Source organism: Pogoniulus pusillus, unplaced genomic scaffold (genome assembly GCF_015220805.1).
Source record: "Pogoniulus pusillus isolate bPogPus1 unplaced genomic scaffold, bPogPus1.pri scaffold_64_arrow_ctg1, whole genome shotgun sequence".
Lineage (NCBI taxonomy): Eukaryota > Metazoa > Chordata > Aves > Piciformes > Lybiidae > Pogoniulus > Pogoniulus pusillus.
Genome location: NW_026974714.1, coordinates 312617 through 380141, shown reverse-complemented (window position 1 = coordinate 380141; position 67525 = coordinate 312617). Strand labels below are relative to the sequence as shown.

The following is a 67525-nucleotide window of genomic DNA, read 5'->3' as shown; positions in this document are numbered from 1 at the left end:
GTGGTGGAGTGCCCACTCCTGGGGGGGGGGTTCAGAAGCCTGTGGCTGTGGTGCTGAGGCCATGGCTTGGTGGCCCTGGTGGGATTGGGCTGCTGGTTAGCCTGGCTGCCCCCGAGAGCTTTCCCAACCTTGCTGATTGCCTCAGCCAGAGAACATTCTGGATGGAGGGGCAGGTGCACAACTGTGCCTGCTGCTGAGTGAGACTCAACTCCCCCCTCTAAGCCCTGTCCCCTCCTCAGAAGCTTCCTTTCAGCAGCCAAAGACAATCCCAGAATGGTTTGTGTTGGAAAAGCTCTCTGAGATCCTCCAACCCAGCCCCACCCTGGGCACCAACCGTGGGCACAGTGCCATGGGCACAGGGCTCTGGAGCCCCCCGAGGCATGGGCACTGCCCCAGCAGCTCCCTGGGCAGCCTGGGCCAGGCCTGCAGAACCCTCCCAGGGCAGGAATTGTTGCTCAGGGCCAAGCTCCACCTGCCCTGGGGCACCTTGAGGCCATCTCCTCTTGGCCCTTGGCAGCACAGCCCAACCCCCCCCTGGCTCCAGCCTCCTCTCAGGCCCTGCCACAGCCCCACAAGCTCTGCCCTCAGCCTCCTCTCCTCCAGCCTCACCCCCCCCAGCTCCCTCACCTGCTCCTCCCCAGCCTCTCCTCCAGACCCTTCCCCACCTCCACTCCCTTCTCTGCCTCTGCTGCAGCTCCTCCATCTCCTTCCCCTCACCCAGCACCTCCGAGGCTCTCTCTGCTTGCAGGGAGCTGCTGTGGCAGCCTGGGCACAGCCTCCCCTGCTCAGTGCTCAGCCCCCCCCCGGGCAGGCAGGGCAGCAGCATCAGAGCAAGGCTGAGAGCCACCGGCAAGGATCAAAAGCTGCTGCTGCTGCCTGAGAGGCTCCTTAATGAGCTCCTTCCCACAGGAAGCTGCAACAGCTGGAGCTGAGCCTGGCAGATGTTCAGCCTCCAGTAAACAATGTGATTAGCAGCCCACGGAAGAAGTGGGTCCCCCACGTCTGGGAAGCTCACCACACCCGGGCTGGCCTCCCGAGTGCCTCTGAGCCGATAATTAGCCCAATCGAGGGCAGCTTTGGTGATCGATTGAGTCAGTTCCACTCGGGGCTTAGCGGGGGCTGGGTTGGCACCGTCAGCTCTGCGGCAGCAGCTGGCACAGGGCAGCGAGGCAGGGGCAGGGAAGGCAAAGCAGCACCAAAAAGCCACCAGAGGTCTGGGGAGCCTCAGAGCAGAGCTCCTGCCCAGCAAGGGAAGGCTCTGGGGTGGGCATCAGGCGATGCCCAACTCTGACCATGCAGGATGCCCAGGGAGGATGTGGAGGCTCCTGGACATGTGGCAGGCCAGGCTGGATGAGATCTGGAGCAGCCTGGGCTGGTGGGAGGTGTTGCTGTCCCCATGGCAAGAGGTTGGCACTGGATGGTCCCCAAGGTCCCTTCCAACCCATTCCACCAATATGTGCTTTGGCCAGTCCAGGCCTTAGGCTCTCTGCAGAGCTGATGAGGAGAACATCAGCTCCAGGAGGTGATTCCCACTCTGGAAGTGCCTCAAAGCCTCTTTTAACTCAACTCCAGTTTTAACTGCAGTGTCTCAGCCAAGAGACCTCTGGCAGAGAGGCTCTGCCAGGCAGAGGGGCAGGGAGGAGGAAGGGAAGTTGGAAGGTTGGGCTGGAAGTGTGCTGAGAGATGAGCCAGCTCCAGCCCCTGCCATGCCCAGCAACAGCTCCACCAGCACAGGCTGCTCAGGGCATCACCCAGCCTGGCCTGGGATGGTGCCAGGGAGGGGCAGCCACAGTCTCCCTGGGCAGCCTGTGCCAGCCTCTGCCCAACCTCACTCCCAGCAGCTTCTGCCTCCTCTCCTCTCTCCCTCTCCCCTCTCCCAGCTCCAAGCCATTGGCCCTCTCCTGCCCCGCCCCGCCCTTCTCCCCACTCCCTCCCCAGCTCTCCTGCAGCCCTTCAGCTCCTGCCAGCCTGCTCCAAGCTCTGCCTGCAGCCTTCTGCTCTGCAGCCTCAGCAGCCCCAACTCTACCAGCCTGGCCCCACAGGGGAGCTTCTGCAGCCTCTGCTGCTCCTGCTGGCCTCCTCTGGAGCCTCTGCAGCACCAGCTCCAGGTCCTTGTGGTGCTGGGGGGGCCCAGAGCTGGAGGCAGTGCTGCAGGTGGGGGCTGAGCAGGGCAGAGCTGGGGGCAGAATCCCCTCCCTGTGCTGCTGCTCTCCCTGCTCCTGCTGCAGCCCAGCACAGGGAGGGCTTTGGGCTGCCAGTGACCAGTGCTGGCTCCTGGGCACTTTGCCCCCCACTGCCCCACCCAAGCCCTCCTGCTGCAGCCTCCTCCCAAGCCAATCTGTCCAGCTCTGAAAGCAGAACTGCTTCCTCTCGCTCTTGTTTCTGCCCCAGACCCAGGCCCCCAGAGCAGGAGGGCAGAGCACCTGCAGCCCAGGCAATCTGCCAGGGTGGGTGGCAATGCAGGCTGCCAGCTGCCCCCCCAGGCTGCCAGCTGTGAGCCATGGTTGCAGGGAGCAGAGAGCTGGACCCTCCTTGGTGCAGGCTCTCCCAGCTGGGCCTGAGCAGCAGCTCCTGGGGCAGTCACTGCCTGAGGGGCAGGGAGGAGCTCAGGGCCGGTGGCACAGGGCACTGTCCCTGCCAGCCCTCTGGTGGCACTTGGTGGCTGTGCCTGCTCTGCCTCCAGCAGCCCTGCCCAGCAAGCATTGCTCCTCGGGCTGTGGGAGCTGCCTCAACCCACGCTCCTAGCCAGGGGTGGCTGCTGCCCTCCTGTGCCAGGCTGCGCCATGCCAGGCTGTGCCAGGCCAGGTCATGCCTTGGCCACATCACTTCCTGTCCTCTCATCCTGATTTCTTCCAGCCAGGCCTGGTGGGCACCAGCAGTGATGTTGGGAAGACCTTCAGCATCCTCCAGCCCAACCCTTGCCCAGCTCTGCCAAGCCTGGGCTCAGCCCTGGCCCTCAGCACCACAGCTCTGCAGCTTGGAACACCTCCAGGGAGGGGCATCCAGCCCTGGGCAGCCTGGGCCAGGCTTGGAGAACCCTTCCAGTGGAGAAGTTTCTTCTGATGGCCCAACCTAAATCTGCCCTGGGGGCACCCTGAGGAGGGACTTTGGCACTCAGAAGAAAAGGAGAGGAGCTCAGCTGGTGGAGGCAGCCAGAAGAGCTCTGCTGTGCTCCTCAGCACAAGGACCAAGAAGCACAACTTGCACCCCAGGAGGCTCCACCTCAACATGGGTCCTGCAGCCTGCTCTGCCCCAGGAGAGCCACCTGCCTCTGGCACCCCAAAGGAGCCAATTGCCTCTGGCACCCCAGGGGAGCCAGCAGAAGGACAAAGAAGAGCATCCAGGTTCAGCCCAGCTGCCCCTTTCCCTCCTGCCACACTGCCAGCAGTGGCTCCAAGGCCCATCCTGTGTGCTCCACAGGCTCAGCTGGGGCAGGGGCAGGACAAGGGGCACCAGGCACAACCTGGAACCCAGGAGGTCCCATCAGGAGAAGCCTCTTTGGTGTGAGGCTGCTGGAGGCCTGGAGCAGGCTGCCAGAGAGGCTGTGGAGCCTCTTCTGCAGGAGAGCTTCAAGTCCCACCTGGATGTGCTTCTGAGTGACCTGCTCTGGGTGCCCCTACCCTGGCAGGGGAGTTGAACTCAGTGACCTCCAGAGGTCCCTTCCAGCCCACCCCAGTCTGTGGCTCTCTGATTGTGGCAAGTGTGGGCAGACAGCAGGAGCCCAGGAGGGATGGGCATGAGGCAAAGATTGCTTGGTGTGAGGGTGCTGGAGGCCAGGAGCAGGCTCTGGAGCCTCCTCTGGATGCACTCATCTGGATGTGTTCCTGGGTGCCCTGCCCTGGGTGCCCCTAGTCTGGCAGGGAGCTGGCACTGGATGCTCTCCAGGGGTTTCTTCCACCCCTCCCCACCCTGCCTGAGCTTTCCCTGGGAGCTGCATGGCCTTGGGGCTGTTGGGTGTGGATTTGGTTGTAGGCTTTGGCTGTTGAGTTTTGGAGGTCCCTTTGAGCCCAGAGGCCTCTGCTCTCTGCCTGCTGCCTGCAGCCCCTCCTGAGCCTGGTGCCTGGGGCTTGTGCTGGGCATTTGAGTCACAGAATCAACCCAAGCTCATCCAGTCCAACCTAACCCCCAGCCCTGTCCAGCCAACCAGACCATGGCACTAAGTGTCCCAGCCAGGCTTGGCTTCAGCACCCTTTGGGCTGGTTCTGAGCTCAGGAAAGGGCAGCTGGAGGTGAAGGAGCTTCAAGCTGCTTCTTGAGGGGTAGGTAAAGGACCCAAGGGTGATGACTTCCACATTTCACCTTCTGGGGCAGTCCTCAACCCTGGAGGTGTTCACAGACCCTGTGGCCATGGCAGCCTGGGATGTGGTTTGGTGGCCATGATTGGGCTGATGCCTGGACTGGATGACCCAGGGGGCTTTGGCAGCCCAAACAGCTCCATGGCTCCATGATTCCCCCACCTGAAGTGTAGATCAAGCAGCCAAAAGCTGCTGATTTCCACCTTTACCCTCCTATAACCTCTGCACACCCCAAATCTGCTGCTCCGAGCACCTCCTCCTTCAGGGTCATGAAGGCCTCCCAGTTTAGGAGGGACATTTTGATGCTTGAGCGTGTCCAGAGAAGGGCAACGAGGCTGGGGAGAGGCCTTGAGCATAGCCCTACGAGGAGAGGCTGAGGGAGCTGGGATTGGTTAGCCTGGAGAAGAGGAGGCTCAGGGGAGACCTTATTGCTGTCTGCAACTACCTGAGGGGAGGTTGTGGCCAGGAGGAGGTTGCTCTCTTCTCTCAGGTGGCCAGCACCAAAATGAGAGGACACAGCCTCAGGCTGTGCCAGGGGAGATTTAGGCTGGAGGTGAGGAGAAAGTTCTTCCCTGAGAGAGTCATTGGACACTGGAATGGGCTGCCCGGGGAGGTGGTGGAGTCGCCGTCCCTGGAGCTGTTCAAGGCAGGACTGGACGTGGCACTTGGTGCCATGGTCTGGCCTTGAGCTCTGTGCTAAAGGGTTGGACTTGATGATCTGTGAGGTCTCTTCCAACCCTGATAATACTGTGAGACTGTTACGCTGTGAAGGCCTCCAGCTGCTCTTGTGCCTCACCAGCAGCACCCCAAGGCACAGCACTGCTCCTCAGAGACCCTTTCCCTGCCCCCCAGCTGCTCCCTGCCCTCTCCCAGGGGTGAAGTCTCCTTCCACGTTTGCTCAGTGACCAACCCAAGGGAGCAGCCTTGGGGAGCTCCCAGGGCCTGCAGCAGGAATGTGCTTAACACCAGCTGAAAACTCATCCAGCTCTGGTCCCAGCCAGGGGCAGTGCTGCCAGGGGAGATACTGCCAGGGGCAATGCTGCTGGGAGCGATGCTGCCGGGAGCGATGCTGCCAGGGGCGATGCTGCCAGGGGCGATGCTGCCAGGGGCAATGCTGCCAGGAGTGATGCTGCTGTGAGTGATGCTGCCAGGGGCAATGCTGCCAGGATGTCATGGAGGGCCTGTGGGCCCTAAAATAGGCTTATTTATGCCTTGCCCTGCCTGAACATGTCTCTCTGCCTGCACCAGAGTTGAACATATTAAACAAGCACAAATGGGCACAACAGACCTGGTGCCATCAAGTCTGGCCTGCCCAGGACACCTGATTGTGTAAGCCCCCACACCCCCAGCTCGTGCCTGCCTGGTGCTAGGCCCATGTAATTCCCATCTTTGGAAGGTCAGGCCTGTGGTTTTTACCTATTATGGTAAGGTTTGGTTGACTGCCAACCTGATTGGTCATTTAGGTGGCCAAGGGGCCATAATTCTCGGCCCACATTTAATAAACAGGGGTACACAGGCTCACATGCTTGCTCCCCCACGTTGCCTGCCTGCCTGCCTGCTCACTCGCAGAGCTCACCTGTGCCTGCCTGTATATGGCTACCTGGTGTGTGCCACTACCAGGGCTTGCCAGGAGCAGACTCTGAGTTGTCTGCACATCATTGGCCTGAGCAGCCAGCTTTGGGCTGTGCTGAGACAGCACAGCATCCTGCCTCTGCACCTGAGACCCTGCCTGTGTGTCCCTGGAGAGAGCACCCAGAAGAATCCAGCAGCACAAGGTCAGAGACTGCCATTCCCCCCTGAAGCCAGAGGATTCCAGCCTCAAACTCCACAGGCAGAGACCCTGGAGAATTTGACTCTAGGCACAGGCTGTGACACAGCCCCAGAGGGGGATTATTGATCAATCAGAATTGTGAGTGAATACTTCAATGCCTCTGTAATTTCTATTGCCTCTGCCATAGAGCAGAAAGAGTTTTCAGCCCACCCTTGCTGGGCAAGCAGCATATGGCCCCAGGCGGCACTAAGCCGTGGGGAAGGTTCTCGCTGTTAATGCTTTGGATGTTCGCTGGTTGGTACAACAGTCACTGCTTGGTACATGCCCATAATGTCTGCAGAACCCTGCAGAACAAAGGTTAACACTCAAGTCCAGTGGTTGGGGGTGGCAAGAGTTGAAATGTTGAAGTTAATAAACACCTATTTTTACACCTACCCTCTCGCATCAGTTAATTCCTCCCCTCCGCCACAACTGGCACAGGCGGCAGAATCCCCCTCTGTTACGGAACGGAGTTTAGGGGAATTCATGGGGAATTCATGGGGAATTTATGGGGAATTTATGGGGAATTCATGGGGAATTTATGGGGAATAACAAGTGAGGCCGAATTATAAAAGAAAGTTAAAAGTTTTATTACTAAAACACTAGACAAAAACCCTTCCCCAAACTTATTCATCGCTAGCCCATGTAAGTCCTTGGTTCGCAGTTGCAGATGAAAATAGAGAATGACAAAAATGAAGAGCGTCTGATTTTGAGAGAGTTCATTTGAGTCCTGAGAGATTATTCAGTCTCTCAATAATGTTTATCAGTTACTCACTGTCCAAATGCAGTTCAGAGAAGTTTCAAAGCATTATGAATTCGAGGCACTGTCATGGAGAGTAGCAGAAGCCCTCAGCAGGGCTCCCTGTTGTGAAAGTTGCAGTGTCTCACATTAATGCCAGGAGCATCGCAAAACCAGCTAACTCAGACGGCCTCTGGGAATATAACTGAAGCTATTTATTTTACAGCAGCAAACATACAAGCAGCTATTTACAGTATATACAGTTATATACAGAAATATACAAAGGATAAACAATACAGAAGCACAACTCCCCTCCAAGAAACCAAGGTCTCCAGGAGGGGCTCTCAAACCACCCCAACACCTCCCCTGGCCCTCTCAACCTTACCCCAGTTCTCAGGAAGAAGAGAGGTGCAGCCAAGAGGTTAGGGAGCGAGGTTAGTGGGAGCAAGGTTAATGAGATGTGACCAGGTCTGAAGGCAAAGGCAGAAGAAGAGACAAAATGGAGAAAGTTTACTTCTTCTTCCCAGAGTTCTCAGCGTGACTGTGAGCGAAGAGACACAATTGTTTTTCATTCCACTGCCTGTTATCTGGTTCTGTTACCAAAACATTCCAGCTTGCTTCAAACTAGCACACTTCCAAAGTTGACGAGGGTGGAGCTCTGCTGCGCTGTCCCGAGCTGGCCGTAACCTTAATGCTGTGGTGCGAGTGCCGAGCGCTGCGTGCGCGGGCAGGGTGTGTTCAGAAGGGAAGACGAAGGGCTCTCAATTAAGGCAAATGCAGCATTTTTACAGTGTCCAGAGGAGGTGTTGTGCTAGTTTGAAGCAAGCTGGAATGTTTTGGTAAAAGAAGTAGATAGTGGGCAGTGAAATGAAACAATTGTGTCTCTTCGCTCACAGTCATGCTGAGAGCTCTGGGAAGAAGAAGTAAAACATTCTCCATTTTGTCTTTCATTCTGCCTTTGCCTTCAGACATGGTCACATCTCATTAACCTTGCTCCCACTAACCTTACTCCCTAACCTCTTGGCTGCACCTCTCTTCTTCCTGGGAAGTGGGGTAAGGTTGAGAGGGGCTGGGGAAGGTGTTGGGGTGGTTTGAGAGCCCCTCCTGGGGACTCAGGTTTCTGGGAGGGGAGTTGTGCTTCTGTACTGTTTATCCTTTGTGTATTTCTGTATATAACTGTCTATACTGTAAATAGCTGCTTGTATGTTTGCTGCTGTAAAATAAATAGCTTCAGTTATATTCCCAGAGGCTGTCTGAGTTAGCTGGGGTAATTCCAAAAGTGTGGGGGGGCGGGTAAGAGCCCAAACCATCACAGGTGTGTTCAGCCAGGTCAGGCAGTTGTACGTTAATTGTACAGATTGGTACAAAATTATAATCAATTCATACAATTGGATAATTCTTACCCAGAACAACCTGTAGGACCACCCAGGGGTCAGCCCCCAACAGATGTTCACCGGATGATGGGAACCAAGGTCTTTGTCTCAAAACATAGCCAATGTTTACCTTTTACCCCTCTGGGGGCGAAATCTTCTCAGAGGCCCTGTAGCTGCTGGGACAGCAGATAGAAATATTGTTTTGATTTTGCCATGGCTTGGCCTTCATGTGAGCCACGACCCTGTCACAACTGGGGCCTGCTAAAGGGCCTTCCATGACACCCTCCACGACACAGGGGAGATGCTGCCAGGGGAGATGCTGCCAGGAGAGATGCTGCCAGGACTCCCTCCCCACTGTGCCCATCAAACTTTGCAGCTGTTCCATTCATGCCCTGGCCTGGCCCAGGCTGCCTGGTGGACTTCTGCCTGCTCTGCTCTCCCTCCAGCAGCTTCCTGCACACTCAGCAGGTCCTGACTCCTGCAGAGCATGGCCAAGCTCCTCTCAGCCCCCACCAAGGGCTCTGCAGAGCTCAGCCACTTTGGTTTTGGCTTTCCTGGGGCTGAGGTCTCCTTTCTGTTCCACCTCAGCGATGCCTGCTGGGAGGTTGGGTGCTCTAAGTCCCACCAGCTGGCACCTAAGTGTCCTCTGGGCTACAGAAGCAGGCAGCCACAGGGGTCTTGCCCAGAGCCAGCTGGAGAGTGGAGGCTGTGGCAGTCCCAGGCTGCTCCTCACAACCCTTCACTGCCTGCTCTGAGGGATGCAGGCTCAGTGATCAGCCCCAGAAGGAAGACATTTGCCATCTTGCTTTGAATGCCAACCTGTGAGGCCAAAACTGACCTGGCAGCACTGGCAGGGTCTCAAGCAGTTGAGCAGAGCCCAGAGGTGACTGCTGGGGACAGGTCTTGCTTTAGCTAAGGTCTGCTGGCCCTGAACTGTAGAAACCCAGAACCTCCAAACCATTTTCTTGCTGTTCTTTTTTATCACAGTCCAGCTCAGGGCACACAGGAACAGACCCAGAGAGGCCTGGGAAGGCTCCAGAGAAGACTCCACAACCTCTCTGGGCAGCCTGTGCCAGGCTTTGGGACCCTTACAGGAAAGAAGTTTCCCCTTGGGCTGAGCTGGAGCCTCCTGAGCTGTGCTGCAGCTTCCATCCACTGCTGCTGGTCCTGTCCAAAGGGGCCATGAGCAGAGCCTGACCCCCCCCTGCTGACCCTCAGATCCTGGCCCCAGCCTGGCCCCCAGCCCTCCGACAGTTACAGACACTGATCCAATCCCCTCTTAGTTTTCTCCTTTCCAGACTCTCAGACCCAGGGCCCTCAGCCTCTCCTCTCCAGGCACTGCTCCAGTCCCCTCATCATCCTCGAAGCTCTCTGCTGGACCCTCTCCAGAAGGTCTCTGTCCCTCTGCATCTGGGGAGTCCCAAACTGACATCTCCTTGGGTCCCTTCCAATCCCTCTGATCCTGGGATCCTCTGTTCATAACAGAATCCCAGCATGGTGGAGCCTGAAAGGGACCTCTGGAGCCCCGCCAGTGCCAGCCCCACCCTGCCCCAGCAGGGCACCCACAGCAGCTTGCCCAGGGGCACAGTGCCCAGGGGGATTGGCAGCTCTGCACACAAGGAGGCTCCACAGCCTCTCTGGGCAGCCTGCTCCAGGCCTTGGCACCCTCACCCCAAACAACTTTCTCCTCCTCCTGCCCTCCACTCTGTGCCCCTTGCCCCTGGACACCACTCAGCACAGCCTGGCCCCAGCCTCCTGCCCCCCACAGCTCCTTCAGCTCTTGCTGGGCACTGCTCAGATACCCTCTGGGGCTGCTCTGCTGCAGGCTCTCAGCCCCAGCGCTCAGCCTCTTCTCCTCCCAGAGCTGCTCCAGGCCCTCAGCCTCTCCCCAGCCTCCTCTGGCCTCTGCCCAGCACTTCCCTGTCACTCTGTCCCTCCCAGCCCAGAGCATTCCAGCTGTGGCCTCACCAGGGCAACAGCAACAGCTCTGCCAAACCCCCACTGAAGCCAGACCAAGGTCTGAGCACACTGAGGCTGTTTCAGGATTAAATTCACTCATACTAGGGCCAGGAGGTCCCCAAGCTGCCACCATGGCTCTGGTTTTACCCTGGAGCCAGCAGCTACCCCTGTGCCCACGAAGCAGGAGCGGGGCAGTGTGAGCCACCAGCTGGTTGGCATCTCAGCCAAGTGTGAAGGCCTGGAGCAGACAGGCTCAGGGGCACAACAGATGGGAGAGATCAGCTCCAGCAGCTCCCTCTGGCAGCCTGGCCCCACCCCAAGACAAGCTCCAGCAGCTCCTAAAGCATCTCTGGCTCCCTGCAGGGTGCAGCCCATGTGGTGCCCTCCTGGCTTCAGCCCTCTCCCAGCCTGCCAGGGAAGCCCCTCCTGGGGACTCAGGTTTCTGGGAGGGGAGTTGTGCTTCTGGATTACTTTTACCTTGTCTGTTTCTGTCTATAACTGTATCTACTGTAAATAGCTGCTTGTACATTGTGCTGTTGTAAATAAATACCTTCATTTTTATTCCCAGAACCAGTTGAGTCTAGTCTGGGTACCTTCTAAAGTGTGGGGGGGTGGGGTAGCACCCAAACCACCACATATTTTTATTTGGCTTCCCCAGCGTGGGGCAAATTCATTTGAGTGACTGTTAATTAACTCTGGGAATAAGAATGAAGCTAATGAAGCAGCTATTTTACGTGGTGGGGGCTGTTGTGTGGCCTGTTTTCTGTTTTCTTGTGTACAATTGGATCAAAGACCAAATTGGTTATTTCTTGCTTCATGTAGTTTTTAAGAAGGTCAAAGCTAAAGTTACAAGCATTTTCTGGTCCTGAGGTGATCTCATTCTTGGCTATGCTGGTTTTAATGTCACTGAGAATCTTACCAATAACATTACAGGGGCATTTGCCAAAAATATTACAAGCAATCAAAATACTGCTTTAACTACAGCCCTCATGAGGATAATTAACCCCAGAACTGAGATGGCAGACATTTGTTCAGGATTATATTCGTGTAAGACCATGTTATTACTCTTAAATGTCAATTTATGTCTTGTAGTTTTAATTTTCATATTAATTCTGGCATTATGTGTGAAAAATTCAAATGCAATACCTGCAAAAACTAGGAAAAGCTCTGTGTCAAAAGCGTCTCAAATACAATCTAATTCCCAGCCAAATTCAGGGGCACAACAGTCTCCTTCCCAGGCAGGGATGATTTTGCAGCAATCAAACCAAAACACAGATAATAAAGGAAAACAACCTCCTTCCCAGCAAAATTCAGGGGCACAACCAGGGACAGTTATACCTCCCTCTTCAGATTCTGGGAGACTGCCAATGTTCCTAACAATAATGACAACAAAGATAAGAACACGTCAGGGTTGGCAGGCATCCCAGGAGCACAGGCAAATAATGTCACTAATACTAATAACACCAGCTCAGCCAGTTCGAATCCCCAGCCAGCAGACCAGAACCCTGTTAACTCCAAGGCAGATCTGAACTCACAGACCTCAGGCCAGAACCCCAATGATTCAAACCCTCCAGTAGACACTGCAAAGTCTGTTGCTGTTCAGGCCTTTTTGGCACCTGCTAAGGCAAAAGCCAAGACACAGTTTTTGACAAAGTGTGACTCAAAGGAGGGTGTAAGAGAGGGGACCTCTGGTGAGCAAGAGGAGGAAGAGGAGGCATTTAGTTTGCGAGACCTGGCGAACATGCTGAGATCCCAGTACTCAAATGAGAAGAGTGCTGTGAGGTTGGCTGCCAAGAAAGAGGATGGTTCCAGTGAGTTTAAGAGTGCTATGAGGAAGGTTCTGTTTCTAGGCCAGGGACAACCAGATCAACAGGAGGAAGAGGAGGAGGATGACATACAGGATTCCAACGATCCACTCAGAGAGGTCAGGGAAGTTAGAAAGGAATACTCAAGGGAATCAGGTGAGCCAATCTTAAGCTGGCTAGTGAGATGCCGTGGCATTGGTGCTAATGCTCTACAGGTAGGAGGCAAGTCTGCCAAGCAGCTGGGACCACTCACCAAGGAGAGTGGAGTGGACAAATACCTAGCAAATCCTCTTGGTAGGGTTAGCTTGTGGACACGCCTTCTGCTGGCTGTGGCTATGAGATATCCTTCCCGAGATGATCTGCCATGGGCTGCCAAGAAGTGGAACACCATTGAGCAGGGAATTAAGCTTCTGAAGGAGTTTGCTGTGAAGGAAGTGCTTTATGGAGATCATGGCACACATGAGCCTGATGACATTGCTCTTGGAACAGGTCTCATGAAGAAGTTTATTAAGCTTGCTCCTTCATCCTATGCTAACATCTTGGCCAGCAAGTTTCTATCAAGGAGTGACAATGGAAGGTCTCTCACTGTTGGTGAATTCACTCACCAGTTCAGGCAGGTAGAGGACAGCTTGTTACATTCTGGCCTAGTCTCTGCCATAAATACTATGACAACAGAAATAAAGGGGATGAAAGACAGCATGAAAGAACTGAAGGAGGACCTTAAAACCTCCATTTCCAATCTGGTAAAGGATACGATTCCTGCATCATCTGACTGGGTGAATGTTTCTGCCATCAGGAACAGACATCCTCCTCCTGCAAAGCAATTCCAGCCCAGGAGGAGACAAATTCCACCTAGACATCAGCAATCACGTGCATCACTGTGGATAATTATACGTGACAAATACGGTGAGAACATGACCAAGTGGGATGGTCAACCTACTTCAGCTCTGTCAAAGAGAGTCAGGAAACTGCAGAGTGGCAGAAACAGAGGCAGCAATGCCAGGAAAGTAGCTGTCACTTCTTCAGCTCCTGAGAGCAACTGCAATTGTTCCAACAATTGCAGTTTCTCTCACAACAACACCAATCACTGTGCACACCCTACATGCCATGTTCAGCATTAGGGGTGCCCTGCCTCCAGCCAGGAGGAGGAAAGGGATAGTGGAGAGAACCGAATCTATTGGAATGTATTCATTAGGTGGCCTGGCAGGTCAAAAGTTGGGCAATACAGGGCTGTAGTTGACACAGGAGCTCAGTGTACTTTGTTGCCATCCAATTGCAAAGGGACAGAGTCCATTTCTATTTTTGGAATCACTGGTGGATCTCAAGAGTTAACTAAGATACAGGCTGAGATCAGTTTAACTGGTAAAGAGTGGAAGACACATACTATTGTAACTGGTCCTGATGCGCCTTGCATTCTGGGAATTGACTTTTTGAGACAAAGTTGTTTCAAAGATCCTAAGGGTCACAAATGGGCTTTTGGAATAGCATCTGTAGAGATTGAGGATGATAAATTGAAACTGTCCTTTAGACCTGAACTTTCTGTTGAATCTGCAGTTGTGGGACATCATGACATAGAGGATCTGCAGGTGCCAATTGCAACTCAAACTGTTCATCACAGGCAGTACAGAACTAACTGTGACTCTTTGTTGCCCATTCATCAGCTGATTCGTCAATTGGAGAGTCAGGCTGTCATCGAGAAAGCTCATTCACCTTTCAACAGTCCCATCTGGCCTGTGCGCAAAGCTAATGGCAATTGGAGACTCACAGTTGACTTTCGTGCCCTCAACGAGGTAACTCCACCCATGAGTGCCGCTGTGCCGGACATGCTGGAACTCCAGTACAAGCTGGAATCAAAGGAGGCTAAATGGTATGGAACCATAGACATTGCTAATGCTTTCTTCTCTATCCCCATAGCAAAGGAGTGCAGGCCTCAGTTTGCATTCACCTGGAGAGGAATCCAGTACCAGTTCAATCGTTTGCCTCAGGGTTGGAAACACAGCTCAACCATCTGTCACTCAGTCATCCACAATGCACTGGAGAAAGGTAAAGCTCCAGAGCACATCCAGTTCATCGACGACATCATTGTGTGGGGCCAAACTGCTGAGGAAGTCTTCGAGAAAGGTAACAAAATCATTGACATTCTGTTGCAAGCAGGTTTGGCCATTAAGAGAGACAAGGTCAAAGGACCTGCCAGAGAAATTCAGTTTCTGGGAGTGCGGTGGCAGGATGGTCGCCGTTACATTCCTCAGGATGTGATCAACAAAGTCTCTACCATGGCAGTTCCCACCAATAAGAAAGACACACTTTCTTTTCTTGGCGTGGTGGGATTTTGGAGACTACACATTCCTGGTTTCAGTCAGATTGTCAAACCTCTGCATGATGTGACTTGTAAGAGAAACAATTTCGAGTGGAGACTTGAACACCAAGCAGCCTTTGATCAGATCAAGTGAGAAGTAATCCATGCAGTGGGCTTGGGACCTGTGCGATCTGGTCCGGACATTAAGAACATTCTGTACACAGCTGCCAGTGACAATGTCCAACTTGGAGCCTGTGGCAGAGAGCTCCAAATGAGACACGTGGTCGTCCACTTGGTTTCTGGGGTCGTAGCTACAGAGGTTCAGAGGCAAATTACATCCCAGAAGAGAAAGAGATACGAGCAGCCTATGAAGGAGTGAAAGCAGCTTCTGAAGTGATTGGAACTGAGTCACAGTTGCTTTTAGCTCCTAGACTGCCAGTTCTGAACTGGATGTTCAAAGGCAAAGGTTCATCACCACATCATGCCACAGATGCAACCTGGTCTAAATGGATGGCTTTGATAACCCAACGAGCACGAATGGGGAATCTTGACCGACCTGGTCTGGTGGAGGTGATCACCAACTGGCCAGAAGGCACAGACTGTTCCAAACCTCCAGAGGAGAAAATAACTCGTGCTGAGGAAGCTCCTCCCAATGGTGATCTCTCTGATCAGGAGAAGAACTATGCTTTGTTCACAGATGATTCCTGTCACCTTGTTGGGAACAAGCGAAGATGGAAGTCAGCGGTTTGGAGTCCAACCAGGAGAGTTACCGAAGCGAGAGATGGAGAAGGAGAATCCAGTCAGTTCGCTGAGGTAAAAGCTGTTCAACTTGCTCTTGATGTGGCTGAACGTGAGAATTGGCCTATCCTTTACCTCTACACCGACTCGTGGATGGTAGACAATGCTCTGTGGGGTTGGCTAAAGGACTGGAAGAAGCATGGTTGGCAGAGGAAAGGAAAGCCTATTTGGTGTGCTGATCTATGGCAGGACATTGATGCACGGCTGGAGAAAACTCCAGTGAAGGTGCGGCACGTAGACGCACACATGCCTAAGAGCAGAGCCACTGAGGAACACCAACACAACCAGCAGGCAGACCAAGCTGCTAAGATTGCTCAAGTTGATACCAACTCTGATCTTGACCTTGATTGGAAACACCGAGGTGAACTGTTCCTAGCTCGGTGGGCCCATGACTCATCTGGACATCAAGGCAGAGATGGAACGTACCGATGGGCTCATGATAGGTCAATTGACTTGTCCATGGACGCTATCACCCAAGTCATCCATGACTGTGACATTTGTGCTGCTATTAAGCAGGCTAAGTGAATTAAGCCCTTATGGTATGGTGATAGATGGTCAAAGTACAAGTATGGTGAAGCCTGGCAGATTGACTACATCACTTTACCTCGATCTCGTTCTGGCAAGCAGTATGTGCTGACGATGGTAGAGGCCAGCACTGGATGGTTGGAAACCTATCCAGTTCCACATGCTACTGCACGTAACACCATTCTTGGCTTGGAGAGACAGATCATGTGGAGACATGGAACTCCAGAGAGAATCGAGTCAGACAATGGCACTGATTTCAAGAACAATCTTGTGACAAACTGGGCCAAAGAGCATGGTATTGAATGGATCTATCACATACCCTACTATGCACCAGCTTCAGAGAAGATTGAGCGCTACAATGGTTTGCTGAGAACCACCCTAAAAGCCATGGGGGGTGGAACTCTGAAAAACTGGGACAAACATTTAGCACAAGCTACCTGGTTGGTAAATAAATAGTAGAGGTTCAGTAAACAGAGCAGGACCTGCACAATCAGACTTGGTCCAAACAGTAGACGGTGATAAAGTTCCTGTTGTAGGTGAAAAGAATCTGTTAGGGAAAACTGTTTGGGTATTTTCTCCTTTGGGCGAAGGGAAACCTGTCCGAGGGGTGGTGTCTGCTGAAGGTCCTGATCACACCTACTGGGTAATGCAGGAGAGTGGTGAAATCCAGTGTGTGCCACAGAGAAATCTAACCTTAGCTGAGAGAGTCTAAATTCAGAGTGTATAATACAAGCTGTTAGGAGTTTCTGTTCTAGGCACCATCGGCATCCAATGCTGAAAGAATCTACGAGAGAATCTACAGTAGGTGAGCACGAACTCAATGTCACCTGGGAGTCCCTGTTCCTGTCTCATCTGTGAGGAGACAAAACTGTTCTGAGCTTTTGAATCACCTACATCTGAGCTAGCTGGAATGAAGTGTGAACTGACCTTGTGATATTCATTAGTGTAAATATTGGTTTAGATTAGATCAGTTCTTAGCAATACTCTGAGCGAAGTAGACAGGGGTGGATTGTGCGCGTTTGAAGCAGGCTAGAATGTTTTGGTGAAAGTAGATAATTGGCTGAAAAAGGAAAGCAATGGTGATGTCTGCTTCCCTCAGAGTCTTGCTGAAGAAGAATGTAAACATTAGATAACACTTTCGCCATTTTGCCTGCACTCTCTGGCTGGGCTTTGGCTGAGCTGCATCTCCCTAACCTCATCTGCCACTAACCTTGATCCTTAACCTCTTGGCTGCACCTCTGTTCTTCCTTAGGACTGGGATAAGGTTGAGAGGGGCAGGGGGAAGGTGCAGGGGTGGTTGAGAGCCCCTCCTGGGGACTCAGGTTTCTGGGAGGGGAGTTGTGCTTCTGGATTACTTTTACCTTGTCTGTTTCTGTCTATAACTGTATCTACTGTAAATAGCTGCTTGTACATTGTGCTGCTGTAAATAAATAGCTTCATTTATATTCCCAGAACCGGCTGAGTCTAGTCTGGGTACCTTCTAAAGTGTGGGGGGGTGGGGTAGCACCCAAATCACCACATCTGCCCACCCACCCAGCCTGGCCAGGGCCCTCTGCAGGGCTCTGCTACCCTGCAACAGCTCCACAGCTGCTGCCAGCTTGGTGCCAGCTGCAAACTGACTGCTGCTGGACTCAATCCCCTGCTCCAGATCATCAGTAAAGATATCGAACAGGACTGGGCCCAGCACTGATCCCTGGGGCACAGCACTGGTGCCAGCTGCCAGCTGGATGTGGCACCATTCAGAAACACTCTCTGGGCCTGTCCCTCCAGCCAGTTCCTGACCCATGTCAGGGTGAATAAAGTGTCCCTGATTGTGCAGAGGATAAAGCATCCTAGAGCTTGGTGTGGTGGAATCATCTGAGTAGGAAGATACCTTTGTGGTCATTGAGTCCAGGCCTTACCCCAGCACTGCCACAGGGCAGCACCAAGCCCTGGCACTCAGGACCACAGCTGCAGGGCTTGGAAACACCTCTAGGGGTGGAGACTCCAACACTGCCCTTGGGCAGCCTGGGCCAGGCCTGCAGAACCCTTCCAGGGCAGGAATTGTTGCTCAGGGCCAAGCTCCACCTGCCCTGGGGCACCTTGAGGCCATCTCCTCTTGGCCCTTGGCAGCACAGCCCAACCCCCTCCTGGATCCAGCCTCCTCTCAGGCCCTGCCACAGCCCCACAAGCTCTGCCCTCAACCTCCTCTCCTCCAGCCTCACCCCCCCCAGCTCCCTCACCTGCTCCTCCCCAGCCTCTCCTCCAGACCCTTCCCCACCTCCACTCCCTTCTCTGCCTCTGCTGCAGCTCCTCACTGCCCTCCTGCCACTCAGCTGCCCAATCCTGCCCCCAGCATTGCAGCTCTGCCCTCCCCACTGCCCACTGCAGGAGCACAATCCCTGCCCTGCTCCTGCTGCCCACACCACTGCTGAGCCAGCCCAGGCTGCTGCTGCCCTCCTTGCCCACCTGGGCACCTCCTGGGCACACAAGAGGTCAGAAATGTCAACTGGAAGAATATTCGAAGAAAAATAAGTCAAGTGGGATGGGAACAGCTCCAGCCTGAGCCACAGCTGGAGCCACAGCTGGAGCCACAGCTGGAGCCACAGCTCTCCTTCCTCCCTGATGCTGCTGTTCATTTGCAGGACTCTGCAGGAGCAGCCTGTGACCTTACCAGCAATGTCCAATAGAGATCCATGCCACAGAAGTCTGAGATGAGTCACAAAGCCACAAAACTCAGCACTGTCCCCAGCACTTCTTCCTGGGTGGGATGGTCATGGGACAAGGTTGCCCTCACAACAGCAGGGGAGAGCCAAACTGGGAGGGTTCCCCATCCAGGAGGCAGACAGGAAAAATTAACTACTGATAAGGTCTGAGAGGGGGCAGTCCAGATGCTGCCTGCTCTCTCCAGGGACCCCAGGGCTTGCTAAGTCTGCAGGCTTGCACAAAGGGTGCAAAAGTGGGGAGAGCCACCCAAGGCAGGGACAGAACAAAACCAAGAGCCACACAGAGGTAGGAGCCACCCAAAGCAGGGAGAGTCCCATCACAGAGCCTGCCCTTCACAGTAGCAGAGACTATCCCCACGGGGACTGTCAAGGCAGGAATTGCCCCAGGGCAGGAGCCCTGCCCTGCTTATTTCTTTCTCCAGCCAAAGTGTCCATTCAGCAGGCACAAAATCACAGCCAAGCACCAGCTGGGTTTCAGTGTGGGCACTTACAGGGTCAGCCCAGGGGCACTAAAAGGACTCTTCTGCCCCTTCGAGCCCACGGAGGGTGGGGGGGGAGGGAACAGCTTCTCCACACCTTTCCTCTGCCACAGAATGAGAGCAATTTGGGGTATCCAGGACACAAACCCTGCCCACACCTGGCCACCAGGCTGACTCTGCATGTTCCCCTCTCCTCCCAGCCATGGTCCTCCCACCACAGAGAGGTGAGGAGACAGCTGCTGAGGGGCAAGAGGAGGGCAGGAGCAGCCTCTTCCTCCTCGCCTCAGCTGGGCAGCTCACAGCACTCAGTGGTTTGCACCACAGGGGAGAGCATTTTAGGTGCTTGTGGTGAGGACCAAAAGGTCTTTTCCCCTCCCTTGAGGACCATGGAGTGACAAGATGACACCAAGGGAATCTTTTCATCTCTCTGCAGTTTATTGGCAATGAAAGACCTCGAAGGAGAGGGAGGCTGGGAGCAAGCAACCATGCAGCAGGGTGGATGCAGGCAGAGGGTCTGCAGCAAGGTCGTGCCCAGGTCCAGTGGGAAGGAGAAGAGGGAAAGAAATCATCAAATACTAAAGCTGCCAAATGACTCCACCAGGGGCAGGTGGAAGCCTCCTCCTCCCTCACTCCTAACCCTGCCTGCCAGCTGCTGGCACCTTTCTTCTGCTTGCATGAACTGCTGGCAGAGCTGGACCCCAGCACGTGGCTGACATTCAGGACATGAAGAAGGTGCAAAAGGGGAACCTGGGCATGGGAAAAGAGACCTTCAAAAGTGCAGGGGAAGAGCAGGGCTGCACAAGCTCCTCCTCGGGCAGCACAGCAGCAAGAAGCACAGCAGAAGGTCCTCAGATGAGCTCTGTACCCACCAGGGAGATCTTTCACCCCTGGAGACTGGTGGAGCTCAGGGAGGAGCCAGTTTCTGCCACAAGGAGATCTCCTCTTGGGCAGGATGCTGACCTGTAGCACTCTGGGACAGGATTTAGTGGCCATAGTGGTGTTGGCTTGGTGTTTGGACTCAATGATCTTTGAGATCTTCTCCAGCCTTGATGATTCTGTGCTGTAAGGAGGTTCTGAGCTCTGGGGAACAGTTCCTTTCCTCACTGGGCACTGGTCCAAGGTGATGAGCCATGGCATGTCAGGACGTGGGGTAAGGGCTGTGGTGGTGTTGAGCAGATGGTTGGGTTGAGTGATCTTTGAGGTCTTCTCCACCCTTGGATGAGCCATGGCACTTTGGGACACAGTTTGGTGGCCATGGTAGTGTTGGATTGGATGAACTCTGAGGTCTTCTCCACCCTTAGATGAGCCATGGCACTTTGGGACACGATTTGGTGGCCATGGTGGTGTTGGATTGGATGATCTCTGAGGTCTTCTCCAACCTGAATGATTCTATGTTGTGAGGAGGTGGTGAGCCCTGAGGAACAGATCCTTTCCTTGCTGGGTGCTGGTTCAGGGTGGAGGGGGCTGTGCTGCTGGCTGGAGAGAAGAGAAGCTGCCTCTCGCCCTCAGAGGGGCTGAGGTCCAGGCTCAGTACTTCACCCCTGCAGACTTGACGGTGGTGGTGACACATCTGCGCACGGAGGAGGAGCCACCCCCTGAGACAAAGTTGCCACCAGAGCTGCAGACTCTGCCACTCCCAGAAGAAAAGCCACCACTGAGCACTCCTCCTGCCACGCCACAGCTGCCTCCCGCCACGCTCCCTGCTCCGGCCGCACACACTCCTCCTCCCAGGCCGCTGCAGGCTCCGAAGCCTCCAGCTCTGCCTCCAGCGATGGTTGTTCGACCTACCACAGCTGCAAGAGGAGCACAGGCTCAGTGCACAGCCACAGACAGCAAACCCAGGGGAGAAGCCATTCTGCAGGGCAGGAGGATATTGTCCAGCTCTGGAGTCCTTAACACAAGAAGGACCTGGAGCTGCTGGAGAGACTCCAGAGAAGGCCACCAAGAGAAGCAGAGGCTACAGAAGCTCCCCTGTGGGACCAGGCTGGCAGAGTTGGATGGCTGAAGGGAGCTGGGGAGGGACTGGGGAGAAGGGCTGGGAGGAGCAGGAGAGGGACAATGGCTTGGAGCTGGGAGAGAGGAGAGGGAGAGAGGAGAAGTCGTTGGGAGAGAGGAGAAGTTGTTGGGAGTGAGGCTGGGCAGAGGCTGGCACAGGCTGCCCAGGAAGGCTGTGGCTGTCCCTCCCTGGGGGTGTTCAAGACCAGGTTGGATGAGGAGCAAGCTGGGCTGGTGTGAGGTGTCCCTGCCCATGGCAGGGGGTATGAACTTGGAGGACCCTTCCAACCCAACCCATTCCATCACCCCATGGTCTCCAGAGACTTACAGACATTGACGTTGGAGGGGTTCTCTCCACAGAGCCTGTGCAGGGAAGGGAACAGAAGCTGTGAGTCCAGCAGCAGCACAACCAGCGAAGCCCCAGGAAGCTTCCCACACCTGCTCCCTTCAGCCCCCACCAACCACAACCACGGGAAATACTCCCTGCAAGGAACTTGGGTCTAGTTTGGGCTTAAAACTCGAGGGAGAAATTAAATCAATGCAACTCCATCTTCAGATGATTCTACCTCAGTCTAACCCAATGAAGCAAACTGCCCTGCCAAGCCCAGGCTGGCTCAGGAGGTCTCACCTGTTCTCCTCTCCCTCCAGCAGCTTCCTGTACATGGCAATCTCAACATCCAGTGCAATCTTGGTGTTCAGCATCTCCTGGTACTCCTTCAGCAGCCGAGCCAGCTCCTCCTTGTCTTTGCTCAGGGCACACTCCAGCTCCTCCAGCTTCCTCCTGGCGTCCTTCAGGGCCATCTCACCCCGCTCCTCAGCCTCGGCAATGGCTGACTGCAGCTGGTGGTTCTGAGAGAAGGAGAAGAAGGTTCTCAGCTGCCTTCTGCACAGCCTGAGCTGCAGCAGCCCTCAGGGCACCAGTTGGGTGCAACAGGGGCAGCAACAGGCAGCCTCCTCCAAAGGGCCTCGCTCTCAATGCCTGATGTACTCTTGGCACCTCGTGCAGCTCAGAGCTCACCCTGCCTGCTGCCAGCCCACGAGGAGATGCTGAGGGAGCTCTACCTGCTTCTTGATGTTCTCAATCTCAGCTCTCAGCCTTTGGACGTTCCTGGTCAGCTCCTGGATCTCCATCTTGGTGTTGCGGAGGCTGTCCCCATGCCTGCCAGCTGTGCTCTGCAGCTCTTCATACTGGCCACAGGCAGACAAAGCCACACAACAGTCACACAACCTGCCCAGAGGCCAGGTGGTGCCCTCTGTGACAAGGGACTCAGCAGGCAGCAGAGACTGTCCCAGGTGCTTTAAGCCCTCCATGACTCACCCTGCTCTGGTACCAAGCCTCAGCCTCAGCTCTGCTGTTGCAGGCGATCTGCTCGTACTGGCGCCTGACCTCCTCGATGATGCTGTCCAGGTCCAGGTGGCGATTGTTGTCCATGGACACCACCACAGACAGGTCCCTGCTGATGGTCTGCATCTGAGCCAGCTCCTACAATCAAGACATGAGACAACCTGACCAGCAGAGCAAAGCCCAGGAAGCATTGACTGACCCAGTCCAGATCATCCAACCTCAGAACCTTTGACAACTGCTTGCAATTGCAGCCAGCCTGGGGGAGGGAAGAGGCTGAGCAGGGATCATAGAATCATAGAATCCTAGAACCAAGCAGGTTGGCAGAGACCTCCAAGCTCAGCCAGCCCAACCTACTACCCAGCCCTATCCAATCACCCAGACCATGCCACTAAGTGCCCCAGCCAGGCTTGTCTTGAACACCTCCAGGGAAAGCAATTCCACCACCTCCCTGGGCAGCCCATTCCAGTGCCATTCACTCTCTCTGGGCACAACTTCCTGCTAACATCCAGCCTGACCCTGCCCTAGCACAGCTTGAGGATGTGTCCCCTTGTTTTGTCCCTAGTGCCTGGCAGCAGAGCCCAACCCCACCTGGCTACAACCTCCCTGCAGGTAGCTCTGCCCTGAGCCTCCTCTGTGCCAGGCTGCACCCCCCCAGCTCCCTCAGCCTCTCCTCACAGGGCTGTGCCCAGTCCCTCCCCAGCCTTGGTGCCCTTCTCTGGGCACTTTCCAGCACCTCAACATCTCTCTTGAATTTAAGAGCCCAGAACTGGATACAAAGGGAGGTTGTGGAGTCTCCCTCTCTGGAGATACTCAAAATCCACCTGGATGTGCTCCTGTGATCTGGCACAGGTGATCCTGCTCTGGCAGGTGGTTGGGTTGGACTTTGTGAGCTTTTGAGCTCCCTACCAGACCCTAACCTTCTGTGATCCTGTGCCAGCTCTTACCCAGCTCTTACCTCCTCATAGATGCACCTCAGGAAGCTGAGCTCATCAGTCAGGGATCCCACCCTGGCTTCCAGCTCTGTTTTAGTCATGTAGGCACAGTCCACATCCTAAAGAAGAGATCACACCAACAGACAACAGCTTCCTCCCAACACAGAACAGCTGCTTGCAGCCAATGCCTCGTTGCAAGCTCTCTCTCTTGGGCTGTGACTCCTTCCCAGCCTCTGCAGCCTGTCCCTCCACATCTCCCCTCTCCTCCTGCCTCTCTGACTCACCTTCTTCAGCACCACGAACTCGTTCTCGGCAGCCGTGCGCCTGTTGATTTCCTCTTCGTACCTGTTGCAGGGCACAAGGCAAGATGAGACTCTTGCAGCTCTCAGCAGCCAGCCTGTGCCAGCCCCTTGATTCCACGGCCCCCTCAGCCCCAGGGCTGCAGAAGGAGGACCCCGTGGCCGTCTCCAGGCCGGCTCAGCTCTCCTGCCTGGGGGCTCCTTGCTCCCTTCCTCTCCTGCTGCACTCACTTGCTCTTGTACTCCTCCACGTACTGCCGCATGCACTGCAGCTCTGACTCCAGCTGGCTCCTCTGTCCCAGCAGACCCTCCAGTGTCCTCTTCAGGTTCTGGATGTAGTTTTCAAAGATGGCATCGAGGTTCTTCCTGGGCCCTGTAGGTCCTTGCTGCTGGAGGAGCTCCCACTTGGTGGAGAGGACCTTGTTCTGTTGCTCCAGGAAGCGGACCTGAAAGCCGGCAGCAGGATGTGAGATACTCACCCCTGGAGCTGTTGTGCTTCTGAGGCCTCTGCTCCTTTGGGAGTCCAAGGGAACCTTTGTCCAAATCCCCACAGGACCATGACTAGCTGGAAGCCACTTCTCCAAGAGGAAGATCCTTGCCTTCTTCCTCCTCTTTTTCCACTTATCCTTTAATCCCATTTTTTTCTCCTCCTACTTTTCTGCTCTTCTGTTCCTTATCCATTGGAATTCTCATTCCAGATCTCCAGATCATTGCCTTCTTCAGCTGCAAGTTCTGCTCCATTTTCATCTGCAGAAGCTTCAGATCTCTTTTTTATCTCCCAGTGCATGAAACCTCACAGGTCCCAGCACGTTATCAGCTTCACCACCACAGGTTACAAACCCCATGGAGCCCATCCCTAACCAGCAGCTCCCAGTCTGAGGAGCACTCATCCATAGCCCAGTTGAGATAAGGAGCAGCCAGGCAGTGACTGAAAACTCTTTTCTACATTCCTAAGCTCCTTGAGAAGCAATTTAAGACCTCAGAGAACCTCTCCTGATAGCTGAGCACTTCATGGTCACCTTGGCCTGGCCACACAGAGAAGATTGGAGAGAAACTTAAGGAAGAATTTGGACCAGCCACACCTAGAGGAAGTCCTCAGCTTTCTGTGGGGGGCCAAACTTTCACATTCCCTCAGGAGGGAAAACCACCAGCAGCAGCCTTCCAGACCTGCCAGTGCTGAGCTGAGAAGGACAAATTGCCCTCTCCACAGCACAGAAGAGCTCAAAGGGTCATGGAATGCATTGGCTCAGAAGGGACCTCTAAGGGTCCTCTATTGCAGCCTCCCTGCACCCAGCACAGACATTCCCAGCTAAGATCATGGAATCCATTGACTTGGAAGGGTAATCCAGTCCAAGCCTAGGTCCCCAGAGTCCCCAGAGCCAAGGAAATTGAGGTGCAGCCTCTCACCTTGTCAATGAAAGAGGCAAACTGATTGTTAAGGGTCTTGATCTGTTCCTTCTCCTGGCACTTCACTTGTTGGATCTGAGGATCGATGTCAACATGGACAGGCTGCAGGAGGGTTGGATCAACCTGCACCGTCTGGATGCCTGCAGGGAACCCAGGACCACATCTCACAGGACCACCAAAGCTGCCTACTCCTCCACCAATGACAGCTCCTCCAATACTGCCAAATCCTCCTCCATAGCCTCCACCAAAGCCACCAATTCTACAGCCGTATCCGTAAGAGCCACCCATGGAAATCCTTCCGCTGGCTCCCAGGTTGTGGAGGCTTCTGCTGCTGAAACCTCCGCAGCGTCCACTGCCTCCGACTCCCCTGCAGGTGGAGAAGGAGCTGTAGCTGATCCTGCTTCTGCCCCCACTGCCTCCAAAGCCAACAGCAGAGCAGGAGCTGAATCCCCTCTTGCTTCCTCCTCCAAAGCTTCTGCAGATGGACTGCCGAGACATGGCCACTGGTGCTGAGCTGAGCCGAGGAGAGCAGGAAAGCCCAAGTTGAGTTGAGGAGGGTATGAAGCCCAAGTTGAGTTGAGGAGGGCAGGAAGCCCAAGGGAGCTGCTCTGCTGAGGGCAGAACACCGAGAGAAGTGTGCAGAAGTCTTCTCTAGCTCCACAGCTCCAGGCATTGCCTTTTATCTGCTGCTGGAGGTGGGTTGAGCCTCCAAGGGCGTGAAGAGGAATCCAATTTGGTGTCCTCATCAGCTTGGTGAGGTTAACAGACTTCTGCCAAGCTGCTGACTCCACCCAGCAATCCTCCTTGTGATGCAGAAGCTAAGAGCCAGAGCCCTGGCACAGCTCTGAGGGACTCCCTGGGCTCTCCTATCTTTATGGCATCTGCAAGACTATGTTTGGCAGGGATGGAGTCATCTCCTCCTCCTCCCACCTCTCTATCTGCTGGTGATGATTTTGCTCTTGTCTAGTCTGGATGCTCCAGGTCAGGAAGGCTTCTGGTGGAAAGTGATGAGGAGGAGGCTTTCACAACTCCTTCCCCCACACACACCCCAAATCTCCTTCTCAAGTGGAAAATTGGTGATGAGGTGGCAGGAGGCAGCTTTCCACACCTTGTCTTTTGACAAGGGTCAGCACTTCTGCCTCATCTGGACCTGCCATGTGAGGCAAGATTGAGAGAGTCGAGTTGGCTCAGCCTAGAGAAGAGAAGGCTCAGGGGAGACCTTTTCCTCATTGACCAGGACATCAGGAGTGGCTACCAGGAGGATGGAGACTCCCTTTTAATGAGGAATCCCATGGAACAGCCAAGGGGTGGTGTGGACAAGCTGAGGAGCTCCTAATCCTGGATAGATTCCAATGGGACCCCAGAGGAAAATGGTTCACCATGAGAATAGTTGGGCACTGGAATCACCTGCCAGAGGAAGTGGTGGAGTCCCCTGCACTGGACAGTTCCAAGGCTCAGCTTGGCAGTGCTGGAGCAGCTCATTTCAACTCTGTTGTGACCTAGAAAGGTTGGAGCAGCTGATCCTGGTGGTCCCTTCCAACGTGGCATTCTGGGATTCTATGAAGGTGACATTAAAGTCTTCCCCTTGGAGCATCCATTGGGATGGGAGTGGCTTCTTCTCAGGTAGAGTCCTTCAAACTGTGTCCCCCAGAGCCTGAGATGACCAAATCTGAACACCAAAGCAGAATGAGCAAGAGAGCAAAGGGGTCCAAGCCCATGCCAACTTCATGGCCAAGTCCAAGTTTCCTGCCCTGGGTAAAGGCAATCCTGAGGAAATCACAGAATCAGTCAGGGCTGGAAGGGACCACAGGGAGCAGCCAGTGCCAACCCCTGCCGTGCCCAGGGACACCCTGCCCTAGCTCAGGCTGCCCACAGCCTCACCCAGCCTGGCCTTAAACACCTCCAGCCATGGAGCCTCAACCACCTCCCTGGGCAACCCATTCCATCCTCTCACCACTCTCATGGTGCAGAACTTCCTCCTCACCTCCAGTCTGAACCTACCCATCTCCAGCTCTGCTCCATTCCCCCTAGTCCTGCCACTCCCTCACAGCCTCAAAAGTCTCTCCCCAGCTTTTTTGTAGCCCACTTCAGGTCCTGGCAGGCCACAAGAAAGTCCCCTGGGTGCCTCCTCTGCTCCAGCCTGCACAGCCCCAACTCTTTCAGGCTGTGCTCACAGCAGAGCTGCTGCAGCCTCTGAGCATCCTCCTGGCCCTGCTCTGGACACTCTCCAGCATCTCCACAGCCCTCTTGTCCCAGGGGCTCCAGAGCTGGGTGCAGGACTCCAGGTGGGGTCTCAGCAGAGCACAGCAGAGGGGGAGAATCCCCTCCCTGGCCCTGCTGGCCACACTGCTGCTGCTGCAGCCCAGGCTCTGCTTGGCTTTCTGGGCTGCAAGTGCACACTGCTGGCTCCTGCTGAGCTTCTCCTCCAGCAGCACCCCCAAGTCCCTCTCCTCAGAGCTGCTCTCCAGCCTGGTACTGCCCAGCCTGGATTGGTACTTGGCATTGCCTCGACCCAGCTGCAGGACCTTGCACTTGGTCTGGTTGGAAAAAGAGTGGACCAAGAGCAGCCTTGAAGGGAAGGGCTTAGAGGTGTCAGTTGGTGCCAAAGTGCCCAGGAGCCAGCACTGGTCACTGGCAGCTCAGGAGCCCTGTGCTGGCTGCAGCAGGAGCAGGGAGAGCAGCAGCACAGGGAGGGGATTCTGCCCCCAGCTCTGCCCTGCTCAGCCCCCACCTGCAGCACTGCCTCCAGCTCTGGGCCCCCCCAGCACCACAAGGACCTGGAGCTGGTGCTGCAGAGGCTCCAGAGGAGGCCAGCAGGAGCAGCAGAGGCTGCAGAAGCTCCCCTGTGGGGCCAGGCTGGCAGAGTTGGGGCTGCTGAGGCTGCAGAGCAGAAGGCTGCAGGCAGAGCTTGGAGCAGGCTGGCAGGAGCTGAAGGGCTGCAGGAGAGCTGGGGAGGGAGTGGGGAGAAGGGTTGGGGGGGGCAGGAGAGGGCCAATGGCTTGGAGCTGGGAGAGGGGAGAGGGAGAGAGGAGAGGAGGCAGAAGCTGCTGGGAGTGAGGCTGGGCAGAGGCTGGCACAGGCTGCCCAGGGAGGCTGTGGCTGCCCCTCCCTGGCACTATCCCAGGCCAGGCTGGGTGATGCCCTCAGCAGCCTGTGCTGGTGGAGCTGTTGCTGGGCATGGCAGGGGCTGGAGCTGGCTCAGCTCTCAGCTCCCTTCCAGCCCAACTCATCCTGCGATTCTATAGGCTCATTCCTTGAGCTTTTCATGAGGCCACAGGTGCTGCTGAACCCACTGTGACTGTAAAGCTTCTTTGGCCCCTGGGTGTGGTGGTGATGACTGCAGAGAAGTGCAGGCAGGGCCAGCAGTGACCTGTGCAGATAACTTTGGCTTTACTCCAGCTGCACAGAACCTATGAGGCTGAGGCCACCAGACTTGGTTCCTCTGAAGGAGGAGGCAGCTAAGGGTAGAAGAAGCTCTGACACTTTGTCCACGAAGGGATCCTGAAGAGGTGAGACTTCATTGGCCACATCTCCAACCACAGCAGCTCTGGGGTGGAGGGGAGCAGGGAGCTGAGCAGATCCACTTTAGAAGTGTCTGTCTTGAAGCCAACAGCTGCTGCCTCCAACCAGAAGCTGTTGTTTAATGTCAGGCACCAGCTACTGGGGTGTGGAGTGGGAAGGTCACCTGCAGACATCTTCTGGGGCTCCTCACTCAGAGAATCCTAAAGTGGTTCAGGGTGGAAGGGACTCTTAAGATCATCTCCTCCACCCTCCCCACCACACCCAGGGCCAGCTCCCAGCCAGACTCAGCTGCTCAGGGCCTCATCCAGCCTGGCCTGGCACAGCCCCAGGCAGGAGGCAGCCACAGCCTCCCTGGGCAGCCTGGGCCAGAGTCTCTGCCCCCTCTGCTGAGCAGCTTCTGCTTCAGCTCCACTCTAGCCCTGCTCTGCCTCAGCTCCACACCCTTCCCCCTGCTCCTGCCTCACCCCCCCTCAGCCAAAGGCTCTCTGCAGCCTCCCTGCAGGCTCCCTGCAGGCTCTGGCGCAGCTCTCAGCTGCCCCTGGAGCCTTCTCCTCTGGAGGCTGCACCCCCCCAGCCCCCTCAGCCTGAGCTCACAGCAGAGCTGCTGCAGCCCTGGCAGCATCTCTGCGGCCTCCTCTAGATTCTCCCCAGCAGCTCTGAGTCCTTCTGCTGGGGACAGCAGAGCTGGAGGCAGGGCTGGAGGTGAGGTCTGAGCAGAGCAGAGCCAAGAGGCAGAATCCCTCCAAGAATATTCCCCCACTGCTTAGTTCCTGAACATCTTCAGGGGAAGCCAAAGGGAATCTCTTTTAAAGCTTTCACAGCACCTCAGGAGGGCAATGACTGCTCTCAGCCAACCTCCGGGGGGGCAGACTCAAGGTGGTTGACTTTGCACCACCACCCTCATGACTGGTGCAGCTCTGTGTTGTTCGAAGACATCAGGAGGTGGCTCAGACACTTCAACCTCCTTGGAAAGCAGCCCAGAGAGTCACTTTTCAGACCCACCAGAGGCACTGAAGGCATTGATTGGCACTGAGATGGGGCTGAGGGCACCACAGGCCCTTCACAGGGCGGAGTGTAGGGGAGTAGAAAACACAACCCTTGAGAGCAACTCAGGCAACAGTGGCCCAAGGACAGAAGTCAAGGTTGGCCAAGGTTGTCCTACCCTTGAAGGACTCAAGTGATGATTGGCCAAGGGTTGTCCTACCCTTGAGGGGCTCATGTTATTGTTGACCGAAGGTTGTCCTACATTGAGGACCTCAAGGAACAGTCAGACAAGGATTAAACTACCCTGGGGCTCAGGCCATGGCTACCCAAGGGTTACTCGGGTGTGTGAAAAGCTGCAGCCAAAGCCACAAAGAGGGGACAGCTTCCTACGCAGAAGCAGCTGGCATGAAGAGGCTCTGGCTGCTCAGCTGCTGTCTCTTCAGCCTCACAGTTCTCTTTTCCAGGTGATTCTACATTCAGGTGCACCACTCCTGAGCTGCAGTCCCACACAGGTGTGGGCAAGCTCAGTCTGCAGCTGGAGCAAGCAGATCACTTCTGCTGCCCTCCTCCAGAGTGCCAAATGCCTCTTGGGAGCTGCCTTCCTCAGCAGGCAACAGGACCTGCCTGGAAGGTCTGGGATGGTGGCTCCACGAGGAGGGGAAGATCTGTTCAGTCAGCCAAATGCCTGCATGTTGACCACGCTCAGCACATCCAGATAAGACGCCCAGGTTGAGTCACTCTGACATCTTCAGACAAGATGTGAAGATGAAACCAGACCTGGAGTCACTTCAGCCTCCTCCAGGTGAGACTCAATAACAAGCCTCAGCTCCACGGCTCCTTCAGATCTCTTGCACAAGGAGCTGTGCACAGCAAAATCCTCCTCAGCAGGCAAACTGTGGACTCTGCGGAACAGGTGGATGGAGACCAGGCCAGGCTGCAGCTCCAGATCTCCGCCAGCAGAGAGCTGCTGGCAGCAGAGGGGAGGATGTCGCAAGGACTCCTCACAACAATGCCTACCAACGCCGAGCTGCAGGCTCTGAGGCTTGGAAGAAACAAACTCGCAAACCTGAGAACAAAAATAGATGAGTCCTGCCCCAAGCCAAACCCCAAAGTGCTCCTGGCACAGTTCCAGCTTCTCACAGCCGCTGACTTCTCATCCTCTGCTGTCTGGGCCAACCCCAGACACTTCCCCCAGCCCCACCACACTGCTGCTGGGCTTCAAAGACAGCAGAAGTCTCCCTGCAAGAGCTCCGTCACTGCTCCCCACTGCCTTGCCTGGACCTCTTCCTAGGTCTGCAGCTTCCTGACCTGCTCTGGGGACATTGGCAGCTCACAGCTGCTTGTGGTGGGACTCCTGAACCACCCCTGAAAGCCTTACCTGGCTCTTTGATCTCTCCTTGTGGTGGAGCAACTGAGGCACAGCTCAGATCAAACACAGCAGCAGCCTTCTGCTCCCACTCTTGCTGCCACAGCCCCTCCTGCAGCTGCACCAAATCTCTCCCACCTACTCTTGAAGAAGAGGCCCTGGGGCAGGTCCTTGACTGCTGGAGGAGCTGGGGGCAGCCTGAGCCCAGGGGTGTGAGGTGAATCAGCTCCTCCCAGCCCTTCATGTTCCTGCTGCTGCTCTGAGGAGGAGCAGTCAGTGGTTCTCAGGCCCTTCTGCCAATGCTGAGCTGTGCAGCCTGGCCACAGCCTCCCTGCACCCCAGAAGGCAGCTCCTTGGCCAAGCTCCACATCCACACTCAGAGGCAGCTCTGAACCTGCCCTGCCACAGCTGCCCACAAGCCTCCCACCACTGCCACCTTCCCCTGCCACAAACCAAAGTCTTCTCCAAGGCAGGAAACTCAGATGAAGTGACAAGGGCAGAGCCATCTGATGTCTGCTCCCACCTTGCTGATTTCCATCATCACTCAGCATCTTTGGGTCTCTTCTGGTTTCACCACCCTGCACTGGCAGCTTCCCTGCACGAATCCACTATGTCCTGCTTGGGGTTTCAGCATTCCCTGCCCACAGCTTCCTCCTGCTCTCAACACCTGGAACCCTGAGAATCAACAAAACTCCTCCCCTAGAGCAGAAGCAGTTTGTACCCTACCGAAGCACTATGGTGGGATGGAAAGGGGACAGAAGGGCACAAAGTGCCTTTGGGTGTGTACAGCCTGAGCCCTGGAGGTCATGGAATGGTGGATTTGGTTTAGTTGGAAAAGATCTCTAAGATCATTGAGTCCAAAGCATTGACCCAACACACCCCGTGGTGTGCACCAGAGAGTGGTGGAGTCCCCATCTCAGAAGGTGTCCAAGAAACTTTTAGCCATGTCACCTGGGGACATGGTTTGGTGGCCATGGTGGTGCTGGGCTGGTGGTTGGACTGGGTGACCTTGGAGGCCTTCTCCAACTCAAACCATTCTAGGATTCTCTGGCCACCAAACCATGTCCCTAAGTGCTTCCAGGGACAGGGACTCCACCACCTCCCTGGGCAGCCTGTGCCAGTTCCTGACCACTCTTGTAGGACAGGAATTGTTCCTCATGGCTAACCTGAACCTCTGCTGATGCAGCTTGAGGCCATCTCCTTCATTCGATCACTCATAAAGTTGATGTCCTGGGGACACTGATCTAGGGTTGCCTGTAGCCTACTCCATTGATTCAGGAGGTGCTGGACCTCTGTGCTGGAATTTTCCAGGCACAGCTGGAAGACTTCTGCCATGGTGTGCTAGTTTGAGCCTAGCTGGGATGTTTGGGTGAGAAGAACTAGATTACAGGCTGAGAAAAGGAACCAGTGGTGATGTCTGCTACACTCATAGGCTTGCTGGGATGTATGGTGAGAGATGGTCAAAGCACAAGCATGGTGTAGCCTGGCTGATTGACTACATCACTTTACCTGGACCTCGTTCTGGCAAGCAGTATGTGCTGACGATGGCAGAGGCCAGCACTGGGTGGCTGGAAGCCATGAACTGAACTTTTGATATTTATCAGTGTAAATATTGGGTTAGATTAGATCAGAGAGTTCTCAGCAATACTCTGAGTGAAGTAGACAGGGGTGGATTGTGCTGATTTGAGCCTAGCTAGGATGTTTGGGTGAGAAGAACTAGATGAGAGGCTGTGAAAGGGAGACAGTGCTGATGTCTGCTGCACTCAGAGGCTTGCTGAGTTGTATAAGAGCAAGAGCATAACTATAGATGAGGCAGTTGTTTGCTCTCTGTCTTTGGGGCTGCACTTCTCTCTAACCTGTCCTGCTGCCTGTGTGACCAATCCATCTGCTTCCTAACCCCCCTGGCTGACCCTCCTACTCGCTTTGAGTGTAAGACCAAGTCTGGGGTAAGGTAGAGGGGTGGGGAGAAGGTGGAAGGGTGGTTGGGAGCCCCTCCTGGGGACTCTGGTTTCTGGGAGGGCTGCTGTGTGTCTGTATTACCTTTTTACCTTGTCTATTTCTGCTTATGGGTTGTAAATGCCTGCTTGTGTATTGTGCTAAGCTGTGAATATGAAGTTTCATTCTTCAGTTTCCAGTGGCTGAGCTAATCTGGGTGATTTTCTTAAGTGTGGGGGAGCAGGTAACACCCAAACCATCAATACATCCTCCCAAGGATGGAGACATATCAGAAGGTGCCCAGACGTGTAGTGACCTCTTTAATAACTCCAGTTTGGACTTCCAGTGTTCCTGGCTGCTCAAACTGACTGCACTTCAGGTGAACTGAGCATCCAGACCCCACTGCTCCAGGCTAGGCTTGGGATTTTGGGGCACGACAATGAGTGAGAAGAGCCAAGAGGCATCATTCATGCTTTGACACTTGCCTGGCACTCTCCACGCACCCATTCAGTCTCCTCCCAGCTCAGCCAGGACACACTGACCACAACAACAACCCAAAGCTTCCCACCAAGCTGCTGTCCTTTGCCTACAAGTGGCCTCCACAGGCAAGACACAAAGACCCTGGGAATGTTCTCTGCAGTTTATTGAGAATGGCAACACGCCAAGAAGGAGGAAGGAGAGGATGGCACAGACAGAGGAGGAGGGGAGGTGGACACAGCACATCTCATCCCATGGCACAGGGGGCTGGCACTGGGCAGCAAGCAGGGCTCTCCTGAGAGCAAGTCCAGGTGGCTGGGAGGTGACACCAGAGGGGAGCAGGACTGCAGGAGCAGGCGGCACTGGCAGCCAGGGCTCCGTGGACAGCTCCTGCTCCCGGCAGCCCCGGGCTAGCAGGGCAGCAAAGCTGTCAGCTGCTCCAGCCTGGCATGGCCAATCCCTTAGGCCACCTGCCCAGAGGATGTTGCCTCCTCGGGCACCAGGGCCCACTGCCCCACACCTCCCCTGAGCCACAGGCTGGAGAAAGGAAGCAGCAGGAGGCACTGCCTGCAGGAGCAGCCCAGGGACATGGCCGTGGAGGCAGGAGGCCAAGGCCAGAGGAGCCAAGAGGACTTCTCTACACGATTGCCACGGGGCAGCCGCAAACGTACAGGGCAGCAGCAGCGAAGGCAGAAGGTCCCCTCCCGGGCACCAGCTCTCCAGGCTGCAGCTCTGCACGGCAGCCTCTGCAGCAGCTGAGGAGCAGCTCGCCAGGGCTGCAGGAGGGGCACAGGGCACGGCCGTGAGGCTCCCGTGCGGGCACCAAGCGTAGAGGAGGCGGTGGGTCGGGGGGACACAGTTCATGTGGGGGCAGGAGGTGAGGAGGCAGAGCTGCTGCTGGGGGAAGCTGGAGCTGCTTCTTTTCCTGCCGCACGCCGCCCGCGGGGCTCAGAATCGCACTCCGGACGACTTGACCGAGGTGGTGGTCACACATCTGCGCACGGAGGACGAGCCCCCGCCGGAGCTGAAGGTGCCCCCGCCGGTGCCGCAGACCCTGCCGCTGCCCGACGAGAAGCCCCCACCACACAGCGCTGCCCCCATGCCGCAGCTGCCGCCCAGGCTGCCCCCTCCGAAGCTGCCTCCTCCTCCTCCCATGCCGCAGCTGCCTCCCACGAAGCCTCCTCCCATGCCGCAGCTGCCTCCGCCAAAGCCTCCTCCCATGCCGCTGCCGCCTCCGACGAAGCCTCCTCCCATGCCTCCTCTGCCTCCGGAGATGCTGGTCCTGCCCATCACGGCTGCAAGGCAAGCACAGGTTACGTCCTCCCTGCCCGCTGCTGCCGTCCCGCTCCAAAGAGAGGATCTCTCTGCTCTGCTCCCCTTTCCCAAGGGGAGGGGGGGAGATACTTACAGACATTGACGTTGGACATTCCATCGTTGCACAGCCTGGAGGGAAATTGGCACACTTGAGTTACCCAACGCAAGAGGCATCAAACCTGGCAGCTCTGCTCTCCTTACCAAGCCTGGCAGCTCTGCTCTCGTTTTCAAACCAAAGACAATGAGGGACAAAGGACCAATCCCATGGGAATTGCAAGGTTCTTCAGCTGAGAACTTCTGTCTCTTCCCAAGGTTCACATCCCCCTTTTATCCTGAATTTCCCAGTTATTCATAGAAGCATGGAATGGTTTGTGTTGGAAGGAACCCTAAAGATCAGCCAGTTCCAACCTCCCTCCAGCTCATGATGCTCAAAGCCTCATCCAGCCTGGCCTTGAACACCTCCCAGGAGGGAGCATCCAGAACCTCCCTGTGCAGCCTTTTCCCAGGTTCCCTTTAAGGGCAGTCCTGGTGTGAAAACAGTGCAGGAAGCATGGAAAGCTTCACAGCAAGGCTCAGACCTCGAGTGAGAGGAAATTTGCATCTGGAGTGGAAGCAGAGCATCAGGAACTCCTGAGGTTGGAGGAGAGTTTTGACATCATCAGGTGCAGCTTGAGGAGGGGAGATTTAGACTGGGGATGAGGACTAAGCCACACATCATGACCCAGTCAAGAACTGGGCCCCACAGACACCAAGAGCAGTGGTACCCTCTCAGATCAGAGATTGAGGGTCTACCTGTTCCCTCTCAGGCACCCTGCCAAGCCCAGGCTGGCTCAGGAGGTCTCACCTGTTCTCCTCTCCCTCCAGCAGCTTCCTGTACATGGCAATCTCAACATCCAGTGCAATCTTGACATTCAGCAGCTCCTGGTACTCCTTCAGCAGCCGAGCCAGCTCCTCCTTGTCTTTGCTCAGGGCACACTCCAGCTCCTCCAGCTTCCTCCTGGCGTCCTTCAGGGCCATCTCACCCCGCTCCTCAGCCTCGGCAATGGCTGACTGCAGCTGGTGGTTCTGAGAGAAGGAGAAGAAGGTTCTCAGCTGCCTTCTGCACAGCCTGAGCTGCAGCAGCCCTCAGGGCACCAGTTGGGTGCAACAGGGGCAGCAACAGGCAGCCTCCTCCAAAGGGCCTCGCTCTCAATGCCTGATGTACTCTTGGCACCTCGTGCAGCTCAGAGCTCACCCTGCCTGCTGCCAGCCCACGAGGAGATGCTGAGGGAGCTCTACCTGCTTCTTGATGTTCTCAATCTCAGCTCTCAGCCTTTGGACGTTCCTGGTCAGCTCCTGGATCTCCATCTTGGTGTTGCGGAGGCTGTCCCCATGCCTGCCAGCTGTGCTCTGCAGCTCTTCATACTGGCCACAGGCAGACAAAGCCACACAACAGTCACACAACCTGCCCAGAGCCCAAAGACTTCACTCCTGAGCCAAGGGACTCAGAGACCAGCAAAGAGTGCCCCAAACTCACCCTGCTCTGGTACCAAGCCTCAGCCTCAGCTCTGCTGCTCTGGGCGATCTGCTCGTACTGGCGCCTGACCTCCTCGATGATGCTGTCCAGGTCCAGGTGGCGATTGTTGTCCATGGACACCACCACAGACAGGTCCCTGCTGATGGTCTGCATCTGAGCCAGCTCCTACAATCAAGACATGAGACAACCTGAGCAGCAGAGGAATGGAGCAAAGAGCCACAAGCTCAGGCAGCTCCTCCAGACCAAACCCTCGTGGATGCCCACTCCGACCTCACTGCCTTTGGCCACCACACAGCTCCCTGAGCAGCTCTTACCTCCTCATAGATGCACCTCAGGAAGCTGATCTCATCAGTCAGGGCTCCCACCTTGGCTTCCAGCTCTGTTTTAGTCATGTAGGCACAGTCCACATCCTAAAGAAGAGATCACACCAATAGACAACAGCTTCCTCCCAACACAGAACAGCTGCTTGCAGCCAATGCCTCGTTGCAAGCTCTCTCTCTTGGGCTGTGACTCCTTCCCAGCCTCTGCAGCCTGTCCCTCCACATCTCCCCTCTCCTCCTGCCTCTCTGACTCACCTTCTTCAGCACCACGAACTCGTTCTCGGCAGCCGTGCGCCTGTTGATTTCCTCTTCGTACCTGTTGCAGGGCACAAGGCAAGATGAGACTCTTGCAGCTCTCAGCAGCCAGCCTGTGCCAGCCCCTTGATTCCACGGCCCCCTCAGCCCCAGGGCTGCAGAAGGAGGACCCCGTGGCCGTCTCCAGGCCGGCTCAGCTCTCCTGCCTGGGGGCTCCTTGCTCCCTTCCTCTCCTGCTGCACTCACTTGCTCTTGTACTCCTCCACGTACTGCCGCATGCTCTGCAGCTCCGACTCCAGCTGGCTCCTCTGTCCCAGCAGACTCTCCAGCCTCCTCCTCAGGTTCTGGATGTAGTTTTCAAAGATGACATCGAGGTTCTTCCTGGGCCCTGTAGGTCCTTGCTGCTGGAGGAGCTCCCACTTGGTGGAGAGGACCTTGTTCTGTTGCTCCAGGAAGCGGACCTGAAAGCCGGCAGCAGGATGTGAGATACTCACCCATGGCGACTCCAACTGCCTGTGTGGGAGACTAAAGGATCATTGCCCAAATCCCCAATTAAGGCTCCTTCCACCACCCAAGCTCATAAAATGTATGATGAACATTATGAAATTTTGAGTCATCCTTAGCTTCTCTTTTCAGGACAAAAGTTGCTGCCAACAGCAAACAGCTTCTCCCTTCTCCAGAGCAGCAGGTTTGGACCTTGCTTCTGTCTGTGCTGAGGTGAAGTCAAGAATCATAGAGTCAAGTTGGAAGCAGTTGGAAGAGGTCAGAAGAGGTTGGAAGAGACTTCCTTTTTTTTTTTTATCTAACTGCCCATAAAAGCTCTTTTTGAGGCACTTTCTATCTCTTTGGTTTCCAACCAAAAAAGAAAGAAGCCAAAATGTTGGAAAGGTCCCCAATGGTCTCAAGCTTCCAGAGTCAGCTCCTGGAACGGACTTCCCAGCAAAAGGACTGAGGAGACCTTGTAGGACAACTCAAGTCTGCACTGATGACTTTCCCCTGAATCACTACAAATGAAGCTGGAGGCATGAGAAGGCAAAAGACTCTTCAGGATGTCCTGGAGGTGTCCTCTTTCATCTGCCATTTGCATCCAAACCTTCTCTGTTGGTCAGTGTTACTCAGCAAGGTCTTCTTCTCCACTTGCTGCTCAAGCAGCAGGCTTGGAAACTTCATCTGGTACTCGTTGGTTAAAAGAAGTTCCCTGTCCATGCCTCAGGAAAGCCTTTGCATTGCCCAGCTCCAGGCAAGGGTAGTCCTAAAGCCTCACCTTATCAATGAAGGAAGCAAATTGATTGTTGAGGGTCTTGATCTGCTCCTTCTCACTGTTCTTCACTTGCTGGATCTGGGGGTCGATCTCCACATGGACCGGCCTCAAGAGCGTTGGGTCAACTTGCACTGGCTGAATGCCTCCAGGGAAGCCAGGGCCACCAAAGCCACCCATTCCACCACCACCCATTCCACCACCAAAGCCACCCATTCCTCCACCAAAGCCACCCATTCCTCCACCACCCATCCCTCCGCAGCCCATCCCTCCACCAAAGCCTCCCATTCCTCCTCCATAGCCTCCACTGAAGCCTCCCATCCTGCCTCCACCACCATAGCATCCTCCTATGGCAATTCTTCTGCTGCCACCCATGTTATGGAGGCTTCTGCTGCTGTACCCTCCACACTGTCCACCTCCTCCACCTCCCCTGGACGAGGAGTATGAGCTGTAACTGATCCTGGTTCTGCCACCGCCTCCTCCAAAGCCACCACCGATGGCAGAGCAAGAGCTGTAGCCCCTTCTGCTCCCTCCTCCAAAGCTTCTGCAGACAGACTGCCGAGACATGGCTGTGGCCTCCAAGCAGAGTCAAAATCAAGAAGAGCAAAAAGACCAAAGCAGCTGCTGAGCAAGGAACGTTGAGAGAAGTGTCTGGAGTCTTCTCTGGCTTCACAGCTCCAGGCACTGCCTTTTATCTGCAGCTGGAGGTGGGCTGGGACACCATGGGCGTGAAGGTGGAACCCAGCTTATTATTTCCATCAGCATGGTGCTGTTGACAGATTCCCACCTGAGCTTTACCATATTTGGGGCTGCCCAGAAACACACCCTGCAATCTAGGGGTGAATAAAAGAAGGCTGAAGCAGGGCTGGGTGACTAAGTGGACTCTCCTATCTTTATGGCATCTTGGAAATTGATGGGCACCAGGAGTCCAGCTCCTTGCAAGCCCCTCATTGGCTCGCCAGCCTCCCTCCGTGGTCCCCAATAATTCCCAGATAGGGATCTTCCCAATCAAAGAGTCACTGAAAGGAGCAGTTTTGATGAAATCCCAGCCAGAGCCCAGCTTTCACAACTGCTCCAACACACCCTAAATCCCAGTTTTATATGGCCAATTGCCTTTGGCATCTTAGGAGTTTCCCAACCTTTGAGCAGAAACTCACAGCACCAAAGTTTGGAGCGACTCAGCACAATTCCTCTGCTAGGGAGGGAAAACAGCTCCTGGGAGCCTCTGGAATGGGAGTGTCTTCTGCCTCTGGATTAAATTCCCTCCAACTGCATCTCCCCAAGTCTCTGACAGCCGACTGGGAGCTTGGACGATACTGGAGCAGAGTGAGGAAGACAACTTAGATCGTCAGAGCTCCTCTGCGCTCCTCAGAGGGCAGTGAAGAGGACCAGAGGGAGACATTGGGCAGCTGCTGCAGTGAGGATGGTTGGGGACAAAGGGACAAGAAGTGGGACAGCAGCTGACAATCCCAAGCGGTGTGGGGGGGTCCTACTGGCCAGAAGAATAGAATCATAGAAGTGGTTCAGCTGGAAAAGACCTCTCAGATCATCAGTGCTGATCACCTCCTGCCTGGTTGCTTCCAGAGATGGGACAACTGAAGTGGAAAGTGCTGAACTATGGGACTCTGCCAGCTCCTCCAGCACGGTAGCTTCTCCTCACTTACCTCTTCTGGTGGCAAAGGAAGGTCTTTGAGGAGTGGACTCTGGTGGGGAGAGGTCAGAGGTGGGGGTCCTCAGAAATAAAAGACCTCATTGTGGGGTGGCTTATAAATGAGACTTTGAATTGCTCATCGAGGTCTTGGTGATGACCCAAACTGCAAAGTGTCTCTGAGGGAAGGGTTCTGAAGGCAGCAGGCAGCAGGGGATGGGTAAGAGGAAACTGAGGTCTGCAGAGACTTTCTAAAAGGTATTCTTGGAGCTAAGGTCTCTCTGGGTGTTGTCAATAAATAGGTCTTTGAGTTCATGAGTGCAACCACCCAAGCACTTTTCACATCATCACCAGCCTGAGTCATCAAAAAGTGACAGAGAAGAGATGCTGGAAGCCTTCCAAACAGTCCAAGCCACAAAGGACATGAATTTAAGGTCCTAGAAAAGAGCAGAGTGTGGCCAGCTGCAGCAGGAGGGGGTTCCAGGCTCCCCTGGAAGATATGTAACAACTCAAAGTGGTTTGAAGGTCTCAGCTGCAGCCACAGGCACCTCAAAGCCTCCAGAAGAGCAGCCCAGACAATCACCTTCAGAAGCCACCAGAGGAAGCAGAAACACAAATGCCCTTGGCTGACACAGAGAGGGGCTGCAGGTGTTGTGGTAGGCCTGATAGGCCCAGAATAGCCTTGCACATGTCCTGCCTTGCCTAGGCATGGTTTTCTGCTCCACCAGAGAGGCAAGCTTGGGAAATGGACAAAAAAGGTCCTGGAGCCGCTGAGTCTGGCCTGCCCAGGGCCCTGTGGTGTAAGGTACACACACTCAGCTTGTGCCTGCCTAGTGCAAGGCCTGTGCTGCTCCCAAATTAGGGAAAAGTGAGCCTATGGCTTTGCCTCATGAGGTAAGGTTTGGCTAACTGCCATCCTGCTTGGCTACTCTGTGTCCAAAGGGCAGTTAACCTCGGCCCACATTGATAAAAGGAGATGTGTAGGTGAACAACCTGCTTTTGCTTCCCTGCTTTGCTCCCCTGCTCTGTGCCTGCTCTCTCTGCTGTGCCCAGCCCTGCTGCCATTGCACACTGCCTTACTGCTGCCTGCTAAACTCCACTGCTGCCAGTTACCAGGAGCAGACCCTGGCTGCCTGCACGCGATCGGTCTGTGTGGCCAGCTGACATCATGCTGAGACTGCACCACATCTGCCTCTGCACCTGCAGGTCCTGCCTAGAACCCCTGGACACATACACAGATCTCCAGAAGCAGCCAGCAGACAAGGGCAGAGATTGCCTGCGTCCTGTCCCCAGGAGCTGGGAAGATTCAAGCCTCAACATCCAACAAGACACAGTCCTCTGAAAGCATCTAGGCACTGTCTGGGCTGTGGCCAGCCCCTGCAAGGGTAATGATAATAATCTGTGAGTAAATGCTTAAATGCCTCTTTGTAATTCTCCATTGCCTTCTGCCACAGAGCAGAAAGAGCTTGGGCCCACCACTGGGCAAGCAGCGTATTGGCCACAAGCAGCCCTGGCCACAGGAACAGTCTCTGCCAGTTCAGGTGATGTGGATGGGGTTTGCTGGTTCTGTTAGCTGTAGATACCACCCAGAGAATATTTCCATGGCCCTGCAAGAACTGAAATATCATTAAAATCAGTGGTGGGGGTGGCAGAGCTCTGGATAGCAAAATCAATAAACAACAGTTCTTTGGGGAAATATCACCTAGCATTAATTCATTTCCCCCCCACAACAGCAGGACACCTCAGGTCCCTCACAGAATGGGGGGCATGTGACTGGAGAAGGGGCTAAGGGGAGTGGAAAACATTACCCATGAGGAGAGCTCAAGTAACAGTTGGCCAAAGGTTATCCTACCCCTGAGGGACACAAGCCACAGCTGACCAAAGGTTATCGTACCCTTGAGGGACTCAAGCCATGGCTGACCAAAGCCTTTCCTACTCCTGAGGGACTCAAGTCATGGCTGCCCAAGAGCTGCCTGAGACAGGCTGAGCTCGAGGGAAGCCAACCCTACACCAAGGAGGGGACAGCTTCCCTCTCAGAAGCAGCTGGCATGAAGAGGCTCTGGCTGCTCAGAGTATCTTCTGTCTCCAAGGACACAGAGTGAAGCTTTCCAGGTGCACCACTCCTGAGCTGCAGTCCCACACAGGTGTGGGCAAGCTCAGTCTGCAGCTGGAGCAAGCAGATCACTTCTGCTGCCCTCCTCCAGAGTGCCAAATGCCTCTTGGGAGCTGCCTTCCTCAGCAGGCAACAGGACCTGCCTGGAAGGTCTGGGATGGTGGCTCCACGAGGAGGGGAAGATCTGTTCAGTCAGCCAAATGCCTGCATGTTGACCACGCTCAGCACATCCAGATAAGACGCCCAGGTTGAGTCACTCTGACATCTTCAGACAAGATGCGAAGATGAAACCAGACCTGGAGTCACTTCAGCCTCCTCCAGGTGAGACTCAATAACAAGCCTCAGCTCCACGGCTCCTTCAGATCTCTTGCACAAGGAGCTGTGCACAGTCAAGTCACCAAGCAGGCAAACTGTGGACTCTGCAGAACAGGTGGATGGAGACCAGGCCAGGCTGCAGCTCCAGATCTCCGCCAGCAGAGAGCTGCTGGCAGCAGAGGGGAGGATGTCGCAAGGACTCCTCACAACAATGCCTACCAACGCCGAGCTGCAGGCTCTGAGGCTTGGAAGAAACAAACTCGCAAACCTGAGAACAAAAATAGATGAGTCCTGCCCCAAGCCAAACCCCAAAGTGCTCCTGGCACAGTTCCAGCTTCTCACAGCCGCTGACTTCTCATCCTCTGCTGTCTGGGCCAACCCCAGACACTTCCCCCAGCCCCACCACACTGCTGCTGGGCTTCAAAGACAGCAGAAGTCTCCCTGCAAGAGCTCTGTCACTGCTCCCCACTGCCTTGCCTGGACCTCTTCCTAGGTCTGCAGCTTCCTGACCTGCTCTGGGGACATTGGCAGCTCACAGCTGCTTGTGGTGGGACTCCTGAACCACCCCTGAAAGCCTTACCTGGCTCTTTGATCTCTCCTTGTGGTGGAGCAACTGAGGCACAGCTCAGATCAAACACAGCAGCAGCCTTCTGCTCCCACTCTTGCTGCCACAGCCCCTCCTGCAGCTGCACCAAATCTCTCCCACCTGCTCTTGAAGAAGAGGCCCTGGGGCAGGTCCTTGACTGCTGAGGGAGCTGGGGGCAGCCTGAGCCCAGATTATACAATCACAGAACTGTTTGGGTTGGAAAATCCCTCTGAGATCATCCAGTCCAGTATCAGCCCAGAGCCACCATGGCCACAAGTGCCATGACCACAGGGTCCTGGAACACCTCCAGGCACAGGGAATCTACCAGCCCGTGGGCAGCCTGTTCTAGCCCCTGACCACTCTTGCAGTACAGAGACAGTTCCTCATGGCCAATCTGAACCTCCCCCAGCACAGTGTGAGGTCATTTCTTCTCCTACCACCTGCTACTAGGAGCGGAGCCCAGCCCCTGCCAGGCTCCAGCCCCCTCTGAGAGAGCTGCAGAGACCCAGAAGGTCTCCCCTCAGGCTCGTCTTCTCCAAACTACACAACCCCAAGTCCCTCAGATGCTCCTCCCCAGCCCTCTTCTTCAGACCCTTCCCCTTCTCCCTTGTCTTTCTCTGGCTTTGCTCCAGCCCCTCAGTGTCTCTGGCAGTGAGCCCCACAAGCCCTTGATTCATGCTCCCTCAGCACTTCAGCTTCTTGCTCCTAGTCAGTGGAGGATGAGTCAATGGTTCCCAAGCCCTTCTGGTGCTCGGAGGGTGCTGAGCTGTGCACCTTGGCTGTGGCTTTCTTGTACAGCAGGAGGTGTTTGGCCAAACTCCACCTGCACACTCACAGGCAGCTCTAAACCTGCCCCTCCACCCCTGCTCACGCAGAGCACTGCCGCACCGCGAGGGCTGCTCTGCCTGGAGATGATCAGAAGAGAATGTCATCAGGGGCACTCAGCAACTTTGGTTCCTTCAGTGACAACCCCAAAAATTCCAGGGTGGATCATCCAGGTTAGGCTGAATTACTGCAGATTGATTGACTTGGAGCATCCAGACCCCACTGCTCCAGGCTAGGCTTGGGATTTTGGGGCACGACAATGAGTGAGAAGAGTCAAGAGGCATCATTCATGCTTGGACACTTGCCTGGCACTCTCCACGCACCCATTCAGTCTCCTCCCAGCTCAGCCAGGACACACTGACCACAACAACAACCCAAAGCTTCCCACCAAGCTGCTGTCCTTTGCCTACAAGTGGCCTCCAGAGGCAAGACACAAAGACCCTGGGAATGTTCTCTGCAGTTTATTGAGAATGGCAACACGCCAAGGAGGAGGAAGGAGAGGATGGCACAGATGGAGGAGGAGGGGAGGTGGACACAGCACATCTCATCCCATGGCACAGGGGGCTGGCACTGGGCAGCAAGCAGGGCTCTCCTGAGAGCAAGTCCAGGTGGCTGGGAGGTGACACCAGAGGGGAGCAGGACTGCAGGAGCAGGCGGCACTGGCAGCCAGGGCTCCGTGGACAGCTCCTGCTCCCGGCAGCCCCGGGCTAGCAGGGCAGCAAAGCTGCCAGCTGCTCCAGCCTGGCACGGCCAATCCCTTAGGCCACCTGCCCAGAGGATGTTGCCTCCTCGGGCACCAGGGCCCACTGCCCCACACCTCCCCTGAGCCACAGGCTGGAGAAAGGAAGCAGCAGGAGGCACTGCCTGCAGGAGCAGCCCAGGGACATGGCCGTGGAGGCAGGAGGCCAAGGCCAGAGGAGCCAAGAGGACTTCTCTACACGATTGCCACGGGGCAGCCGCAAACGTACAGGGCAGCAGCAGCGAAGGCAGAAGGTCCCCTCCCGGGCACCAGCTCTCCAGGCTGCAGCTCTGCACGGCAGCCTCTGCAGCAGCTGAGGAGCAGCTCGCCAGGGCTGCAGGAGGGGCACAGGGCACGGCCGTGAGGCTCCCGTGCGGGCACCAAGCGTAGAGGAGGCGGTGGGTCGGGGGGACACAGTTCATGTGGGGGCAGGAGGTGAGGAGGCAGAGCTGCTGCTGGGGGAAGCTGGAGCTGGAGCTGCTTCTTTTCCTGCCGCACGCCGCCCGCGGGGCTCAGAATCGCACTCCGGACGACTTGACCGAGGTGGTGGTCACACATCTGCGCACGGAGGACGAGCCCCCGCCGGAGCTGAAGGTGCCCCCGCCGGTGCCGCAGACCCTGCCGCTGCCCGACGAGAAGCCCCCACCACACAGCGCTGCCCCCATGCCGCAGCTGCCGCCCAGGCTGCCCCCTCCGAAGCTGCCTCCTCCTCCTCCCATGCCGCAGCTGCCTCCCACGAAGCCTCCTCCCATGCCGCAGCTGCCTCCGCCAAAGCCTCCTCCCATGCCGCTGCCGCCTCCGACGAAGCCTCCTCCCATGCCTCCTCTGCCTCCGGAGATGCTGGTCCTGCCCATCACGGCTGCAAGGCAAGCACAGGTTACGTCCTCCCTGCCCGCTGCTGCCGTCCCGCTCCAAAGAGAGGATCTCTCTGCTCTGCTCCCCTTTCCCAAGGGGAGGGGGGGAGATACTTACAGACATTGACGTTGGACATTCCATCGTTGCACAGCCTGGAGGGAAATTGGCACACTTGAGTTACCCAACGCAAGAGGCATCAAACCTGGCAGCTCTGCTCTCCTTACCAAGCCTGGCAGCTCTGCTCTCCTTATCAAACCACTTTCCTCTCTCACCCTCATCACAAATTTGGTGTCACCAAAACAGTTAAGGAGGGAAGGCATTGCCAATCCTCTGCAGGATGAGGTTCTTCCAGGTTTGAGGTTCACAAAGGACCTTGCACGTCCCAGACATGAAGTGGCAGAGGTTACCACCACGACCCTGCCCACCATGTCAAGATGCAGCCCTGCCCATGCCAAATGTCACCCAGGATGCCAAGACTTGGGTTGAGATTGAACTCTCCATGTTGGCACTCAAGGTGCCCAGCACAGCCCAAATCAACCCTCTCAGATCCTGTTCCTCCCCAAGCACCTGCTGAGCCCAGGCTGGCTCAGGAGGTCTCACCTGTTCTCCTCTCCCTCCAGCAGCTTCCTGTACATGGCAATCTCAACGTCCAATGCAATCTTGATGTTCAGCAGCTCCTGGTACTCCTTCAGCAGCCGAGCCAGCTCCTCCTTGTCTTTGCTCAGGGCATTTTCCATCTCTTCCAGTTTGATCCTGGCATCCTTCAGGGCCATCTCACCCCGCTCCTCAGCCTCAGCAATAGCTGCCTGCAGCTGGTTGTTCTGGGGAAGAAGGAAGTGACCTTCTCAGCTCTCATCCTGCCATTTTAGCCCCAGGTGGGGGAGTCAAAGGTGGAGGATGGTGGGGGAAAGGAACGTCTACACAAAGTGAACAAGAGGTGGTTGAAGAAACCAGTTCTGCCCCACACTCATTCATGGGCCAGCCTGATGCCAGCATCCCATGAGGTGCTCACCAACCCCTACCTGCTTCTTGACGTTCTCAATCTCAGCCCTCAGCCTCTGGATGTTCCTGGTCAGCTCTTGGATCTCCATCTTGGTGTTGCGGAGGTTGTCCCCGTGCCTGCCAGCTGTGCTCTGCAGCTGCTCATACTGGGGTCACCAAGACAAAGCAAACCTTCAGTGAGGCATCCCTGGCACCTCCAACAGCTGGGTCAACAGAGCCACAGCTCCTGTGCTGCCACAAGGACCTATCAGGTGGACCATGAGTGTCCAGCTCAAGGGAAAAGAGCTTCTTGGACTTGGTTGTTGGGTTTGAAGGTTAAAGTAGACCTTAGTGATGCTAACAGACACCCTTTGGCTCCTGGGAAGCTACTTTGGGCAGGGATGTTCTAGTTGAGGCTTTGGCCATCTTTTGGCCAGGCTTGTACCATGCAGCCAGGTGAGATCCTGACCACCTTGCAAACAGTGAGTCAGAGCCCTCAAAAGCAACAGGATTCCTCCTGGGAATTCTTTGCATGAGCTCAAGCACCGTTAGCTTCAGGAGGTCTCCCATCTACTAGCTACAAGGTTCAGCCATCCCCCAAGGGTCCTTCACAGCTTCCAAACTCACCTGGCTCTGGTACCAAGCCTCAGCCTCAGCTCTGCTGCTCTGGGCGATCTGCTCGTACTGGCGCCTGACCTCCTCGATGATGCTGTCCAGGTCCAGGTGGCGATTGTTGTCCATGGACACCACCACAGACAGGTCCCTGCTGATGGTCTGCATCTGAGCCAGCTCCTACAATCAAGACATGAGACAACCTGAGCAGCAGAGGAGTGGAGCAAAGAGCCACCTGCCCAGGCAGCTCCTCCAGACCAAACCCTCGTGGATGCCCACTCCGACCTCACTGCCTTTGGCTACCACACAGCTCCCTGGGCAGCTCTTACCTCCTCATAGATACACCTCAGGAAGCTGATCTCATCGGTCAGGGCTCCCACCTTGGCTTCCAGCTCTACTTTATTCATGTAGGCAGAGTCCACATCCTAAAGGACAGATCAGAGGGAAGTTTCATTTCCTCTTGGAAGCCCTTCGGGGTGATGGAGATGAGAGCCTGGTGCTGAGGGCTCTGATGGTGCTACTCAGGCATGCAAACGAGCACCAAGGGACTTCAAACAGCAGCCCGACGGCTCCTGCTGAGGAGAGAATCCCCTCCAAGCACAGATGAAGCCTGATCTTCCAGCCAGGCCTTTGTAGTGCCTGTGACTCACCTTCTTGAGCACCACAAACTCGTTCTCAGCAGATGTCCTCCTGTTGATCTCTTCCTCATACCTAGGAGAGGGAAAACACACATTGAGTTTCCTCAACGTTTCTGCCTTCAGGCCACGCTGGAGAAACCAAAAGTGTCAAAACCAAGAGAACACGAGGGGGAAAAAGCCACATCCATCAGCACTGCAGAGAGCTGCTGGGTGAAGAAAAGGAGCTGCCAGGCCTCCTGAGATGCCCCTCACCACACTCACTTGCTCTTGAACTCCTCCACATACTGCTGCATGCTCTGCAGCTCCGACTCCAGCTGGCTCCTCTGTGCCAGGATTGAGTCCAGCTGCCTCCTCAGGTTCTGGATGTAGTTTTCAAAGATGACATCGAGGTTCTTCCTGGGCCCTGTAGGTCCTTGCTGCTGGAGGAGCTCCCACTTGGTGGAGAGGACCTTGTTCTGTTGCTCCAGGAAGCGGACCTGAAAGCCAAACCATGTGGGATCCACCATCAGGTGGGGAGCAGCAGCTGAGGCAGCCTGCACCACGTGAAATGACTCTGCTGATGGTCCTGGTTGACCATGAGACAACTGATCAAGGTTCTGCTGTCACCTAAACTCCAAGCTGAGGGGAAGAGGAGGACAATTCTCCTCATCCCATCACCTTCAGTCATCAAAGGAGCTCTGAAGTAGAGCTGCCAGCTCCAAGTCCATTCCCACCACAGGCAGTGTAGTCAAGACCAGACTACCTACTTCATGTCCAGACCTAGCCTGGGTTTCTGCTCTTTGAAACCCAAGAGGACAAAACTGCTGGTGGCAAAGATTTACATGGGAGAGAGTTTGGGAAGAGAAGGTTCAGGAGGGAAGATCTGAGCCTGAAATCTGCAGATGTTTGGAGGTGTTGAACCTGCTTGCAAGTCACCTATTAGCTGAGCCTGGTGCAACAGGCTGAGTTAGAGCCCTGGAGACAGAGCTTTGATCTCCTAGGGAAGAGATTCTCATCTCCTCTCTAGCAGCTCTTAATGAAAAGGCTCTTCTCAGGCTTCTCAGCCTCTCCATATTTCCCTCACAGAGGAGGTTAGTGCAGAGCTTGGAAAGGTCCTCCTGGCTCAGACCCTTAGGCAGCCACAGCCCAACCCTCTCACCTTATCGATGAAAGAGGCAAACTGATTGTTAAGAGTCTTGATCTGCTCCTTCTCCTGGTTTTTGACCTGCTGGATCTGGGGGTCGATCTCAACATGGACTGGCTGGAGGAGGGTTGAGTCGATCTGCACTGGCTGGATGCCAGGGCCACCTCTGCCAGGCCCACCAAAGCCTGCCATGCCAAAGCCTGGCCCGCCAAAGCCACCCATCCCTCCGCCACCCATCCCTCCTCCGTAACCACACATTCCTCCTCCATAGCTCCCCATCCCTCCAAAGCCTCCCATTCCTCCACCTCCCATCCCTCCACCAAAGCTGCCCATTCCTCCTCCATAGCCTCCACCAAAGCCTCCCATCCTGCCTCCGTAGCCTCCGCCACCATAACATCCACCCATGGAGATCCTTCCACCGCCTCCTATGCTGTGGAGGCTCTTGCTGCTAAAGCCACCGCAGCGTCCTCCACCTCCAAAGCCCCTGGACATAGAGAAGGAGCTGTAGCTGCTCCTGCTTCTGCTGCCACCTCCTCCAAAGCCACCAGCGATGGCAGAGCAAGAGCTGTAGCCCCTTCTGCTCCCTCCTCCAAAGCTTCTGCAGACAGACTGCCGAGACATGGCCGCGGCTGGCAGGGCAGAGAGGAGTCAACAACCGCAGCAGGCGAGGAAGAGGCTCGGAGATGCGTGGCGAGGAGAAGGGAAGTTGAGTCCCTCTGGCTAGAGGGCAGGAGATGCTCTCTTTTATCCATCCCCGCAGGTGGGCTGGGTTTGCATGGGCGTTGAGGAGGAGACAGTTGCTGTCTTCATCAGCCTGGCGTGGTTTAGAGATTTTCATCTCCAATTTGCCAAACACTTGACCCTCCCCAGGAACACACCCAGGAGCCAGAGAGCTGCCACACGTGTGGCTACCCAGGGGCAGCGCTCGGCAGCCAGGCGGCCTCTGGCCCCGGCAGCTCCAGCAGCAGCCTCCCGAGGGATCAGGTCCCCCCCTGGTGTGTTTTGGGTTTGGTTCAGGGTTTTTTTGTTATTCAGGGTTTTTTTGTTATCCCACTCCACCTTTCATCCACTCTGATTTGTTTCCCTGCTCCTCTCTATCTTTGTTTTGATCTCTCAATCCAAAGCCCCATGGCAGGCAAGCTCCAAGCCTCCTTCCTGCCAAGGTGCAGCAGAGCTTTCACAACTCAAACACACCTAAGCTGCACCCTCCCTCTTCTTTTTAGATGGAAAATTGCCTTTGGCTTGGAGAAGTCGTTTCTCAATCTAGAGCCAGGGCTCAGCAAATTGCATTTTGATGAGGCTCTGAGGCTTCTGGAGAACTAAAAGCAAAAGGAGACACTGGAGACAGGGTTGGCACTGGAAATTCATTTGCTGTTGGACCAAGCTCCTGCTCTGAGGCTTGGTGTGCTCTTGCCAGCAGCCGTGAAGAAACACCACAACTATCACAGACAGGAAAGCCCTCTGGGATCTTCTGAATGGCTGAATCTGGCTGGCTGGAAGAGACCTTTAAGATCATCCAACCCACGGAAGGGTCAGAGCTAAACCATGTCCCTAAGCACCTAAGTGCTGCTGGAACACATCCAAGGATGGGGACTCCACCACTGCCCTGGGCAGAGCGTTCCAGTGTTTGAGATCTAAAGCCATAAGAAGAGGCAGAGAGGACATCAGGAGCTGGGGTTGGATTGAGGAGAAAGTTCTTTGGTGTGAGGGTACTGCAGACCTGGAGCAGGCTGCCCAGAGAGGTTGTGGAGTCTCCTTCTCTGGATGCTTTCCGGCCCCACCTGGGTGCGTTCCTGTGTGGCCTGCTCTGGCAGGGGGGTTGGACTGGATGATCCCTGCAGGCCCCTTCCAACCCCCTCCACTCTGTGATTCTCTGTGCAGCAAGTGTGGGCAGACCACAGAACCAGGGAACAGGTTGGGTTGGAAGGGACCTCAAAGCTCAGCCAGTTCCAACCTCCCTGCCGTGGTCAGGGACACCTCCCACCAGCCCAAGGTTACTCAAGGCCTCATCCAACCTGTGCCTTGACCACCTGCAGGCAGGGTACATCCATGGGCAGCTCTGAGAAGAGAGAGAGAGCAGGAGGCATGGAAGTGTCACTGCCCACATAAATCTGGTCACCATTTCAGCACAGTTAGCCAGGCAGAGATGCTGGGGATGGCTCAGCTGAGCCCTGGGAATGAGGTCAGAGGGCAGGGAAGCTTCTCCAGTGGCAGGGCAGGCTTTCAGCTCCTGCCTCCCTTCAGCACTTCCATGCAAATCTCTTCCTGGTAGGCAAAGGCACTCAGTGAGGCCTCCCCTGCAGAGCAGGACCTGGAACTTTCTGAAATCAGAGAATCAGGAAAGGTGAAGCATTGGAAGGGGCCTCTGGAGAGCATCCAGCCCAGAGCAGGGCACCCAGGGCAGGGCACCCAAGCACACATCCAGAAGAGACTCCACAACCTCTCTGGGCAGCCTGCTCCAGGCCTGCAGCAGCCTCAGAGGAGAACTTTCCCCTCTCGCCCATCCCTGCTGGGCTCCTGACGGCACAAACCTTACGACACCTCCTGAGACTCCTGGAGGCATCTCCACCATGCTGCTGCCTCTCTGGCCAGGTTCCCAGGCCACAGGCAGGGAAGCGCTTCCCAAAGAGCTAAGCTAGCAGTGGCTCCTTTGCTGTCTTCAGATGTTCAACCACCTCTGAATCTCTCACCCACTTCAGGATTGCTGAGGACCACAGCCTGTGGCTGGGCTGCAGCTTGCACCAATGACACAACTGTCCCTGCTCTCACACCTCCATCCCCAGCACCAGTGGAGGTTGAAGGAATGAGGAGGTTGGAATGGGGGAGTTTGGGGGTCTCTTACTGGGGGTCTTGTCAATGCTAAAGAGTGGGGGTCAGAAGAATGGGCACAGACTCCTGGTGGTGCCCAGGGCCAGGACAAGGGGCACAAAGTGGAACCTAGAAGGTGCCATCTGAGCAGGAGGAGAACCTTGTCTGGTGGGAGGGTGCTGGAGGCCTGGAGCAGGCTGCCCAGAGAGGTTGTGGAGTCTCCCTCTCTGGAGAGCTTCCAACCCACCCTGGGTATTGTGCCCCTGAGCAAGCTGCTGTGGGTGCCCTGCTGGGGCAGAGGGGATTGGACTGGGTAAGCTCCAGAGGTCATTTCCAACCTCACTGTGCTGGGATTTGGGGGTTGAGGGGTTCAGAGCTTCTGTGTGCCTGTACAGAACGGTTTGTACACAATGATTAAGTATCCTGAGGAGGTCTCCTATGGCTTGTGGGTCTTTGGCAAGCCTCTGGCTCCTAAATTCCAGTGTTGGGGCAAGACCTGCCCAGGCTGGGAGGTTCTGAAGCACAACCTCAAACACCAGTGCAGCCATGGGCCAGAAGACTTGGCAAAGACCTGAAACCCCCTTGGGTGAAGGCAGAAGCTGCCTACAGACAGCTGATGCCCTCCTGGTGCAGGCAGGAGCTGCCTACAGACACCTGATGCCCTCCTGGGGCAGGCAGGAGCTGTGTCTCAGGCAGGAGCTGTGTCTCAGGCAGGACCTGGCAACACCTCCACGGACCCACACCGTGCCCATGCTCCACTTCTGATCCATCAGCCAAGCAGCTTCTCCCACCAGGAGGCCCAGGAGATGCTGAGGGTCTGCAGCTGCAGCCCCACGGAGCTGGAGTGAAGCCTTCCCTCCCCCAGCAGCGGGGAGGTTGTTCTGGGAGGGGTCGGTTGGGTTTTTGTCTCCTTTCTGTGGGAGGGACGAAGAGCTCCGAGGGTTTGCAGGTTCCCAGCCCTGCTGGGTGGTGCTGCCTTCAGTCAGCACAGGGCTCAGGTCCCCAGAGCCTGTGGTTAGATAACTCAGGGGGGTGAGTCACAGCCCTGGCTCCAGCCAGGCTTAGGAAATCACTCTGGGATTTGGGCACCAACAGCAGCAGCAGCCTGGGACTGGGGGAGCCCAAACGGCCTCAGGCAGAACATTGCCTTTAGAGGTCCCTTCCAACCCCAACTGGCCTGGGATTCCACAGTGCTGGGACTCCATGATTCCATGATTCCATGACCTCATGGTTCCATTATGCCATGCTATGATTCTGTCATTCCATGATTCCAATGCTCTGTGATTCCATGGTTTTCTAATCCCATGATTCTGTGATGCTTTGATTCCACAGTTCTGGGGGGTTATGATTCCATGACTCTGGGACTGATTCCACAATTCCAAGATTTCCATTAAAATTAACCATCAGGAATTGGGAAAAGCTGCTCAGGCCTGGAATGAGGACAAGGCTCATCCAAACCCTTCCAACTTTCAACCTCAGGAATCCTCTCTCTAAGGCCAGAAATGGAGCTCAAACAGTCATGGAATTCCCCAAATTCCCATCAAACCCAGGGGGGTTTCACTGCCCTTTCCCAGAGGATTTTAGTCCAGGATGGAGCTCAGGGTCAGGCTCTGAGCAACCTGCTGGAGCTGAAGCTGTCCCTGCTGCCTGCAGGGGTGGACAAGGATGAGCTTGGAGGGCTCCTTCCAACCCACTCCCTGAAGCCAGCTCAGATGTTCCTGCTCCTCCCAGAGGCAGCTTCAGGGCTTGGCCTTGATCACCTCAAAGTCTCTTCCACCCTCAGCAGTGCCTGGACTTGGGGTTCAATCCAGTTGGCAACTGGCCACAAGTGGAGTCTCTCAGGGCTCAGTCTGGGGCCAGTCTTGTTTAATCTCTTCATCAATGGCCTGGATGAGGACATGGGATGCACCCTCAGGTTTGCAGCTGACACCAGATGCAGCAGAAGTCAACCTGCTGAGGGCAGGAAGGCTCTGCAGAGGGATTGGACAGGCTGCAGCCATGGGCTGAGGCCAGTGGCAGAAGGTTTAACAAGGCCAAGTGCCAGGTCAGGCACTTTGGCCACAACAACCCCCAGCAGCCCTACAGGCTGGGGGAGCAGTGGCTGGAGAGCTGCCTGGCAGAAAGGGACCTGGGGGTGTTGGTGGCCAGCAGGTGAACAGCAGCCAGCAGTGTGCCCAGGTGGCCAAGAAGGCCAACAGCATCCTGGTCTGTCAGCAATGGTGTGAGCAGCAGCAGCAGGGAGGTGCTCAGGCCCCTGTACTCAGCACTCCTGAGACCACCCCTCCAGTGCTGTGCCCAGTTTGGGTCACTACAGCACAGGAGGACACTGAGGTGCTGGAGCTGTGCAGGGAAGGGCAACAAGGCTGGGGAGAGGGCTGGCAAACATGGCCTGTGAGGGGTGGCTGAGGGGCTGGGGGTGTTTGGTCTGGGAAAGAGGAGGCTGAGAGGGGACCTTACTGCTCTGCAACTACCTAAAAAGAGGTTGTAGTGAGGCTGGAGCTGGCCACTGCACCCCACTTACTAATGGTAGGACAAGAGGAGATGGCCTCAGGTTGGGTCAGGGGAGGCTTAAGTTGGCTGCTGGGAGGAAGCTCTTTCCTGAGCAGGTGGCCAGGCACTGGAACAGGCTGCCCAGGGGGGTGGTGGAGTTGCCATCCCTGGGTGTGTTTAACAGGAGAGTGGATGTTGTGCTTGAGGCTATGGTCTGGTGATGAAGGATGCTGGGATGAAGGTTGGACTGGATGGTCCTGGTGGTCCTCTCCAACCACAGCCATTCCTAGTGCTGAGATGTTGTGCTGAGGAGTTTGGGTTAGTCAAGGGCTTGGCAGTGTGAAACTAAGGATTGGACTCCCTGAGCTTGGAGGTCTGTTCCAATCTAAGGAATTCTGTGATTCTGTGACTTGATCACCTCAAAGCTCTCTCCCACCCTCAGCAGTGCCTGGACTTGATCACCTCAAAGCTCTCTTCCACCCGCAGCAGTCCAAGGAGTCCATGGATTAGGCCACACCTTGGTCCATCCCAGGAGCATTTTCTCCTGCTCAGTGGTGCAAGGACAAGAACAAAGGTGAGGGTTTCTCCATGTCTCTTGGGTTTAGGTCCTTGGTGTCTCTTGGGTGCAGCTCCAGCCCTGGGTGCACATCTGGAAGCCTTTTGCCTCCTCCACCAAGCTGCTCTGGGCTGAGCTGCAGGGAAGTTTACACACAGAGCGAGGTGACCCCGAGGGAAGTTGATGACTTTTCATTCAGCACCAGCTCAGGTCCCTTTTACAACTCACTGCAGCCCCAAGCTTCTGCTCAGCCAAGCAGCTCCACGCCTCTGCTGGCAGCCTGGTGACATTCCAAACTGGAATGAATGGGATGAGTCACCTGGGGAGCAGAGCGGAGTCTGAGGGATATGACTCAAGGTCTCCTGAGCAAGAGGTCAAACCACACCAGGAGAGGCTTTGGCTCATCAAAATGATTCTGTTGCCCTGGGTTGGTGGAGCTTGAGAGGCAGCTGAGAGCTTCCTTTGCCCATGGTCTCTGTTGCCTTCTGCAGATGCCTCCAAGGCAAACCCACGAAGCCTTGACCAGCCCAGGCAAGGCTAAAAGCTGCAGAGCTGGCTCCAGCAGCAGGGAGGCTGAGGAATGAGCTCTGGGCTAGCTGGAGGGGTGGTGGTGACCATTCCTTAAAAGCAGGGAACCATGAAGGCTGGAAAAGACCTCATCAGGTCCTTCTTCCATACCATTCCTCATGGGATGCTCCCAAAGCACTCAGCACTCTGCTGTGTCATTGCCATGTGGGCACCACAGCAATGGGACCACCTTGGAGGGCAGAGAAGCATGGGTGGGGCAAGTGGGAGGCTTGGAGACAGTGGTCAGCCAGAGGTGGGCTAGGTGGGGAATGTCCCAAGCTGCCAAGGAAAAGGGCTTGGGAAAAGAAAGGAGCAGGGAATGGTCTCCTGACATCAGCTGAGTCCTGCAGCCTGCTCTGCCCCAGGGGAGCCACCTGCCTCTGGCACCCCAAAGGAGCCAGCAGAAGGACAAAGAAGAGCATCCAGGTTCAGCCCAGCTGCCCCTTTCCCTCCTGCCACACTGCCAGCAGTGGCTCCAAGGCCCATCCTGTGTGCTCCACAGGCTCAGCTGGGGCAGGGGCAGGACAAGGGGCACCAGGCACAACCTGGAGCCCAGGAGGTCCCATCAGGAGAAGCCTCTTTGGTGTGAAGCTGCTGGAGGCCTGGAGCAGGCTGCCAGAGAAGCTGTGGAGCTTCCTTCTCTGGAGAGCTTCCCAACCCCCCTCAGCCTTTGTGCCCTTGGGGAAGGTGCCATGGGTGTCCTGCTGGAGCCAGCTGGGGTTGGACTGGGTGAGCTCCAGAGCTCCCTTCCCACCTCACCATGCTGGGATCCAGGGATAAGAGCCTCACACTCAGCCTGACCCAGCCTGACCTGGGGCCACCTCACAGCAGCATTTCAGACAGATGGGGGGAGGCTGTCCTCAGGGGGCTGTGGTGACAGGACAAGGGGCAATGGTTTGGAACTGCAGCAAGGGGGATTTAGGTTGGACATCAGAAGGAAGTTCTGCACCATGAGGGTGGTGAAACATTGGCACAGGTTGCCCAGAGAGGCAAAATCTCTTCTCTTCTTCTTGGAGGTTTCCAAGACCCATCTGGATGTGCTCCTGTGCGACCTGGGCTGGATTCTATGGCCCTGCTCTGGCAGAGGGGTTGGACTTGATGCTCCATCGAGGTCCCTTCCAGCTTCTAACACCCTGTGACCCTGTGGTGAGGACCCCATCCCTGGAGGCATTCAAGGTCAACTAGGATGTGGCTCTGAGGAGCCTGCTCTAGCTGAGGCTGTCCCTGCTCACTGCAGGGAGGCTTGGACAGGATAACCTTTGAGGGTCCCTTCAACCCAGTGCATTCTGTGATTAATTCTTCCACCTCCTCAGCCTTGCAGGTCCTCCTGCCAGGCTGCCGAACCACCCAGGTCTGGGGGGAGAAGGGGGTGAGGACAGGAGCTGGGCTTGCAGCTTCACTTTGGTTCCTCCAACTTCAGACTTCAAAGGGCAGGAGAAAGCCAGGCAAGGCTGCCAGCTCTCAGCCCCAGAGCAGTCCTGTTGCAACACGAAACTCTTTGGTCAGAGAGCAAACCACACCAGGTTACTGCCTCTAGTGTTTATTGAGTGATGCCACCGTGCCGAAGGAGAAAGGCTGAAGCAAACAAGCACCATGGCTCCCAGCAGCACAAAGAGAAGCTGAACCCTCAGCAGAACCAAACATTTTCCCAGCAGCTTCTAAGGAACAGGGGTTAGACTGGACCAAAAAACCCAACCCAGAGTCCAGAGGGATAAGAAATGTCCTCAGCTGGGACTGGTCACCAGCAGGAGGTTGTTGGTTTGGAGCTCCAGCCCTGGCTGATGAGTAGCACCTACTGAAACTGCTCCACAGGATGGATCTTGATGGAAGAAGTCAAAGCTTTCTGCAGGCTTCACAGGACCTCAGCTCTCTGAGCAGCCCACATGGACCAGGCCACTCCACCCAGTGCTGGTAGGATGCCATTCTCTTGGACCATGCTGCTCTGCAGCCTTGGATCGGTTGTTTTGTAGCCTTGGACCATGCTGCTCTGCAGCCTTGGACCATGCTACTCTGTAGCTCTGGACCATGCTGCACTGCAGCCTTGGACCATGCAGCTCTGTAGCCTTGGACCATGCAGCTCTGCAGCCTTGGACCATGCTGCTCTGCAGCCTCATCCCCGTTGTGTCTGGGGGCTCTCAGTGAAGGATTTGCCCACAGGAGGTCTCAGCACCCTGAGGAGCAGCAGCACCTCCAGCAGAAGCAGACTGGTCTCAAGCTCCGTGGAGCATCTCAGCCGTCAGCAGGGGCTGGCAGCCAGCAGTCCTCTCTTCTTCTCCATGCAGCTCCTGAAGGACGGTGCGGAGGAAACTGAAATAGCTGGACGTGGGCATCGCCTTGGCATGGAAGGGGTGGGAGGGGGTGGGCACCACGAAATCTGCCTCTTTTCTCCTTGGGGGGCCGGGGTGGGGCCGGGGTGGGGCCGAGGGACAGGGCTGACTTTCCTAGACCCTGCGGTTGAGCGACACGGAGCTGCTCTTCTTCAGGATGCTGCCAGTGCCCCCAACCACCACCGAGCTGCAGCCTCCACCCAGGGAGCCAAACCCGCCCCCGGCACCGAATCCAGCCCCTCCCGCGCCGTAGCAGAGGCCGGAGCCGACTGTGCTGCAGCTTCCAGCACCGAAGCCTCCCGGCAGGCAGAGCCCAGCGCCGAATCCACCTCCCGCCGAGCTGCTGCCGCCGCCGCCCACCACAGCTGCGGGGAGGAAGAGGAGGCAGAAAGTTACCTCCGACGGCACCAGGAGGGTTTGGAGCAGCGGTGCCCTCCCGCCGCGTTCCCATGGGAGTGCTACTTACAGATGTTGACAGTGCTCTGGCACTCCCCGGATATCCTGCAAGGACAAGGACAGAGGCTGAGCTCCGGCAGCTCCACCGGGGCTGGGCCAGCGGCTGCAGGCTCAGCAGGTCGTGGGCATAAAGCACAGGATCAGGGAATCAGGGAACTGCAGGACCGTGGGAATGTGGGATTGTGGGAACATGGAACTACAGAAGCATGGAATCACAGAGCTGTGGCATCCTGGAGACATGGAAGCATGGAAACCTGGGGTCACTGACTCTAGACCTGTGGCATCATGGCACCACAGAACCACAGGCGTCATGGACACCTGGGATCCTGGGATCACAGAGCTGCTGGGGCTGGCTAAAGAACCCCAGGTCCAACCAGCAACCCAGCAGAGCACAGCCACCGAAGCACAGCCTCGTGGATCCAGCAGCTGTGGGAGCATCACCCCTGGCTAACGCTGACACCATCCACGCCCTGCCAGAGGACATGGCCTGTGCCACCCCCTGCCCCTTGTGCCACCCTCTGCCCCTTGCTGCGGCAGGATGCAACCAAGCTCCCGCCAGGGCCCAACACCCACCTGCACTCCTCTCCTTCCAGCAGCGTCCTGTAGGTTGCAATCTCAACATCCAGAGCCAGTTTGACGGTCAGCAGCTCCTGGTACTCACGCAGCTGCTTGGCCATGTCCTGCTTGGCCTTCTGCAGGGCTGCCTCCAGCTCTGCCAGCTTGGCCCTGGCATCCTTGAGGGCCACCTCCCCGCGCTGCTCGGCGTCCGCGATGGAACTCTGGAGAGTCTCACACTGGAGGGCAGGGGAGGGATGGTGGCAAGGGGCAGCAGGGTGGAGATGGAGCCAGCACCTCAGGCCCCCTGGGCTCAGCTCTTCCCCGAGCCGGGAGGCTCCCTCCCAGCTGTGATGACTCTTCTCAGAGTGTTTGCTTTAAGGGCAGCCCCAGGAGCTCACATCCAGCTCCCAGGAGACACCTAACAGCCCAATCCTCACCTGCTCCTTCCCCCCAGCCCCTACCTGCTCCTTCCCCCCAGCCCCCTACCTGCTCCTTCCCCCCAGCCCCCTACCTGCTCCTTCCCCCCAGCCCCTACCTGCTTCTTCACGCTCTCGATCTCCGCCCGAATCCTCTGGGTCATGCGGTTCAGCTCTGAGATCTCAACCTTGGTGTCCTTGAGGCTGTCCCCATGTTTGCCAGCAGTAGCCTGCAGCTCTTCATACTGGGAGGCAGAAGTGAGAGGAGCACATGGGGACCCCATGCAAGCCAAGGTGAGATCCATGAATGGACCATGCTAGCTCCATGGTAGCTCCATGACTGGACCATGCTAGCTCCATGGTAGCTCCATGACTGAAGCATAGTAGCTCCATGGTTGGACCATGGTAGCTGCAGCCTAGCTGGGTGACCACCAGCAACTCCCCAGGTCCCAGCATGGTCTAAGCTTCCACCTCCTCAGACACGAGTGAGGCCAAGGACCACGAGGGGCACTCACCTTGCACCGGTACCAGGACTCAGCCTCCATTCTGCTCTTGGTGGCAATCTCCTCATACTGGGCTTTGACCTCAGCAATGATGCTGTCCAGGTCCAGGTTTCGGTTGTTGTCCATGGAGAGCACCACAGAGGTGTCTGAAACAGTCCTCTGCATCTGGGCCAGCTCCTGCAATTCACACCAGCTGGGGCTTTAGCTCTGCCCGCACCACCAAGAGCCCCTCCTGCAGCTCCTGAGGGCAGCTGGAGCACTTACTGCTTCATAAAGACTCCTCAGGAAGTTGATTTCATCTGCCAGAGAATCCAGCTTGGCCTGGAGCTCCACCTTGGCCATGTAGACTCCATCCACGTCCTGCAGCAGAGGTGGGAAGTGAAACCTCTCTGCCTGCCACAGCTCCAGTTGGGAGCCCCTTGGCTCTCCTGGCCCCTGGAGGTGCTGGTTTATGGTGGGAGCTAAGGAAGTGGTGCTGCTGGAAGCAAGACAGCTTCCATGGTGGGCAGAGGAGAGGACTTTACCTTCTTGAGGAGCACAAAGTCGTTCTCTGCTGCTGTCCTCTTGTTGATTTCCTCCTCATACCTGTTGATGAAAAGCAGGGAGATGAAATCTGCTTGGTTTGGCTCCAGCCCCTGCTGGCAACCAGAGCTACTTGGCCTCAGACTGATGAAGGCAGCAAAAATAGAGCTGCCATGGAGGAGATTTATGACCAAGCAGCAGCACTTCACCTTTCCAGGCAACCCCTGGCTCCTGCCATCTCCACCACCCTGCTAAAGAGAGCCCACAAAGAAGGATCCCATCTTGACCTAAGCCAAGTCCTGGTGGCTTTGACCACTCCAATTCCTTCTACAAGACCCCTTCAGGTGCTCAGTGTGGACCATTTCCAGCTGCTGGTTACGGCAGGGAATGGCTGCAGAGCTGCAGTGGTGGAGATGATCTCCAAACCCAGGTCAGTTTGCAAGCTGCAGCAAGGTTGGGTGCTGAGAGGTTGCAGATTTGCCTCCCCCTCCACTCCCTGTGGCTCCCTCAGTGGAGGCCTCTCTCCAGGCTTGATCTTTAGTTCCAGGGACTGAATCAATTCCCCAAATAAAGGCAGGGAAAGGCTCAGGTCTGAGTTCATTTTTCCCTCATCTCTTAACCTCAGTTCAGCTTCCCAAATAAGCTCCAAGCATCCAGTCATGGAGGACACTCTTGGAAGGAATCCATGAGGAAATCCATGAGGAAATGATGATGAAGGAGATGTTGAGCAACTGTTTCATTAGGGTCATTAAATCATTAGGTGATGGAGCCTTGAGAGAGGAGGGCAAAGAGAAGAGGATCCTGAGGAGCACAGCTCAGGTCTCAGCCTGCTGAGAACCACCTCAACAAACCTCCACCCACGGCCCAGGCTCAGCTGATGGAGACTTCTCCAACTCCTTTCACATCTTCTGCCCATGGAGACAAGGACAAATTTGCCCTTTTTTGAGTAAGTTTTGAGCTCTACTTTTGTCACCACCCAACCATCACCACTGCCCTCCCCCAACATACTTGGTCTTGAAGTCTTCTACCATGTCTTGGAAGCTCTTCAGCTCTGACTCCAGCTGGACCTTCTCACTGGAGAGACAATCCAGCTGCTTCCTCAGCCCACTGATGTAGCTCTCAAATAAGGGGTCAAGGCTCCTGCCACCTGTCCCTGTGCCACCTTGCTCCTGAAGGAGCTTCCACTTGGTGTCTAGGACTCGGTTCTGCTGCTCGAGGAACCTGACCTGCATGGCCCCAGGGGGTGGAAGCAGAGTCAGACAATTCCCAGGTCTGGGGGGTTATTTTTCCACATATTTCCCATAATTTCTTTTCCCCTTTCATGCCCTTAACCTCCCTGCCCCTGAGCTCCTCCCTAGGCTGAGGAGGCAAAGGAAGGTCGGGTCCCCTCCCCAGTCTCACAGTGGCTCAGCAGGAGGCCACATGAGCCTCACAGCTCTGGGATCCTCTCCTCAGAAACGGACCCAAACCAACCCTGCAGACCATGGCTGGGCAGAGGCCACCAGCAGAGACCCTTCTGAGCTTGCTCTGCTGGCTCCATGGTCCTGTATGATTCCACCAAGGATCCTATAGGACCACAGCTCTAGGATGAAGAGGCAGAGGAGGGTCACATCCCCCCTCCAATCTCAGTCTCTAAGCAGAAGCACAATGAGAACCTCACAGCTCTGGCATCCTCTCCTCAGAAATGGACCCAAACCAACCCTGCAGACCATGGCGGGGCAGAGGCCACCAGCAGAGACCCTCCTGAGCTTGCTCTGCTGGCTCCATGGTCCCTCAGCTCAGCACCAGCATCGTGGCCTTGAGGACCCAAGATCCTACTCCTGCTTTCCCCCCAGGCTTGGGGAAAATCACTTCCCCAGCCACCACCTCCCTATTCTCAGGGCTCGTTGGGGGTGCTCTGAGCAGTGCCAAAGCAGGTGGAGCTCAGGTCCCACCTCCCAGCCCCCCGGGCCAAAGCCACTCTCACCTTGTCGATGAAGGAGGCGAATTTGTTGTTGAGCTGCTTGATCTCCTCCCTCTCCTGCTTCCTCACCCTCTGGATCTCGGGGTCGATCTCCAGGTTGAGCGGGGCCAGCAGGCTCTGGTTGATGGTCACCTCCCTGATACCCCCCGGGGGGCACGGGGGGAACCCCTGACCACTGAATCCTCCACCAAAGCCGCCGAGGCCCCCACCAAAGCCAGCCCCAGCCCCGTAGCCACCCCCGAATGCTGCCCCAGCGCCGTAGCCGAAGCCTCCTTGGCCACCAGCGCCGAAGCCTCTGCAGGCAGCAGCAGCTCCGAGCCCTGCCAGGGAGCTGCTCCTGCTCCCCCCCAGGCAGTAGAGGCTCCTGCTGCCGAAGCCCCCCCCAGTGCCCCTGCCCCCGCCGCGGGGCGCGCAGCTGAAGGAGACTTTGCTCCTGCCCCCGAAGCAAGCGGAGCTGGAGCTGAAGCCCTTGCCCAGGCCGCAGGACTGGCGAGACATGGCAGGGGTCTGCAGCTGGCGCAGCGAGCAGGGAGCAGGGCAGAGCTGCTCGGGAGGAGGAGGAGGAGGAGAAGGAGAGTGCTGCAGTGCAGAGGCTGAGGGCCCCTTTTATGCAGGCAGGGAGTTGCTCTGTGGCAGGGGAGTGGAGATAACATTTTTTTGCTTTCTTTCCCCCCCCCCCCCTCTGTTTTTCAGTTCTCATCATTGTTTGGGCTTGGGAGGATGCCCTCTGCTCCCTGCCATCGCCACCCCTGCCTCCCAGCCCTCCCTCCCTAAGAAAAACAAAGCCATTGTTGGGCTCGGAATCACCACTCCAAACCAAATTCTCCTTCAGCTGCAGCTGTCAATTCGTCACCAACCTCTCTGAGCCTCTCACAGGCGGTGACAAAGCAGCCACAAAGCCCCTGGCCTAGTCACACCCTCAAGGGAGACCCTTCTGGGAGCTAAACTCATTCACCTGGAGCCTGCTGGCAGCTGCTGGCTTGGCGAATTCCAGCACAGAGCAGTCACACCCTGCAGGTGCACTCCAGTTCAACCTCCTGCCGGAGAGGAGCTCTGGCTTGGGCTGTCCCAGGCTGTTTCACAAGCAGGGTGGTAAAGTGAGGCTTTGTGTCAATAAAGAAGGCTCAGAGATGCTTTTGAGAAGGTTTGGGAGTCACTGCAGGTCGCTCTGACAGCTTCTCAGAGCCTGGAGGGACAGGCAGGGGCCGGCAGAGACCAAAATCTCTTCATCTGCCCTGGCTGCTCCCCCTGCCTGGTACCTCGGAGGGGCAAAGGTGCCAGCAGCAGCCCGAGGAGCTCTGACAGAGGATCAGAGGAACTGTGGAAGTGTTTGGGTTGGGAAAGGCCTCCAAGGTCACCCAAGTCCAAGCAGCAACCCAGTCCCACCACGGCCACAAGTGCCATGGGCACAGCTCCAGGGATGGGGACTCCACCACCTCCTCCCTGGGCAGCCCAGGCCAGGCCCTAACTGCCCTGAAATTGTTCCTCACGGCCAACCTGAGCCTCCCCTGGAGCACCCTGAGGCCATTTCCTCCTGTCCTGTCCCTCGTTCCTTGGGAGAAAATCCCAACCCCCCACCTCACTCCAACCTCCTTGGGAGGGACCCCTGAAGATGGAGTCAAACCCCACACACACACTCCCAAAGCAGATTCACCCAGGGCAGGTCACACAGGAGCAGGTCCAGGCAGGTCCTGAAAGCCTCCAGAGAAGGAAACTCCAGAGCCTCTCTGGGCAGCCTCCTGCAGTGCTGCCAAGGCAGGTCCCAGCCCCTCCTGGGCTGTAAGCATTCCAGGCACTGCTTGGTCACCTCCTGAGCATCTTCACAGGGCTGGAGGGGAGGATCTCCTTGCTGGGGAGACCCTTCCAGAGCTGGTGGCACTTGGTGGAGCCACTGCAGCAGCAGCCAGCAGCCAGCCCAGGTTGTTTGGAGCACAAACAGCTTTAATTGCTTAACCACTTTTAATTTCTAGTGTAATGAGCAGAGGTGTCTGGAGGTGCCTCCAGCCCAGGAGCTGCTTTATCTGAAAGGAAAACTCCACAGCCATAAACCTTCCACCACCACCACCCCCCTCGAACCACAACCTGCAGCTGAGGAGGTGACAATTAAAGACGACTCCATAATTATCCCTTTAATTGGAGAAGCTCCTGGGAGAGGTCTGGGGAAGCAGTTTCAGCTCTGAACCTCTTCACCTCTGCCTTTTGGGGTGGGTTTTTTCCTTACCTACCTGCATGCAAATTTGGGTTCCTCTGCAGAAGAAGGAGAACTTTTCCTCCTGGAGGTCATGGAAGTCCTCTCCCTGGAGGTGCCTAAGACCAGGCTGGATGAGGCCTTGAGCAGCCTGGGCTGGTGGCAGTGCACTGGGACGTGCAGGAGGGTGGCTGCCAAAGGGGGAGCTTGAGTTTGGCTGTTCCCTGCCAGCAAAATCCCCTTCAGGCTGCAGATCCTGCAGCTCCTTGGATCATCTGCTTGGACCTGCAGCTCATCAAGCCCAAGATGCCCCTGGCCATGGCAGGGGGCTTGGAACTGGATCACCTCCAAGGTCCCTTCCAACCCAAACCATTCCATGCTTCTGTGAATCCTGAAGCTGCACCAGGATGGACAGGAGGGGAAATCTCTGCACCAGAAGAGTCACCAGGGATTGGAACAGGCTGCCCAAAGAGGTGCTCAAGAAACCTGTGGCCATGGTGCTTGGGGCTGTGGTTTGGTGGCCAAGGGGAGCTTAGATTAGTGGTGGAGTCGATGGGTGAGGAGCTGAGGGCCATGGCCAGAGAGCTGTGTCCAGGGAGATCACAGAACCACAGAATGGTTTGGGTTGGAAGGGACCTCAAAGATCCTCCTGTTCCAATCCCTCTGCCGTGGTCAGGGACACCCTGGACTGATGACCTGGGGCTCTCCTGCAGCCAGATGGCTCTAGCTGAAGCTCTCCTCCAGGTGATTCTATGATGCATGGAGCTGGAGGATGCTCAGCCCCAGGGGGCAGAGAGCAGTGAAGCCCAAACCCCCCTCTGGCAGCCACTGTCCTGCACACTCCAGTCCCACCTGGAACCCCTCCCCAGACCAGGGCTGTGGGACCTTGGATTTGCCAGCTGCTGGTGAGGCCATGGTCAGGGTGAGGAGGGGAGGGAAGCATCCTGAACCCAGCTCTGGCTGGGGGGAAGGAGGTGGAGGTTGCACCTCCCTGGGTTACACAATCTGTAGCTCTGCTGAGAAACCCAAGGAACCAGTTGGAGCCCAACTGGAGTCCAGCTGGAGAGAGTGGAGTTGCTGGGAGTTCCCAGGGTGGCTCCTGGCACAGCTCCTGGCTCGCTGCCAGCCAAGCTGCTTGCCCAAGAAGGCAGCTGCTGGGCCAGCAATGTGCCCTGCTACACCCATCCAGTCCTGCCCCACCACGATGTGGTGGGAAAACCTTGGGCACACTTGGGGCTTCCTCCCAGATCCTTCCTGCACCCCAAGGCTGAGCCTCCAGGATGTTCCAGAGCTTCCCAGGCTGGACAAGGCACCAGGAGCAAAGTGCTGGTGGCAGAGATGCTTCCTGGGTGTCCTTCACAGGAGCAGGGCAGGGATTGTGCCCCTGCAGTGGGCAGTGGGGAGGGCAGAGCTGGGGGCAGGGTTGGGCAGCTGAGTGGCAGGAGGGCAGTGAGGAGCTGCAGCAGAGGCAGAGAAGGGAGTGGAGGTGGGGAAGGGTCTGGAGGAGAGGCTGGGGAGGAGCAGGTGAGGGAGCTGGGGGGGGTGAGGCTGGAGGAGAGGAGGCTGAGGGCAGAGCTTGTGGGGCTGTGGCAGGGCCTGAGAGGAGGCTGGAGCCAGGGGGGGGTTGGGCTGTGCTGCCAAGGGCCAAGAGGAGATGGCCTCAGGGTGCCTCAGGGCAGGTCCAGGCTGTCCATGAGGGGAAACTTCTGCCCTGGAAGGGTTCTGCAGGCCTGGCCCAGGCTGCCCAGGGGCAGTGTTGGAGTCTCCATCCCTGGAGGTGTTTCCCAGCCCTGCAGCTGTGGTGCTGAGGGCCAGGGCTTGGTGCTGCCCTGGCAGTGCTGGGGTAGGGCTTGGACTCCATAGCCTCAAAGGTCTTTTCCAATGAAAGCTATTCCATGATTCCAAAGTTGGACACCAGCACCCAGGCAGCACCAGGAGGGAGTCCCCTGGCAGCAGCAGCAGCCAAGCTTGGGCTGAGCACCCGAGGCTGGGAAGCTCCTTATGGAGGTGACCTTTGTCCCGAAGCCATGGGCTGGGAAGCTGAGACAGAGCCCAGGGGACAACCTGTCCCTGCTCTAGTTTCCAGCACCTCCTCTCCTGCCTCCCCCACATGTGCTGGCAGCAGAGGGCAGATGCCAGCAGCTCCTTTCCCCTCGCTGGAGCAGAGCTGAGGTGGCAGCAGCAGGATCAGTCCCACATGCAGGAGCTGTGAGTCCTCCCCTGCCAGCCCAGCTCCTGCCTCAGACACCCACATCAGATCTCAGCCTTGGGCCACTGCTGCTTCCCAGCTCCCTCACCAAGGGCATGGACACCCCCAGGCAGCTCCAACAGCTCCAGGAGCCTTTGATCCCTGCTGCTCTGCAGCACTTCCCACACACATCCACCTTCCCAGGGGGTTCTGCTCTCCTTAAGCACAAGGGACAAGCCCCCAGACTCCCAGACACACACCTGAGGGCCTCAGCTGGCCACGTGTGAAGGGGAAGGTGGGAGGAGAAGGGAGACTCCTCCCGTGGGGAGAGGAACCTGCTCCTCTGCGTCCTCACCCCAAGCCCCGGGTGAAACCTGACCACAGGAGGCTCTGCAGCTCCTGCACCTTCTGCTGAGGTTCTTTAAGGAGATTCCCAACCTCCCTCAGGGCTCTCTGCAGGGCCAGGGCAGGAGGTGTGGGCACACAAACCCCTGCAGAGGTCCTCAGTGCCGTGGGGTGGCAGCTGTGGAGCAGGGACCCGCAGCTTTGGCCGCTGATGTGCTGTGGCTCAGCCCCCATCTGCTAGCAGATGCCTGCAGGGGACCTGAGGGTGTCCAGGCTCAGGGGAGGAGCAGAACTTCTCCCTGCACCACGGCAGGAGAGGAGGATGGCAGGATGTGACCCTTTCCCCTTCTGGGCACCATGGCTGGGCACAAACTGGCACTGATCTGGAAGCAGCTCTCATCCTGACCACCTCAGAGCAGGAATGTTCCAGGCCCAGGCAAGCTTCCCAAAGGCACTGATGGGCACCAAAGCCCACCCAGCACCTGCAGCCCCCCACCACAGCCTGGGGCTGGGCTCTCTTCTTGTCCCCATGGGCCAAGGCATGGTGCAGAGCAGTGGGAAGAAGAAGAGAATCCAAAGGGAGGTGTTCAGGTGAGCCCCACAGACAGCTCTGCCCCATGGGCTGGGTCTGCTCCCAGCACAGAGCTGGGAGAAGGAGATCTGTGCTCACTGGGAGGGTCAACAGAGGCTGAGCATCAGACCTGGAGGGGGACACTCAGGACATGCCCACGGGAGAGGGGACCACTAACAGGGGCTCTGAAGCAGCCAGGCTGAGGCAGCAGCAGCCAGGAGCAGGTCACCAAACGCAGCTGATTTCACCCCAAACAGAATCAGAGAATTGGTTTGGCTTAGGAAAGGCCTCCAAGGTCACCCAGACCAAGCAGCAACCCAACCCCACCATGGCCACCAAACCATGGCCACAAGTGCCACAGCCACAGGGTTCTGGAACAGCTCCAGGGATGGAGACTCCACCAACACCTGCCTGGGCAGCCTGGGCCAGTGCATGGGAACCCTTCCAGGGCAGGAATTGTTCCTCATGCCCAATCTGAACCTCTCCTGGAGCAACCTGAGGCCATTTCCTCTTGCCCTGTCCCTTGCTCCTTGGGAGAAGACTCCAACCCCCACACCTCCAGGGATGGAGACTCCAACACTGCCCCTGGGCAGCCTGGGCCAGGCCTGCAGAAGTTTCTCCTGCCCTGGGGCACCTTGAGGCCATCTCCTCTTGGCCCTTGGCAGCACAGCCCAACCCCCCCTGGCTCCAGCCTCCTCTCAGGCCCTGCCACAGCCCCACAAGCTCTGCCCTCAGCCTCCTCTCCTCCAGCCTCACCCCCTCCAGCTCCCTCACCTTCTCCTCCCCAGCCTCTCCTCCAGACCCTTCCTCAGCTCCGTTGCTTTCTCTGACTGCTCTCCAGCACCTCAAGGTCCTTCTGGCAGGACCCCAGGAGCGCCTTTGGCAGGGCAGAGGAGCAGCAGGATGGTCCCAGCTGCTTTCCCT

At 56.3% G+C, this 67525-nt stretch overlaps 4 protein-coding genes and 1 long non-coding RNA gene across 5 annotated transcripts; 1 reads left to right on the top strand and 4 right to left on the bottom strand.

Moving 5' to 3' along the window:
* Window positions 1–20310: 20310 nt before the first annotated feature.
* Window positions 20311–25259, bottom strand: LOC135174431 (keratin, type II cytoskeletal cochleal-like). The gene is made up of 9 exons (XM_064141698.1): window positions 24762–25259; window positions 23586–23800; window positions 23340–23400; window positions 23079–23174; window positions 22097–22261; window positions 21841–21966; window positions 21407–21627; window positions 21107–21141; window positions 20311–20576 (listed from the first exon to the last, which is right to left on the bottom strand). The coding sequence occupies exons 1-9, from the start codon at window positions 25257–25259 to the stop codon at window positions 20311–20313; spliced, it is 1683 nt and encodes a 560-aa protein (XP_063997768.1).
* Window positions 25260–33956: 8697 nt separating this feature from the next.
* Window positions 33957–38275, bottom strand: LOC135174426 (keratin, type II cytoskeletal 5-like). The gene is made up of 9 exons (XM_064141694.1): window positions 37715–38275; window positions 36697–36911; window positions 36451–36511; window positions 36190–36285; window positions 35876–36040; window positions 35638–35763; window positions 35204–35424; window positions 34454–34488; window positions 33957–34340 (listed from the first exon to the last, which is right to left on the bottom strand). The coding sequence occupies exons 1-9, from the start codon at window positions 38273–38275 to the stop codon at window positions 33994–33996; spliced, it is 1827 nt and encodes a 608-aa protein (XP_063997764.1). The 3' UTR covers window positions 33957–33993.
* A 5368-nt stretch (window positions 38276–43643) lies between these two features.
* Window positions 43644–48844, bottom strand: LOC135174425 (keratin, type II cytoskeletal 6A-like). Its single transcript, XM_064141693.1, has 9 exons — window positions 48159–48844; window positions 47282–47496; window positions 47033–47093; window positions 46712–46807; window positions 46398–46562; window positions 45812–45937; window positions 45390–45610; window positions 44907–44941; window positions 43644–44793 (listed from the first exon to the last, which is right to left on the bottom strand). The coding sequence occupies exons 1-9, from the start codon at window positions 48762–48764 to the stop codon at window positions 44447–44449; spliced, it is 1872 nt and encodes a 623-aa protein (XP_063997763.1). The 5' UTR covers window positions 48765–48844; the 3' UTR covers window positions 43644–44446.
* A 7244-nt stretch (window positions 48845–56088) lies between these two features.
* On the bottom strand, window positions 56089–61807 carry LOC135174440 (keratin, type II cytoskeletal 4-like). The gene is made up of 9 exons (XM_064141708.1): window positions 61313–61807; window positions 60355–60572; window positions 59349–59409; window positions 59089–59184; window positions 58837–59001; window positions 58441–58566; window positions 57921–58141; window positions 57358–57392; window positions 56089–57256 (listed from the first exon to the last, which is right to left on the bottom strand). The coding sequence occupies exons 1-9, from the start codon at window positions 61805–61807 to the stop codon at window positions 57006–57008; spliced, it is 1668 nt and encodes a 555-aa protein (XP_063997778.1). The 3' UTR covers window positions 56089–57005.
* LOC135174441 (uncharacterized) lies at window positions 58428–61194 on the top strand. The gene is made up of 2 exons (XR_010301891.1): window positions 58428–58615; window positions 60107–61194. It is a non-coding gene; the product is annotated as an uncharacterized LOC135174441 (long non-coding RNA).
* Window positions 61808–67525: the final 5718 nt, after the last annotated feature.

Coding starts and splice junctions, on each gene's coding strand:
- LOC135174426 (XM_064141694.1), bottom strand. CDS start 38,275: ATGTCTCGGCAGTCTGTCTGCAGAAGCTTTGGAGGAGGGAGCAGAAGG. Junction 35,764..35,875: donor AGGCTTGGTACCAGAGCAGG/GTGAGTTTGGGG, acceptor GCCTGTGGCCAG/TATGAAGAGCTGCAGAGCAC. Junction 35,425..35,637: donor TTGAGAACATCAAGAAGCAG/GTAGAGCTCCCT, acceptor TCCTTCTCTCAG/AACCACCAGCTGCAGTCAGC.
- LOC135174425 (XM_064141693.1), bottom strand. CDS start 48,764: ATGTCTCGGCAGTCTGTCTGCAGAAGCTTTGGAGGAGGGAGCAGAAGG. Junction 45,611..45,811: donor TTGAGAACGTCAAGAAGCAG/GTAGGGGTTGGT, acceptor CTTCTTCCCCAG/AACAACCAGCTGCAGGCAGC. Junction 44,794..44,906: donor AATGTCCAACGTCAATGTCT/GTAAGTATCTCC, acceptor CTTGCCTTGCAG/CCGTGATGGGCAGGACCAGC.
- LOC135174440 (XM_064141708.1), bottom strand. CDS start 61,807: ATGTCTCGCCAGTCCTGCGGCCTGGGCAAGGGCTTCAGCTCCAGCTCC. Junction 58,567..58,836: donor AGTCCTGGTACCGGTGCAAG/GTGAGTGCCCCT, acceptor TCTGCCTCCCAG/TATGAAGAGCTGCAGGCTAC. Junction 57,393..57,920: donor CTGGAAGGAGAGGAGTGCAG/GTGGGTGTTGGG, acceptor TTGTCCTTGCAG/GATATCCGGGGAGTGCCAGA.
- LOC135174431 (XM_064141698.1), bottom strand. CDS start 25,259: ATGTCTCGGCAGTCCATCTGCAGAAGCTTTGGAGGAGGAAGCAAGAGG. Junction 21,967..22,096: donor AGGCTTGGTACCAGAGCAGG/GTGAGTCATGGA, acceptor GCCTGTGGCCAG/TATGAAGAGCTGCAGAGCAC. Junction 21,142..21,406: donor CTGGAGGGAGAGGAGAACAG/GTGAGACCTCCT, acceptor TTCCCTGCACAG/GCTCTGTGGAGAGAACCCCT.